The 60,679-nt window shown below is 40.4% G+C and overlaps 4 protein-coding genes across 4 annotated transcripts; all 4 read right to left on the bottom strand.

Moving 5' to 3' along the window:
• Positions 1–18,178: 18,178 nt before the first annotated feature.
• On the bottom strand, positions 18,179–19,448 carry LOC126799960 (uncharacterized). The gene is made up of 4 exons (XM_050527221.1): positions 19,322–19,448; positions 19,165–19,209; positions 18,657–19,063; positions 18,179–18,566 (listed from the first exon to the last, which is right to left on the bottom strand). Exons 1-4 carry the CDS (start codon positions 19,424–19,426, stop codon positions 18,563–18,565), a joined length of 561 nt encoding a protein of 186 aa, XP_050383178.1. The 5' UTR covers positions 19,427–19,448; the 3' UTR covers positions 18,179–18,562.
• Positions 19,449–20,702: 1,254 nt separating this feature from the next.
• Positions 20,703–24,493, bottom strand: LOC126797859 (inactive TPR repeat-containing thioredoxin TTL3-like). The gene is made up of 7 exons (XM_050524599.1): positions 23,334–24,493; positions 22,571–22,766; positions 22,298–22,482; positions 21,882–22,215; positions 21,564–21,768; positions 21,370–21,476; positions 20,703–21,135 (listed from the first exon to the last, which is right to left on the bottom strand). Exons 1-7 carry the CDS (start codon positions 24,293–24,295, stop codon positions 20,986–20,988), a joined length of 2,139 nt encoding a protein of 712 aa, XP_050380556.1. The 5' UTR covers positions 24,296–24,493; the 3' UTR covers positions 20,703–20,985.
• Positions 24,494–33,872: 9,379 nt separating this feature from the next.
• On the bottom strand, positions 33,873–34,490 carry LOC126797021 (agamous-like MADS-box protein AGL62). The gene has a single exon (XM_050523712.1). It carries the CDS (start codon positions 34,488–34,490, stop codon positions 33,873–33,875), a length of 618 nt encoding a protein of 205 aa, XP_050379669.1.
• A 24,575-nt stretch (positions 34,491–59,065) lies between these two features.
• On the bottom strand, positions 59,066–60,343 carry LOC126798655 (senescence-specific cysteine protease SAG39-like). Its single transcript, XM_050525664.1, has 2 exons — positions 59,905–60,343; positions 59,066–59,804 (listed from the first exon to the last, which is right to left on the bottom strand). The coding sequence occupies exons 1-2, from the start codon at positions 60,341–60,343 to the stop codon at positions 59,215–59,217; spliced, it is 1,029 nt and encodes a 342-aa protein (XP_050381621.1). The 3' UTR covers positions 59,066–59,214.
• Positions 60,344–60,679: the final 336 nt, after the last annotated feature.

Here is a 60,679-nt window from a genome sequence, read left to right as displayed (position 1 = left end):
GACGGTTAAGGAATGCTTTTGAAAAATCAACGGGCGAGATGTGAAAGGATGTTTAATATAAAAGGGTGAAAGGGATAGGATGGCTGTCATTATCGAAAGTTCCAAGTTTTCGAAATCCAAAAACTCTCTCGTTCCCCCCCTTTTGCTCTCGTCTGTTCTCCTTCAAGCTTTGGACGGAAACTCATCGGGATCTTTGTGCGAATCGGTTTTTTCAGGTATGTTTCTGATCGGAATCTCCTTTATACGTCTTGTGGCTTTGGTTGTTTGTTGGTGGATTTGTGGTTATAGGGTAAACCAGTGGTTGTGGGTTTGGGTTCTTCCGGCAAATTGGTAGGTTTTGGGTCTATTTAATCTTTGGATTGGTGTTTTCCTGCAAAGTGGGGTGTTTTTACGGGTGGTGTTGATGAGTTTTCGCCGTTAACTGGGTTTGATGTTCTTCGTGTTCTTCGTGTTCTTCATGTTCTTCGTGTTCTTCATGTTCTTCAAACCTTTTCTTGCGAGGTTCGTAGGATAGATCTAATTAACTTTCTGACTTCTAGTTCTAGGTTGTTCGCCTTTGACTTCGGTGTTGCTTGCTGCGGCGTAATGCCTAGGATAAATATCCTAACTGACAGCGATTCCGCGCCTGCAGAGGGAAGTTGGTCCGCGTCGTCATCCTCTTGGTCGTGGACTAGTGAATTGGAGGCCAACTATTTGGACTTGGTGCGGTGAAGTGGTGGGAACGACTTGCGCCGTGAAAATCGTGCCTCTGTCTTTGTAAGAGTGCTAGCGAATTGGGAAACAAGTGAATCGTCGGGCACCATGGAGTCACGACATGAGGAGGTTGGAGAGAGTGAGGCGAATCTTGCTCCGGGCCAAGATCAAGGAGTTTTGGACCGTATCGCGAGTGCCACGGGGACTAGCACTTCGGGCCCACCACTGAGTCCAGCGCCTGTAAGGCGTTGGCTGGACGGCGGAGTGCAGAGGTCAGAGGTGGAAGAACCACATGGAGCTGACTCCGCCGTGGTGGATGGCTACGTAGAGGAGTTTAAGTTGCCTGCCGCGATCGTTGCCCGTGCAATTCGGCGTGATGAGTTTGGCTCAATGTTGCCTGACGGATACGTGCTGGTTAGTCCTTCCGTACTACGGCTTGGGGTAGAGTTGTCGTTGGATCCGCGCCTGCAGTGTCTTGTGGCGGAGTTTGGCTTGGCTTTTGGTCAAGTCAGCTACAATATGTGGCGAGTCCTTCTCGGTCTCTGCTCGCTCTTCCACCTCTCAGGTTGTTCGTTTCCTACTGCGGCAGAAGTACTTCATTTTTTCAAGGAAGATTATAACCAGCGAAATGGTAACGGAGGGACCGCATGGTTTGTGAGGCGAGATGAGCGTAGTAAGTTCCAAGTGTTGGAGAACTGGCCCACCTCGGAAGCCAACTGGAGGAAAAATAGCTTTGCGAAGGAGGTTGGTGCTGTCGGAGCGGGAAGTCGATCGTGTGAATCGTGTGACATACCTTTGGAGGTGTCAGGGTGAGGACCTAGTCCACGATTTGAACGTACTAACGAACCCGTATCTCCTGTTCGAGCAAGGATTACTCCGTCGCCATCGTAAGTGAAAGTGCTACACTCTCAGTTTTCTATTCGTTGTTTATGGCGTACTAATCTGTTCCTATGTGTACAGCTACGACAATTTCTGTGAATAGGAATTTCGAGAAGTCGGAGCGTATCTGCTACGCGAGATTTTTGCAGCAAGAAGACCCAAACGTGACGCCAGATACCAAAGGGTTAGCTGTGACAACGTTGCGATGCGTGATGTCGAAGAAAGTGGCGGCGTCCACGAAGAAGGTGAATGTACCCGCGAAGCGGGTTGACGATTCCTCGCAGGTCGTGGATCTGCATGTGCCTTCTCATGCAAGCCTGCCCAACGAGCAATGGTTGCCGCGCCGGAGCGATGCAGAAGGAGTAGGTCGCATCGACGTTGATCCTTAGTTGGCTAATCCGGCGGAGTCCCAGGAGGCCGGAAGAAGGTGCAGAGGGCGGGCGCCTCTTCGAGGAAAGCGAAGTCTTCTGCTACTCCCGAAGATGTGGAGGATGTTATGGTATAGGCTCTTCCACCTAAAAGACAGAGGACTACGCAAATGGCGCCTATTACTTTTACGGAATCGCGGGTCTTCGAGGATCTGTCCGCGTTGGACCGAAGTCCTTTGAGCCAACTGGGAGCTCCGGAATTGGAGAAGCTGGTCTTACTCAGCCAGCGTGCCGGGCTCAGAGGGTTACGGCGGCCTGAAGGGTCCGGTCTTGACCTGCGAAGTCCACTCGGTCTGGCTGCAACGAGGGCAGTAAAGATGGTGTTCAACCTGCTCGACGTGGAGCGGGATGCCCTTGAGGCGCAGCGCCATCTCGCCGAAGTGATTGAGCAGGACAACAATCACGCGACAAGGGTCTTACTGCTGGAGAATGACTTGGCCAACGCTAAGGCCAAGTTGGAAAATGCGGTGAACCTCCAGGAGGACCTTCGGCAAGAAGTTGCCCGTCGGGAGGTGGCTGAGTTGCTAGCGCATCAGATGGTCTCGGAGAGAGACGCGGTGCAATCTGCCCTTGCGGAGGCCGAGGAGCTTGTCAGGCGGGTGAGAGAGGAGGCGGAGACTGAAAAGGCCCGCGTAGCGGAGGAAGCTGCATCAAGCGCAGTGACTGCCTTCAAATCATCCGCGGAAATGACCGGGTACCTGGAAGGGTACTACGTCACGGCCGTGGGTGATATGATAGCACAGTTCCAGGAGTAAGAGATGCTGGATCATGCAGACTATGAGGTTCGGCTGGTGGAGAAGGGCTTGGAAGCGCCGCCAATGCCGCATGAGGTGACTTCGCCCTTTTCACAGCCTGCTGCTGCTGCGGAGGCCGAAGTGCAGAGGGAAGATGGTAAGAAAATTTCTGACTCTTCTTCTTCTGGTTTATGTTGTGATAATGACAGGTCTGATTCTAATCCGGAGACCCCTTCTCCTACTCCTCCTTCTCAGAGCATCAGGATGCACAACCGCCGCAAGGCGAATCGGGGCAAGCGGCGGAGCTAGAGGCTGCGAGTACCAGCGATGCAGCCTGAGCAATGTTAGCGTATCAAGCTGTGAGGGAGTAGTAGGATGGGGTGATAAAAGACTTTTAGCGTAGCTGGAGAGCATCCCTCGTCCCCATAGTGTTTCATTTTCATTTTTCTTTATTTTTTACATTTTCCCTTCTGTAATGGCCTTTGTGCCGAACTCGCTATCTTTAATGAATAGAAGTTGTCTTTTGGTCCAAGTGATTTCGTTTATATTATTGTCGTAGCAATGTTATATGATTGTTATCGTATACTTCTGGCTACATGCTTAATGCTATCTTTGTTGTGCGCATAATGAAATAGTTTGTTGAAGGAATTTAATTGCCGTAGTACGCTAGCGTAGTAAGGATCAATGGATTGAAAAATTTCTCATTTCATTGATAGCCTGGCCGTAGCCGTTTTGTACAAAGATAGCTTTGGCAGTGTGCCATAAGTACTTTAACAGTCCGAGTCCCTATGTGTTGCGCTACGCGCGGACCTCTACTTGTAGTAGTACTTAAGCTGTTCCATGTTGCAAGGGTGGGCTAATCTCTTCTATGTACTTGTCCTCTAGGCAGTACGTGTTTGGTGCCACGATTTCGACGACTTTGTATAGTCCGTCCCATCTCGGGCGTAGTCCAGTGACCTTTGCTTGGACCTTATTTAGGACTCAATCGCCTAATTGAAGTGTCCTGCTCTTGACTCTGGAGTTATAGAAGCGTGCCACGCGTTGTTTGTTCAGAATGTTGTGACGGTGCGCTGCGATGTGCTTCTCTTCCAAGAGATCTTTATCAATTTGCATATTTTCCGAATTGGTGTCAGGGTCGAACAACATTGCGTTGGCTGGATTACTTCGATGGGAATGACTACTTCAGTGCCGTATATTAGGCAGAAAGGAGTTTCGCCCGTGGCTTCTGTTGGTGTGGTACGGATTGCCCACAGTACTTCGTCGAGTTTTTCGGGCCAGAGTCCTTTGATCAACTTGTTGGCGGCTTCTACTTGCCCGTTAGTTTTAGGGTGTGCCACGGACGCGAATTTGAGTTTAGTTCCTCTTGTCCGGCACCATGTGATGAGGTGGTCGTTATTGAATTGTGTGCCGTTATCTGTGAGGATAGACTCCGGCGTACCGTGGCGGTAGAAGATGCTGCGTTGCATGAAGTTTTGGACCTTCTCGGTTGTGATGGCGGTCAGGGGCGCGGCCTCGATCCATTTAGAATGATAATCGATGCACACAATGACCCACTTGAATTGGCATTTCCTGGCGGGAAGCGGGCCTATAAGATCCATTCCCCAGAGGCAGTTGATCCACGGGCTGACTATGTAGGATAGCGGTTCTGAGGGTTGGCTTGGTATAAGTCGGTGAATTTGACATTTGTGGCAAGATCTGGCGAGCTCTTATGCATCGGTGGCTAGTGTGGGCCAACAGTATCATGTTCGCAGAGTTTTACCAGCTAATGCGCGGCTTCCGTAGTGGTTGCCGCAATCGCCACTGTGGATTTCGTGCAAGATTTGCCTTCCTTCTTCGACTGTAACGCATCTTAGATCGGCGTTCAGCAGACCTTGGCGGTAGAGCGTGTCATTCCACAAATAGTATCGCACTGCGCGTCTCTTTAGCTGCCTTGCCGTATCCTTGTCTTCTGGTAGCTTGCCGTTACGCTTGAATGCGATGATCTCATCCATCCATGAGGCTTGGTTGCGCTCTATCTGGCATATCTGCTGTAAGGTTTGGGAGATGGAAGGATGGTAGAGAGTTTCAACCCTGGTATCCTTATGGCATTGGTGTGGTTGCGCTGTGGTGACTCTTGCTAAGGAGTCCGCCCTTATGTTACTGGTCCTTGGTATTTGATTGATGTGGTAGAATTCAAATCGTTTTAACAGCGTTGTGGCGTACGCTAGGTAGGCTGCTAATTGCTCATTCTTGGCAGTGAAGGACCCGTTGATTTGATTGACTACGAGCTGAGAGTCGCTAAATACGTTGATACTGGTGGCACCCGTGCTGAGGGCCAACTGTAGTCCTGCAATCAGTGCTTCGTACTCCGCTACATTGTTGGAGGCAGAAAAGTTAAATTTTAGAACATACTCGAGTTAGAGTCCCCCCGGTCCGCATAAGATGATCCTTGCTGCGCTAGATTTGGCGCAGCTGGAGCCATCTACATACAAGTTCCATGGCGAAACTGTGATGGGGTTGATGACATCATCTGGTACCATTTCCGTCGTATCTCGGGGGATCATTACTGTAATAAAATCAGCTACAGCTTGTCCTTTTATGACGGGTCGTGGCTTGTATTCGATGTCGAATTCTGTCAGCTCGATAGCCCACTTCCTGAGTCGCCCGGAGTGTTCTGGATTCTGTAGTACTTGTTTGAGAGGCTGGTTTGTAAGTATGTAGATGCTATGAGCTTGGAAGTAGTGGCGCAATTGTCTAGCTGCTACGATGAGCGCAAGGGCTAACTGTTCCAATGTTGGGTATCTTGTCTCTGGGCCGTTCATGGCCCTGCCTGCGTAGAAGACTGGCAATTCTTTAGTTCCATCACGGCGAACTAAGGCACTGCTGACCGCGGTTATGGATACTACGAGGTAAAGATATAGAGGTTCTCCTGGCTGTGGGGTCGACAGTAATAGTACTGCGGCGAGGTAGTCTTTTAATCCCTGAAAGGCTTCTTGGCAGTCCGGTGTCTATTCGATCAGTTTGCTCTTGGAGCGCCTTAACAGTTTGAAGAATGGCTCACACTTGTCGGTCAGTCTTGATATGAATCGAGATAATGCCACGAGTCTGCCTTGGAAGGCTTCTACGTCCTTCTTGAGTACTGGCTGCGCCATATCAGGATGGCTTGTATCTTTTCAGGATTTGCCTCTATGCCACGTTGACTGACAATGTAGCCCAGGAACTTGTTGTTACGCCGAAAAAACATTTTGCCGGGTTCAATCGCATCTTGTATTTTTTGAGCACATTGAAAATGGTTCGGAGATTGGCTACGTGGTCTTCGGCCTTTATACTCTTGGCCAACATGTCATCGACGTATACCTCAATTTCCCGACCGATGTGCTGGTCAAACATTTGTGTGACGCAACGCACATACGTAGCGCCTGTATTCTTTAACCCGAAGGGCATGACGTTATAACAGTACAAGCCTCTGTCAGTAACGAAGGTCGTAGCTTCCTGATCCGCAGGGTTCATGCGTATCTGATTGTACCCAGAGTAGGCGTCCATCATGCTTAGCAACTCATGACCTGCCGTTTCATCGATTAGGTGGTCGATTCTAGGTAGGGGGAAACTGTCTTTGGGGCATGCCTTGTTTACGTTCTTGTAATCCACACACATTCTCCATTTGCTATTGGCTTTACGGACCATGACACAGTTTGAAATCCACTCAGGTTATTGCACTTCCCGAACGAACTTCATGCCTTTCAATTTGTCTACATCCTGGCGTATTGCCCTTCTTTTTTCGTCGTCGAAGCTTCGACCCTTTTGTTTAATTGGGTGTGCGGAAGGTTTGATGTGCAATTCATGCATGATGATGTCGGGCGAGATGCCGGGCATGTTCTCATAGGACCATGCAAAGACTTCCATGTTGTCACCCAATACACTTGTTAAGTCCTTCTCAATAGTGGGACTAAGAGTTGTGCCGACTTTGATCTTGCGCTCCGGATGGTGCGGAAATGGCGTGATGCTTTTCAAGGAAGATTCGGGATTTGCCGGTGTTTTGGCCTCGTCTAGCGTAGCCTTCTGCTTGCTCTTGCTTTTCGATGTTTCGCCATCTCGTGCATCGACAACCTTGTCGGTCAAGTTCTCTGCGACATGTACTGCTAGGATTTCGTGTCGGTTGCGCGTCCGTCGAAACGCGCGTGTTTGGCAATCTTTTTCTACGGATTGTGAACCCCAGACCTGTCATGTTCCATGCGGAGTTAGGAATTTTATGAGCATCATGTGTCCAGCGATAAAAGTTCGCATCTTGTTAAGTGTAGGTCGACCAATGATCCCGTTGTAGGAACTGTAGGCGTCGACTATGATGAACTTAGCTTCGACGCAAACCGTGCATGGTGCGGTCCCAATGTGTACCGTCATGTAATATGAGCCTAGAGTTTAGGTTACGTCGCCAGAGAAGCTGATTAGCGGTTCGTGGTCCTGCACTAACTTCTTGCCACTACGCTCCATCTTTTCGTAGCATCCCTTGAATAAGACATTGACTGCGGATCCCGTATCGATCATCATCTTCCCTACGTCCCACTGTCCACCCAAGACTGCGTCGATGAGGAAGGCGTCATCATTGGGTAAGGAAATGCCAATTTCCTCTTCCTCAGTGAAGGTGATCTGCTTCCATCATTCCTTCTGTCGCTTGGCGTTTCCTCCTGTGATGGTGTAAACCTGCCTTGGGTGGTTGCTACGGCCGAAGCGCTTTTTTGCTCGGTTAGACATGTTTATCATCGGGGCTCCTCCCTCTATTATGTTGATGCGGCGCAGATTCTCAACTACGGCAACCACGTTCTGCTGTGCCCTTTGCTGCGCCGGGCGAACCCCCGTGTCGCCATTGGCTCTTAGTGTGCGGAGGGTGCGGTAATCATTCGTGTTGTGGCTTCCATTTTCATGAAACCTATACCACTTACCAGTTTCTGCTTCGGTTTGAGGGCGTAGTGATCTTGGTGGTTTCCTCAACGTCCCCTGATGCTTGTGAAAAAAGTCCTCCAAGGTTTCTTCCCTAGGCGGTGTGTGGTCACTACAGCGTCCCATCGCGTTAACTTGGCGAGGATCTCTGTTGTCGCGATGTTCACTGCTAAGTCTCATGTTCTTATCCCGGCCTCTGTGTCGATCGTTGTTGCGCGTGTCACGGTGATTGGCCTGATGCCACTCTCTTTTCCTGCCTTTGCCATGGTCTTCTGTGCCAGGGAAGAACTCGCGCTGGAGGGGGATGGTGTTTGTGTGTACAGATGTCTGCGGCGCAGTGCTTTTGTCTGATGGTACTAGGGTCCACTTTTCCCCGTATGTGACGTATTCTGCCTGAGCATATCGTATTGCCTCAGTCATGATGTCATCATATGTGGCACCGCGCATTCGAGGGTCCACGTTGATATGGAATAGGAAGTTCTCTGACCCCAGTCCTTCCTTGAATGAGGCCAAGGCAAGCGTTTTGTTCAGGTTCCGACATTTGGATGTTGTTGTCTGCCATCGCATGACAAAGGCGCCGAACGTTTCCATGCTTTCTTGCTTTACTTGAAATAGGCCATCAGTTGTGTGGGCTACTCCGGCCATGAGGATGAACCGATTGAGAAATGTTGTGGTCAACTGCGCGAAAGAATCCATTAAGTTTGCCGGTTGTTCGAAGAACCAATTCATAGCGTCCCCATCTAGTGTTTCGCTAAACAGGTGGCATAAGGTGGCGTCGTCGAATTCTCTGCTGGCGGTGACTTTTTTGAAGTTATCGATGTGCCGGAATGGATCGCATTCGCCTGTGTACAGCGTAATTTTTGGGCTCTTGGATTGAGAAGGGGGCACGGTGTTCATTATTCGCGTGGTGAAGGGGCTCGGCCTGGCTGTGAACACTGGTTGGCACCGTGGATTGGCATCCCGTTGTTATATTGCGGTTAGTCGCTGCAATATCAGAGCTAGGGTGGGATCTGTGTTGTGAGCAGTTGTGTGGGGTCTAGAGCGGGAGGTGACGCTCCTGCTCCCTTCCTCACGGTTGCTAATACGCCGTGGTGATGGTGGCCGCTTCTTGGCGAGTTCGGAGGGAGTCAAGTTGATGCTCAAGTGAATTTGTTCTCGGCCTCTATTTTGCGCGCTACCTTCGTGTTGTTATTCGCCATGTAGATGGCTGCGCTCAGCCCGCTCGAGCTGTGCTCGCATCCTGTCGAGCTCGGCTTACAGAGCTATTGGCTTCTTGCGTTCAAGTGCTTTGCGCTACTGGCACTCGGCTAGATCTTTAGCCATGTTTTCCATTCTTGCGGCGGTCGCCGGATCCGGAGTCGCGTTAGTGCTGACGACCGTTCCGGGTGTAGGGGTGAGGATGATAGGGTCGTTGGCGAAAGGTAGGGGTGGTTGAGGCTAATGTCTGTGATGTCTTCGATATGATCGTCTGCCGGAGTGGAGGGGGAGGGATTGACAGTGCCCATGTCGAAGTGTAGTTGTTTTGCTAAGTGCTGCATGTGATTTTTGGTGACTTTTTGTTGCGATTTCCCACAGACGGCGCCAATGTTAACGTAGTGATAATACTCGATTTAGTACGCCGTAGTCCTTGTGGATGAGATACGCCGTACTCCTTGTCTTTTCCTTGTCTCAAGTGACACACGTCGTTAAGGTGGAGACCACGAGGGCGTGGTCTTCGACTCTCCGACGCTCAAGTTAGGATAATGGTAGTTTATGCAGAGTAACGGTGGAAGATGTAGTGTGCTTACCTTGTGAGGTCAAGCGTTTGACCTTTTATTGTTGAGTTGAGGTAGCTCGTTTACCTATCTTTCGGTGTGGGACGAGGTCCGATAAAGGTGTTCTCTGGAGTCTTCTTTGAGATGCGCGTGAGGGCGTGTTCGTAGTCAGTTTGGGCCGTGGGGAGGACCATTGCGTAGCTAGTGCGGCTGGCTCGCTGTTAGTATTGTAAGACTGTGCTATATATTAGCCTTAATGCGCTGATAGTTGTGCTGATTATGGCGGGCATAAGCCTATGCCAACAGCCTTAAACCTAGCATGAATGGTCAACGTATGCAACTGCATGTGGTTATTAAATTGGCCATTTTTGGGTTACATGGGATCCCAATAGTACTACATTGTAAATTTGACATTTAACAATTGGAAAATGAACCTCGGAATGTCAAAATTTAACATCGTTATAATCTCTGGGGTTTCCGGAACGTTTTACCGACGTTTCCAGCCGTTTTGGCCGCCTTCCGGTTCATTTCCGGCAGCACTGCCGGGATCCTGCCAGCGATTCTTGTTGGTTATGAAGTCCGGCCGCCGGTGGTTGATTTCTGATCACCGGCGCGACCGGTTTTCCATCAAGTTTGCTGGTAGTTCTTTGATGTTTTCTCGTTGTTTTCCGAAACATTTCCAACATTCTTTGTTGAAGCGTTTTCTCTCCAAAATTTCATTCGGTTTTGAGTTAGTTGGACATGGTTTTCTTTAAGTCGTTTCATAGCTCAAACAATTTTTATTCTTCAAGTAGTTCTATTGCCATGTGATACATTTGATAGGATTGTACTATTTGTTTTCAATCCTCTTTCTGATAATGTCCTACGGTGTATTGCTTGGAACTGTTCCCCGTGTCACTGACTCTCTTAATTTATTTTGATGATGTCCCGCGGCGAAGTCAAGTGTCTTGTTAATTGCGTAACCACCCACACTATTCTACGGGAGAGGTAGTTGTTTTACGGATCTCGTGCGGAGATTGTATTTTATATATTCGTGCCTTGCTAAGTTTTAAAGGCCATACATGTCAATAATTTTCATCTATATACGTATGTTGAGAATTGAGAGGAATATCTTTGTCAAAAATTCAGAAATTGGTTGCACGCAACCCTGCTACCCCGTAGTTGCCTTGCACAGCTATGTTGCCCTGCAGGTGCCTTGCACGGCCCTGCAGCCCAGCAACCGCGCAGGCCTGCACGGCCTCCTGACAAAACATGTTTAATTAATGACTCTTATTGTCAACCTTCTCATGTGAAGAGTCTAATTGAGCATATTTCATTCTTACAACGTATTTAAGAAGTCATTTGTGGACTTATTCAACCAAGAATGCAGACCTTCTAAGTATTTTATGGTATTGTTGATGCAATGACGCATTGGTCACAAGTCGCTTTGCTTTCCACAAAGAACGCTGCATTTGCTAAGTTTTTAGCTATGATCATCATACTAAGGGTTCACGACCCTTCACATCCTCTCAAATCTATTCGATTGGATACCGTTGGGGATTTCACCTCCAAGACTTTTGATGATTTCATTTTGCATGTCTACTTGGATTGTCGTTGAACATATAATTCCTCATGTTCATTCACATAACGATCTAGCAGAGGCTCGGCCTTGGTTTTGGTACTAACCTACCGGTCTTTGCATGGGGATATGTAATGATGTTGCATGCAGCGACTCTTATTCCTTTCAGACCCACAACTCACCAAGCGTTTAGTGCGTACCAAATGGTTACTGGATATGGTCCCAACATTATTTTAATTAACGCCTATTTGGTGACGTTGTTTATGTGCCTTCATTTTAATATCTCAAACCCCTACACAAGACGATTAAGTATTTTGGTTAGTTATGAATCACTAACACTTGTCCGGTATTTTCCAATTTATAACCGTGGATCGCTATCTTGTGATATTAGCATATGGTCAGTTTGATGAGACATACTTCCCGTCGTTAGGGGAAGATATAGAATGCTCCCATTCCAGTTTTAACGTCAGGAATTGACGTGGCATGACACTATGTCTCAATAAGACTACTCTAGATTAGCAAGAAGTGCAACGCATTATCGTCCTCCATAAAGTCAAAGATTCGATGCTCAATGACTTTACCGATATTGCGAAACAGACGAGATCAATATAAATGATGTGATGTGCCGGTAAGGTTGAAACTTCAGATATGGGAAAATTTCATATGACCTGGTCCTAGCACTGTTGGCACCATCCCTAAAAGTGGGAAGGAAGCCGGCGATGACACCATTGTATGTTGTAGTGTTGTCGGCGCCCGTGGTATTACACCACAAAATAAGGGCGACAAACGCAAAGATGGACTAGTCAGGGTCATAGCTTCGGTCTTGGCTCCTACCTAAGTGAGGGGGAGACCATTATTCTCTAGAATCAAAACCAGAAAGAAGTGAGTTGCGTAGGTATTCCGCCCATCATCAAGAGATATTCTCTGAACATGTGTATCAACTAAGTTTATGTAGGACGCTACAAACTCTTTTTGTTGATGATAGAGAACAAAAAAATATCTCAATTGATCGTATAAGCACGCGCGTATATTAATGGACTGATCTCCCATGGTTGATGATGTATTCGCTTATGCTCTTATTCCATTGTAAAGTATCAACAATGAGCAACTTGACCGAAGTGGAAAAATCAATACAGGCTGAACTAGACTTGTTATGTTAGTCTTTGTTCGTAAATGTAATGAGAAGCTGAAATCATGCGATATTACAAGACTTATGATGCAAACATTGTCTCATTATCCTAGTATTGACTATGATGAGTTATATCATCTCGTAATGGACATAATTGATGTTCGCTACTTAATCAGTAGTAGTGTCCATGAAAACTTATTTGCAGCATATGATAGTGATCATAACATATCTGCAAAGGGATCTTGACACAAATATAAAAGTGTCTAAATGACCTTAATTGCTCAATTATATACCTCCAGACCACATAGAGCTTATGCAATCAGATTGCGACGTTCGAGAGAATGTAGTACAATCGGTTGCAAGAAAATTTACTCATACATGTTCATATGAAAGCCAATTCTAGACTCTCTATTTCGTCTAAGTAAAGTTGATGAAGAGATTCAATGAGTTATAGATTCATACATGTAAGTGTTATTGAGACACTATTGCTTTCGTCATGATGTGATTAACTATGCACCTATGGATCATCATTAGACTTGAATTGTTCCATTGACATGGGTCTAGTTCTGCATTTAGTGAATCAATACATTCTTCCCCACACCAACGCCGCCAGCAGCTCATACACACTAGCGTACGCGTTAGTGTTGTTGTTGACACTAGTAGCATAGAGGATGCGTATGATTCCGTCTCGGACTAGAATCAGTCATTAATTGGTCTATTCCCTCATTCCTTTGTGAAAGACACATTGAATGTGACAAATCAGAATCGGTCCAGTGTCGTAGGTCAACTTCATCGACACCTACACAACAGCTCACTCAATGAAATATAGTGAATTTGGTACCTTGGAAAGGTCTATGTGTCTAATTTCCAGAGACACCAACCATTTGTTCATAGTTATTGTATTGATTGAGTTATGGCCGTTTTAGCAAAGTATGACTGTTCTGTCTGAGAATTTGCAGGTCAATCAACTTCGACAAAGTACTGTGAACTGCTCCGATCAAATCAGGTTGTAAACTTTATGTCATTGGAAATCCACATGTGTCTACTTTCCAGAACATTTTATGGTTCACTGATACCTACTGTGATGAAGAAGTTATTGTCGTTTAAGTGAGTGAAGGACATTCTACCAGAAAATCTGATTTTCATTGCAAACTCTTGTTCTAAGTTGTTATGCAATCTTGTTTCCTAATATCTAAGTTTGGTTAAGTATAGCATGTATGATCTAAAGATATATTACTAGATAAATGATTAATCATAAGTTCTGAGTTGTTATGCAATCTTGTTTCCTAATATCTAAGTTTGGCTAAGTATAGCATGTATGATCTAAGGATATATTACTAGATAAATGATTAATCATAAGCCCAAGACTACTTTTGAGAAGAATGTAATGAACGTTGTATATATTATTCTTCGTACTCCATGATTATGACACTAATAAGGGGGAGTTGTTTCATAAACATCAGGGAGAGTCTACCTCACATGATACTATCAAATGTAGACGGTGTGTTGTGCTCTTTTTCTCCTTCGATCAAGCTTTTGTTTTTCACCTAGAGGTTTTTATTTTGCTTGACAATGTTTTTACTCAGACAACGTTATGTGCACCATGCAACCTAGGCATGCGACACAGTGGGGAGTATTCCAGGAGAATTATTATTTTACTTTTGTGTGTATCTTAGCCTATTTAGGTTTCCTTATTGGAGTAGATTATGTTTTATGTAATAGATATGAATCTCTGATTCATCAGGATACTCTGTATGTAATGCCTATATATAAGTCTCATTATCAATCAATAAAGAGTTCGGCTATGTTCTTTTATGTTGTTATTATTCTCATTTCGTTGCTCCTCCAACATTAACCATTTTATTTTATTATCGCTTTTCCTTGTCAAGCACGTATTAAATTGATAAAATTAAAAATGAAATTACTCATAAACCCAAGTATGAAATTTATAATAATAGTTATGGACCATATAATTAATAAATCAAAATTGAAAAACAGAAAATTATGCTAATGAATGCTAACTTTCCGACTTTACTACTAGGACTTCAAAGCTTTAAAATAACATAATGTAGCTACAAAATTCTCAAATGAATTGCATGATAAACTTCATCTTTTCATCCTCATTATCAAATAAGTTGCAAATATTTTATTATGTGCAAGTGGTTTACTCCTCCATCCATCAACATCACTGTGATGCTGAAAAATGATACTGGAACCACAAAACAGAATCTTATTCGTTGTACATGGTCACAAGTTCACAACTTAATATTCACGTATCACAAAAGATAATACCCTAAGTAAGAGGCTAATAGGCACTAGTTAGTTTTGTAGCAGCACTAAAACCAAAATACATAGCATTAATGATCTCGTTATATGGACAAGCATGTTTGGGAGCTCCAAAGTTAAACATTCTACCGATTAGAAACATTCACAATTAAAGAACAAAATTGGTATATGTTTCATCCTTGCTATAAGACCAGGACTGAAAACCATACTAAGGGTACATGCTAATCAATAGATATCAGAACAAAGAAAGGTAGAGATGGTGTGTAATGGGCTAGTATATACGATGTCTTTAACTTATCACAGATTCATAGGCAAAAATGAATAGGGTTTGTGACAATAATAAATATTACACCAGCAAACTTACTTGGAGTGACCAATTTTAATAAGGTTAGGAAGCTTAATCATGCTGCTTAATCATAAAGTTGTTACCCATTTTGCCACCTACAAAGTAAAGAAGACTTATGTGAGCAGGATCTGCCACCCCATCATATTGAATTGATTATGGTATGTTCTCAAGTACCGTTACTAGTCAAATCTCAATAATATGAATCAGGGACGTGGGCATGTCAATAAAATCCACTATGAAGTTAAAAGCGCACATGATCCATTAAAATAAGGATAAGAATCACCAAGGGAAGCTAAAACAACACACATGTGAAATTACATGAAGTATTCAAAGCTAACATCAATTATGTACGTTCAATCATTCCGGCACGTTTATTCCAAATTCAAGTTGACTCAACATTCACAATGAAAAGGATTAATTGTTTGTAGAGTTAATCTACATTATTCATTTCCATATGTTTCAGCATCCTATAAATTACACTACTTCAATACAAGAGTGTAAAATTGACATATTTACCAAGAGGGGCGGAACTAGGATTGAAAAGTGGGTAGGGCTAGTTTTAGTCCAATTTTTTTTATATAAAACTAAATACCTAAAGAATATGTAAATTATATGTTGTAACTAAAGAAAGATAATGAGAAAAAATGGGGAGATAATAGAAATAAATTAATATAGAGTTTAGAGATAGAAAATAGTAGACAAAATTGTAAAGTATAAGGATAGAGAATTTTTTTTGAAATGGAAAAAGAACCGGGAAGGAAGAGGAAGAAGAAGAAAAAATGAAAAAAACAATATAGAGTTTTTTTTTGTCAATATATATATAGTTTAAAGATAGACAATAGTAGACAACGTTGTAAAATATAAGACATTAAGGATAGAGAAAAAATTTTGAAAGAGAAAAGAACTGTGAAGGAAGAGGAAGAAGAAACAAAAGGAATGAAAAAAGCAAAAAAACTCTATAGTAGACAAAGAACAGGAAAAACTGGGAATGAAGAGGAAGAAGAAGAAAAATGAAAGAAAAAAACAGAATGAGAGGGGTGGGAATTGAACCCAGTACCACTTGGTAGGACTAAATTTAAATTGACAATTAGCCAACTCAACTAACTCAAACATGTGCACATATGACATATATACTAGATAATATTTACAGGTGTTTTTCGGTAGGGCTATAGCCCTACTAGCCTTCCATGTGGTTCCGCCCCTGTTTACCAGTCATCTAAATTCAATAGCATAAGTTTTTCAGGCCTCCTAAAAATGACATCCGTTTGAACAATTTAGACGAAAATGATACCTCCAAAGTACAATTGATCTAAAATCCACAAATGGAGCCCCAATACGCTACTAACAATCAAATTACTGAACAGACAAAGGGTGCCACTTAATTAAACTACATTGACAGAAGGACATCAATTTCAACTACATTGAGATAGGGAGGTTATTAGAAGATAAAGGAACACAGGAACTTGCCACAGATATGTAACCACAAGAACTCAAATCTCAATTAATCCAAATTTCATACCACACATAAGAGACGAGGACCCATCAAATTAGAGAGAAATTAGTTGAATGTCCTACCGACAATGGCAGATCGAAAAAGACAAATAAGAGTTATCTATGAAGTAAATTTTACCTGAAAAATCCCCGACGGTTGGAGACAATTGAAAATGGCCGTCGATGGCCGGAAATTCCTTCGGTGGAAGAGAGAAGAGAGAAGTCACAGAGGAGATGAAGCTGCAGTGTTGTCGCCATGTTTGCGAAATCAATCTAGATATATTTTAATGACATCTTTTTAATAGGATTTAAAATCTTAGTTAGATAAAAGGTGTTGCTAAATGTAACCATTAAATTTCTTAACATACCCAACCCTATTATTTTGTGTTCAATATTCCCAATTTACCATCTGAAAAATACACCCCAGCAAAATGGTTGTTGATTTCATAAATAAAATAAACCCCTGTAAACTTCTTGATCATGAACTTTGTTGTTTGATCTTGATCAGGTAACCTAGGTAAAAAAGTTGTTCTTCAAATTCATAAGAATTTTGTGAGATGGATCATTGATCATCCACCCAGCAAACTTCTTCTCAATCTCAGATAAGGGATTGTTCATCCCTCAAACTAATGCCTTCATCGAGGGAAAAAGATATATAATTGTAAACATATATTTCATAGGTACCTATTTCATATGTAGTCGTAACCCCATTAATTAGGTCATTCATACACTAGTGTTAAGAATCATGTAATACAATTTTCAGAGACTCGTATGAAAGACTTGATTGAGAAACAAATGATTGTTTATATCAATTAAACTTGACGGTGTTGGTGCATGAGTGGATAATCTCATCCCTCTTATCCAAATTGTTTCTGGGTTCTTCAAGGATTGCCCCTCTCTGCTCTCTCCGCTTGACCTTAAAGGTTTGTAGGGTATGTGTAATCACAAGTTCTTTTTATCGTTTTCTTGTTCTTTGAGGAAAGACAAAATTGGAAATTAAGGGGTAATGTTATTTTGCTGAGTGTGTGAAGAAATTTGTTGGGTACATTTAGCAACACCTTTTAATTTTTCAGGTCCAACTATATCGGGGCCTCCAGACATACTTGAAGTCAGATTGGCAAACTTAAATTCTATCCGGCCTTATATCCTGGAAAAAAAAACACAGCCCTAAGGACATCTCACCACCAGTATGTCACTATGTCTCACGGTTCTCACCATGATACATTCTTTTGAATCCACCTTCTTACAATCCAATGTACACATGTCCTGTTACTGTTAGGAATCGGCCAGCTTGGAAGTCCTTCAGCTTTCCGTTTTTAATTGCTTCAAACAAATGAGCATAGTCATCGTCACCATCATAGGTCTCCGTTGTGAATGTGGCCGACGATGATCCTCCAATTAATGAATTTTCCCGATGCGTGTTGATTTCCATCAGAATTTTCTGGCTGCACATGAATACCCTTTCCCTGTCGACGCGGGACATCCTCTCATTATCAGACATTTTCCCTACCTTTCTTGCATTTGCTGCCATAGATTTCGTTCAATGTAAAAGGGTGAGTCTTATTGTCTTATATATAACTATGTCCCGACCGGATTTAACTCCTTATACTTAGAAAAAAAAAAAAGGAATCCCAAGTCAAATAGGAAACAAAAACCAAAATCAATCTATCAGGAGAATCCTAAATCTAACCGGAAGCAGAGGAGACGTTAAAGTACTTAATTAAAACTCTAAAACTATAATACATAATAGATGATGGTTAGAACAGTGAGATGTAACACAATGTTTTCTCGCAACAAGCTCTAGTACATTTGCCTCACAAAACAAAGCAAGGCAAACCGCAAAATCTTCATTTTTTCAACAACTATCCAAAAAACCAAATCCTTTTAGTAACAGAGGCACTTGGATAACCTACTTTTTCAATTCATTTCTAATTTCTTAGTCCTGAAGGATGTATATAATGTCCACCAAACCAAACTCATAAAAGGAACACTTCAAATGACCACAAACATTATGAACAATATAAGCGGAAACTAAGATACTAAATAGTCTAGCAGTCATTGATTAACAACTCTTAACAATTCTATCACTAACTGCAATGAGTGATAAAATTCGAATTGCAATCCTGAAAAATTCTGTTGAGCTCCACATTGTCTCATCAGGTACCGAAAAGGTCTACCGAAAGCTGTCTCCTAATTGATGGTTCAAACCTGCTACTGCCTGACCTAAATTACCTAACAACCCTCTGTTCGTTACGAATATCACAGATCAACCACTAGCCAACAACTCAGAGAGGCCGCGTTGCCAAACGCCAAAACTCCCATCCAAAACGCTTTCCGGTGTTGCAGGAAATTAACTGAAAACGAAAAACAGACGCACGCAAATTGTAAGAACCCAAAAACAATCCAGAACGACATGAAACGATGGCGTTTTGAAAGCTCATTACCGATTAGAGTCCGACGAAACACAGACCAAAGCTAGAGCGTCGCCGCCGCCTCCATCACCGTCGCATTGCGAACTCTTCCTCTGCCTCTTACCCGCCGCATCACCGCTCTCCTGACGAGTCCGTTTCTTCCTCCTCTGCAACGCTTTCTTCACCGGCGCCTCAGCCTTTCCCTGAAATTTAGCACCGGAAGCGCCGCAGCAGTCCACTGCCACAGCGACGGCGTCGTTTCGTTGAGACGAGCACACTGTTTCGATGGCGGTGACGGCGCACTCCTTCCAGCTCAGAACGTTGAGGTCCGCGACGACGTCGTCGAGTGAAGCGTTGGCCGCCGGCGAGATGTAGTCGCCGAGCGTGGAGCGGGTGGGCTCCACCAGGTCCATCGTGCTCACGGCGTCGCTCATAACTTTCTGGAGAGCCGAAAATGGTCAAAAAACAAAGTCACAGAGAAAGCTAAGCCAAATTGATTGGAAGATTACAGAGAGAGTGAAAACGGAGAAGGAAATTAGACCTTGTGAACTCTGTGAAGCTTTTTGTAACCGTGCATGCTGATGAGCTGTAGAACAGAAATTGGTAGAAGGATGAGTTGAAATTTGAAGGTAAAGAGTGGAAATTAGGAAGAAGTGTGAGTAAGGAATTGAAGGAGAAGAAGAGGAAGAGGGAACAACCTGGTTGAGGTGAGCGACGGTGAGGTGGAGGTGGGAGCGAGACTGGAGGAGGAGGAGGTAGTCTTCCAGAGACATCTTCTCGCTTTGCCTTTTCATCTTCGCCATTCTTCTTCTTCTTCACTCAACTTTACCAATTTCTTTTTCTTTCTGTGCGTGTCTCTCTATGCTGCTTGCTTTTATATGTGGAATTTGGGATCCGCATCGGGTTTGACAGTTTATTATTTTAATATTTTATTTTTTAATATTTAGGATTGTTGATGCTTTCGGGTTTCCATTTCTCGTTTAAGGCCGTAAAACTTATAAAAATTACTACAGGAAGCCTGTAAATCATTCAATTTTCTAGTAAATATTCTATCTCGATCTAGTCCTGGTCTAATGATGAACAAAGTGAGCTATATAACAAACAGAGCGAAACAATAATACACGAAGCACATACTTCGGTTTCCGACCATCATACTTTGCTCCATGCATTTAGTATTGAACGCATAATCGCCTATATAAACAGAGAGGACCTAATGTCCCTATGAAACAAGAACAAAGCTCGAAGCTCCAACATATGATCTACCATGGCAGCAGAGAAAGTAGGAGGCATTGTGAAGAAGAAAGGCCACGACCAAGGCGTAAGGTTAGCCATGTCAACCCTACAACCGTTCGAACTTCCACAAGGAGTTCTTCCACTGGCCGATGATGTCGTGGAAGTCGGATTCGCGGAGAGCACCAGATAAATGTGGATCGTGCAAGCCAAGAAAGTCGAGCATGAGTTCAAGATGATCAGCCGGCTGGTAATGGGCTACGTCGAGAAGAAAAGGATCAGGAAACTCAAGGGAGTGAAGGCCAAGGAGCTCATGCTCTGGCCTCCGGTGAGTGAGATCACATGATGAGCCACCCACAGGCAACCGACGCAAGATTCACTTTAATTTGCCAAGACATTAAGACATTCCCAGTTGAGGCATTTAATTGGCTTAATTTGTATGTAGGTCTTCATATACGTACGTACATACAAGTCGTGCACACATTGATGTACTTGTTCAATCCCATACTACTACATATGTGGCCATTTGGGTACATTGAATACTAGGGGTTAGGTCAACCTAACTATACAGCTTTGGGTTAGGTTAGGGGTCAAGGTTAAGTCAAGGAACAATGCTTCCCATAATTTGGTAACTCAAAAACCAGCTGAGAGGAAAATGAAGTGTTTATATTTGAATAATAATGATGTAACATGATAAGCATTACACAGATTATTGCCACTAACCAGCAACATCTTCCCCTTTTTCTCTGTCCAAAATTCTCAGACAGAGAGACAATATGATTGAGCTATACACTTTCCCAGCTACTTTTACTCAAAATGGACACTTAATAGTTAATTTGAGGCTGGCAATTGAAACAACCAATGGAATCCAAAGGCTGGAATTAAACTAGAGATGAAATTAAATGAATAATGATCATATATAAAATTCCACAAATGTGGACTAACAAGCTATTTGAATATTTCTTTTGAGTATTTCTCTCTTGCAGGATTTCTCTGCCTTAAAAAGTATGAAACAATTGAGTAGCTGATTATGTCACAGGTGAAAAATGGTAATCCTAGTATGATATGAATGATGGTAAACACCAGGAAAATTACCATATAAATACGAGGAGAGACCAGAAATGGGTGCTTGCTAGAAACTGGTTCTCACTGAATCCTCTAAGAACTGGTGGCTTGGGCGGACCATCTCCTTCACCTTTTCACCATTCTTGTAAATTTTAAATGTTGGAACAGATCTTATGCTCTCAGCTTTTGCTATGGCTATGCTCTCCTCCACATCCACCTTCAAACAAAACAACATTTACTTTACGAATCTGGGGAACACAGATGATGTGAATATGCGAAGCAATATGAGGGATATCTGCCTTTTGAAAATAACGCAAAAGGTTGAATTCATCCTGCAAGAGAAATCAAAGGCAAAGACCCTACTATCTCTTGAAGCGTCCACAACAAATCTCAGATGCGATTGCATGACTGCAGTCAATCTTAAAGTGGGAAAACATAAACAAATACCTACCTTAAAAAATTTCACAGATGGATATCTAACACAAAGCATATTTATGAATGGGGATAGTTCTTCGCACTGCTCATTGGATGCAACTTTGAAGTGAATGACAGCAACACCTGAAATTTCAAACTTCAATTCGACTAGAATCACGAGATAGTTGGAATTGGTTGAATAACAAACTAGTAAAAGCTGTTCAAACTCACCAGATGATGATATTGCAGCTTTAAACTTGGTTAAACTAGAAACTTCTTCCACTTCACCACCAGACTTTACATAATGAAGTTCCTCCCCACGGAACTTCTTCAATGCCACTCGAGCCTGGTGAAGAGATTCAACAACCTCATTGTCTCCAGGAAGTTCCCTCCTCAAGATCTCATAATCTCTCACTGCCTCTGCCCATCGTTCTAACTATAAAATTTCACAAAAGAAATGCTGATGATCACATATATATCAACAGATGAAAATTTTAAAAGGAAATAACTTTCCAAATCAGATGTATGTATGTATGAAGGAAAAGTTACCTTTGCATTTGACACAGCCCTTCTAAGAAGGGCTTTGGTGTAATGAGGCTGAATCTTGAGCGCTTGGTTACAGTCTTCAACAGACTGTTCCCATTGTCCAAGCTTAGACCAGCAAACTGCTCTATTGCAGTATAGAACAGAATTGGAATTATCATACTTGAGTCCCTCCCCATAAGCAGCGCAGGCTTCAGCAAACCTTCCAGAACTAAAAAGATCGTTACCTTGAGACCGAGCTTTTGCAACCATCTTTACATTATTTGATACCCTTGTAACTTCAACATTACTGTAATCAATTACACCCGCCTTCTCTACAGCTGCTACTGCATTCTCAAACCTGCGAGAAATCTACTATCCTTTATCACTAACTCTAAAAGTCAAAGTTGATATGCATTATAAGTTTCTGATATGGAGCTTACCTTCCAAATGCCATTTCAACCTGAGCCCTGACATAGAGTACATAAGCTTCAACAAGCATGCCATATAACTTGGTTTGCAAGCAGGAAGAAGGGTAATATTCAAACTTGGGTATGTTTGATAGGATGGATTCTGCATCTTCGAGTTTATGGAGCTTCAACAGAGCTTCTACCTTGGACGCTACAAGCTGTAATTTGATCTTAGTCAGTTCAAGAAACTTGGAAACTTTGCCTACATCAATTTGGAAGATCTAGTGACTTCAGACGAGGTTCAACCTGAGGAGAGGATTCAGCTCCCATTTCTATAGCTGCCTCTGATTCCCTTAGCACACTCTTCCAGTCACCAAGCTTACGGGCATCTGAACATTGTTTCAGATGCTTCTCCATTGACTTCAACTTCTGCAACTCAGACTGTTCTGGCCTTTGTCCAGGAAAAGAGAAGTGCTTGGAGGCATTTTCAGCTAGCCCAAAACTGTAAAATATTTTAAGTTAGACTGACTAAGATGACTCTGAATTAGATCAAATGAGAGTCGAAAGACAAATAAACTGAAGAAAATTCATACTATTCCAGAACGCAAATGGAAGGGCAACAAAGCTATAAACTGTATACTTGAATCCATCAAGGAATAACCTTTGAAATTATCAGACTTGAAACTGAGTAAACTAAAAGTTCAACAATGCAAAACAAGCATTCAAAACATCAACAATCCAGAAATTCGAAGCATGATACAACAGAAACATAAGAAGCTCAAGTCTACAGCACAGAAGAACAAAAAGAAGCCAACAGCTTTCTCCACTCAGATGTTAATGTCCAAGATCAACCCAACAACAATATAAAACTGAAACAAACAAACAAACCCAGAGACAAGTTCTCCAAATCCAATGCACCAACACCAATATCAAAACAAAGGTTATATCAAAACTAAACGCACCAATCACACTCATCCAGAACACGATATAAAAACAAATACATTTTCGGATTTTCCCTCAAAAGCATCATCATTCCAACCAAATGTTCCAATCCCAATTTCCCACTCACCGAAGATATAGCGAACCAAGACGTTGATGCGCCCTCCCATAACCAGGGTCCAACCTGACAGCCTCCTCACACTCCCTCACGGCCTCGGCCAGCCGCCCCAGCGCAGTCAATGCCGCCGCCCTGTTACTCCGGTAAGCAGCGTTCTCCGGAGACAAAGACACTGCCCGATCATACATTGTCAATGCCTCAGCAAAATGGCCCTTCCTGTACAGCTCATTCCCAGCTTTCTTCACCTCCTCCGGATCAGCAGCACTCCCCGATTGCCTCTTAACCGTCACTGCCTCCCCCTGCAAGTTGCCGCCGACATCCGATTTTGAATTCCCCCGAACAATGCTGCCGTGTCCGTAGTTTCCGCACCCCGAACCCAACACATCTGTCTTGTTGCTGGCCCTACAGACAATTCCGGACTTGGCTATTTTCCCGGAGGGGCATATATTGCCGCTGGGAAACACAGTTCCTCCGCTGGTTGAACTCGAAGATGTAGACGAATTAGTTGCTGTATTATTTCCACCAGCACTACTGTTGCCACTGATCCCGGTGAAAGTCTTACCGGAGTAGATCAACGGCGGGCCGGCGGAGACCGATCTCCGATGCGCCGGCCTCCAATTTGGAGGCGTGGTGACGGATCGGACGCTCTCAGAAGCTCCCGAGGAGACAGTAAGCTCGCCGGAGTGGTTGTTGGGTGTGCCGTCCGATCTTCTCCCCAACTGCGTCTTGCTGGAAACCGAACCGGAAGAGCCTGAACTGGAGCTCGAACTCGTGGCGCCACCGCCATTGTTGTTTACGCCATTCACCGAGCTCCTGGTCATTAACGGCGAGACAGGCGAGCCCAGATCGAGGTCTTTGGAATCGGGCTTGTTCTTACTACCCTCATTGCTGTTGCTGCAACTCACTGAGTCACGGAAACGGGCCGTGAGCGAGTCGAAACCCAGTTCCTGGGGGGATTTTCCTGTCTGGGGCATTTTAGTTTGAACTAGTTTGTATGTCTCAGCTTGACAGACAAAACTCGGAGAGTTGAGATTCGGGTGGTCTGGGTTTAGTCCTGGGTTGAATGCTGGCTAGCATTCAAGAATGTGAGTGGCCTAAACTAATGGAAGAGGAAAGAAAACGAAAGCAGAGATGGGGAAAGTACAGAGAGAGCAGTGAAGAAGAAGAAGAAGAAGAAGAAGAAGAAGGGGATGGGGATCCCGTGATGTAAAAGGAGCAAGCAAAGAATGACCGACTGGAAGGAGAGAGATTTTTTTTTTATCTCACCTCCTTTTTGTCTTTTTTTGCGGTAAATAATTACAAGGCTTTGTTTACCGTGGCTGAGTTGTCTTTACCGCCACCCAGCTAGAGGCTTTTTTCTAGGGGTGGGCATAAAAAACGGAAATCATGATCCCGTCCCGAAATTCATAGGGACGGGACGGGACGGAGGTCTAAAAACGTTCGTCCCGTCCCGATTCCGTCCCGTTTCATAATAGTGGGACGGGACGTGGGACGAATAATTTATATCCCGCTTCGTCCCGTCTCGTCCCACCTTTAATGAAAACTTAAAAATTCTTATATATTTGTATTAAAATGAAACTAATTTATGTTCTTAATAACTCCAAAATTATTTCAACTCAAATAATAATGCTAAATTATAATATTTTGAACATAATATGTATTTTTTTGTTAAAATTTCATTATTAAATGTTACTTTGTGAATGAAAAAGTAAAAATATAGGTTTTTATTTAACTTCATAAAAAGTTGGGATTTGTCCCGTCCCGTCCCGATCCCGTCCCGTCCCAACCGGGATTAATCCCGAGTGGGATGCATTCTTAAAAACCCTCGTCCCGTCCCGATCCCGTCCCGATTCAAAAGAGTGGGACGGGACGTGGGATGAGCCCCGTCCCGTCCCATCCCGTCCCGTGCCCACCCCTACTTTTTTCTCTCTGATTTTTTACTATGATTAACAAAAATTATGGTTAACCATCATTACAATTTACGTGTTTAATTCTGATTACATCCACTGCTGAATTACCGTTTTTTATATCCGTTTCCTCTTGCGGTATTTAAAAACTGCATTCCCTCCTTTAGTAAAAGAGGTAAATAATTTGAATCGATACTCGCGGGGTAAATTTTGTAATTGCTTTATTTGCTTACATACTAGGTGAATATTACAGTGCCACTCTTGGACAAAGTTATAATGTGCTACTAGTGCTAGACACTCATAATTTGATGCTCGTCATTCAAAAAGAGAATAAGCAATCATAAAAGTAAGCATAGGAATCAGGTAAAAAAAAATTAGGTTCCTTATTCAATAGTTTGATATTGATAATTAAGTACAAACTTGAAATTAGGCTAAAGCCAAACCCTAGCCAAATTTAGATTATTAGGGCTAGTTCAAGGCCTAACAGACGATGACCACAACCTACCTCGACCCACAACACCTCCAAACTCCGGCAACTGCTGCCAAAGCCCGCCACCGCAATCACCACACAACTTAAAAACCTACCATTAACACTACTACTGCCATTTGAACACGTCCACCAACTCTAGGTGTCTTGAGCCACAACCCCACCATCATTGTGCCTGGATTCGATTTATAGCCTCGCCCCTCTAGAGTCAACTTAGAAGCTTCAAACAAATTTCAAAGCCATCGTATCATGAGAGATATGATCGAGATAGTAATAACAATATAATATAATAAAAGTAATAGGAAATAGTAAGAAAATTAAAACAAAAAATTTGTCTAAATGGCCAAAGGCTGTCTTAAGCCTAGGCCGCCAGACGTACAAGCTTCATTTGATCATAATTAATTTTCGCTTGTCTCCTACTCAAGACACAATTGACTTTTGCTTGTCTTTTATCCCCAAAAACAAATTTTTTCCTGATTTAATTTCATTTACTTTGTGATATTAGCTTTTAAAGTGTGTGTGTTTTTTTTTTTGAGGACCGGAATCTGTATTTCTTGTTTTACAATTCACACTTATCCTTTTTTAGTTTATCTTTTTGTAAAAAGTCTACTTACAATTTACCACTAACAAAAAAATATGTGTTATTAAACAAATGAAACCCTTTTTTTCCCAATTAAAATCTACTGTTCTATTCAAGGATTTTTTAGGAGTCTATTAGGTCGTATATGCATAAGTTAGCAAAAGCAAATAAATAAATTACTCTAGTTTTGTGATATATAGGCGGGTTCACAAGCGGACGTCCGAATAGCTCTAAAGGTGCGGACGTGGCCGCTTTTACAAAGGGAATGCCACTGACGGTAACGCTTATGTTGGTAAATAGAGTTCATGACATCCTGACGATGTCACCAAGAAGATAAGGGTCAAAGAGATCGAGATCGAAGGTTTGAGGAGCTAACTCATCAGAAATTTTTATCCCCGATCAATGTTGACTGTAAAACGGCAAGTGGTGACTCCACAGACAAGCAGAAGCTCCAAATTATAGGCTTTGTTTGGCAAGACAAGAGTCATTGTGGGCGCTAGATTCTGGTGAAAACATGAAAGTCCGCACTTTTAAGGGTGCAGACGCCTGTATGTATATATATATATAAGTGCATTGTACACGAAAGCATGGACCGCATCAGGTCACCGAGATAACACTAATGATCAAGGCTTATGTGCGCTTCTTCTATTTTCTAGATTTTTTTGGATTAAAAGAAAGTTGACAAACAAGAAGAACTAATTACAAAAGTAAATTGAGAGGAACCTCCATTATTTTGAGATTGCCAATGTCATTAATCTTTTCCAAGTTCTCCAAAAATGATAAGCTTTCCACAATCTCAAAACATCATATGAAGATTTTTTTTAAATAAATCGAAATAGTGTGCCAAAATCATCTTGCTCAATTAGTCAAAGAAAGATTTTCATTACTAAGAACCCTATTGATATGACAGATTTGCATGTTGTACTCATCCTAGGGTTAAGAAAATTAAAAGGGAAAAGGCCTATTAAAATTATGACCTAGAGCTTTGTTGTTTCCCATGACCTTGTTCTTCATTCATCAAACGTATTTTCCCATTGGTCCAATAAAAAATTCGATTTTATTTTCCCAAACAGGAAAAAAAAAAAAAAGCTTTCTAAATTTAGCAGAAATCCATTATCATGGGGCTGACGTGGATTTACCCCAAAACTGTCCCTTTTTTTCAACGGTATGTCGTACTCCCTGGATTTATCGGCAGGAGATTACCCAGATGCCCTTGGGCTTAAGCATAACAACCTATGATGCATTGGCAACAATACACCAATTGTTTCTTTAATTTGTATGAATTATTGTACAGTATGCGACTATGCATCATGCAGTGCAAAATGACTCATTAAATCAACTAAAAAAACAAAATCCCAAAAAAAAGAGTGTGATGCTCGTTTAGGAAGCATGATAATATATTTTGGGAAGAGAAAAGAAAATAAACTCAAAAATATACACATAGCTAAACGAACAGACCCCGAGTGACTTAACCAACTCAACCCATCGAAGACCCAGGCACATCGACTTAAATATAAGGATTTGTATTGATTGTTTGATGATTGATACAATGCTTAAGCTATCTATTTATAGGAAAGATTGGAGAATATTAGCACTAATCATAATGATTAAACCTAGTTGTTAACACCACCATGAGTAACATGCTTCATGCTTTACCAGCTCTTACAGATGTTTCAGCTCATGCCAACACTCCCCCTCAAGTTGGCGCATACATATCAACCATGTCCAACTTGCTAAGTGAGTCATAAAAGACCTTTTTTGACACTCCTTTTGTGAGTATATCCGCAAGTTGCTCTTCTGTAGGAACAAACGGAAAACAAATGATTTTAGCGTCTAGCTTCTCCTTTATAAAGTGACGATCAACCTCTACATGTTTTGTACGATCATGCTGCACAGGATTCTGTGAAATATCAATAGCTGCCTTGTTGTCACAGTACAACTGTATAGCACACTTAGGCTTAACACCCAAATCTTGTAACAAATTCCTAAGCCACAATAACTCGCACACTCCTTGAGCCATACCTCTATATTCTGCTTCAGCACTAGATCGAGCTACCACATTTTGTTTCTTACTCCTCCACGTAACAAGACTACCTCCAACAAAGGTAAAGTACCCTGATGTCGACCTTCGATCCGTAATATTTCTAGCCCAGTCTGCATCTGTGAAGCCACAAATCTCAAGGATATTGTTGTGATTAGAAAACATTACTCCTCTCCCTGGAGCTGATTTTAAGTACCTCAAAATCCTCACAACAGCATCCATGTGATCCACGCTCGGATTATGCATGAACTGGCTCACTACACTTACTGCATATGCGACATCTGGCCTGGTATGTGACAAATAAATCAGGCGTCCAACTAGCCTCTGATAACGAGTTTTGTCAGTGGGCACTTGATCTGGGTACTCTGCTAACCGGTGGTTCTGCTCAATAGGAGTATTAATTGGAGTACAATCTAACATACCTGTCTCCGTTAGCAGATCAAGAATGTACTTCCTCTGACACATATAGATTCCATCACTTCCCCGGGCTACCTCAATGCCCAAGAAATACTTGAGCGTACCTAGGTCCTTCATATCAAACTCTGTGGCTAGCTGCTTCTGTAATCTATCCATCTCAATAGTATCATTACCAGTAACTACCATATCGTCAACATATATAATTAAGGCTGTTACCTTCCCTTGTTGGTGTTTGAGAAATAATGTATGGTCTGAATTACTCTGTCTGTAGCCAATTTTCCTCATGAATTGTGAAAATCTTCCAAACCAAGCACGAGGTGACTGTTTAAGACCATACAAAGACTTTCTTAATCTGCATACAAAGTTATCTGGAGAAGCTACCACATATCCATGAGGAATATCCATATACACTTCCTCTGTAAGTTCTTTATGAAGGAATGCATTTTTAACATCAAACTGTCTAAGTGGCCAGTTTAAGGTAGCAGCAAAAGAAAGCAATACCCGAATAGTGTTCATCTTTGCAACAGGTGCAAATGTCTCATCATAGTCTATGCCATATGTCTGGGTGAACCCTTTTGCTACTAGGCGTGCTTTATACCGGCTCACCGACCCATCTGGATTATGCTTCACTGTAAACACCCAACGACATCCCACTGCCTTCTTGCCATATGGTGAAGATACAAGCTCCCAAGTATTGTTCTTCTGTAATGCTTCCATCTCTTCTTCCATTGCTTTCCTCCATTTTGGATCTCCCAATGCATCCTGCACTTTGTTAGGTATTGATACAGCAGAAATTTGATTCACAAATGATTCATATGACTTAGACAATCTTTTGGTAAACATAAAGTTTGCCACATGATACTTAGCTTTAGCCTGAAGGGTAGTTTCATATTTTTTGTTGGCTGACCCCGAGTAGACCTATTTGGCAAGACATATTGTCTACTATTAGCTTCACTACTATTTGCCCCAATAGAATGACTAACCTTAAATGAGTGATCTTCTGTACCAGGGAAACGTTGGTCAGGGGTATAAACAACAGTAGGCGAGGCAGGAGGGACAGTTGTGCTGTCAGCTTCTGGTACCTGAATCTCTGCAGTGACTATACCAGAATCATCTGTTGGTGCATGTGTAGCTGATATATCATTAATCTCAATCGAACCTGGCACCATATCTCCTGACTGACTTGTCTCCCCCTCTTCATGATACAGCTCTTCAAAATATGAATTCTCCCCCTGAAGAGCAGTATCAGAAGACGTGAAATAGCTCATGTCCTCAAAGAAAGTAACATCCATAGTGACATAATACTGTCTGGTAGCTGGATGATAGCACCTGTACCCTTTTTCTGATGTCCACTGTATCCAACAAACACACATTTAACTGCTCGGGCATCCAACTTAGACCTCTGATGTTTTGGAAGATGGACAAAAACAACACAACCAAAAACACGGGCAGGAAGATTAGAAAAAGAGGGTAAGGAAACATGGGAGGCAAGCACCTCATATGGAACTTTGCCTCCAAGGACACGGGATGGAAGACGATTAATGAGGTGAGCAGACGTTAGGACAGCATCACCCCAAATGTATTTAGGCATATGGGCACTAAAGAGAATACACCGAGTCATATCAAGTAAATGACGATTTTTTCTTTCGGAAACGCCATTATGCTCAAGTGTGTAAGGACACGTTGTTTGATGAATAATTCCATGTGCGTTAAAGAATTCCTGAAAGACATGATTCACATATTCCCCCCCATTATCAGAACGAAGAATTTTAATTGTGGCATTATATTGTGTTTGGACAGTGGTATAGAAGGCTTGAAAAGCTGGAAAAACCTCATTTTTGGTTTTCAGAAGAATAATCCACGAAAGACGTGTGCAATCATCAATAAATGACACATAATACCGCATTCCGGATACAGTAGATTCTTTGGAGGGTCCCCAAACATCAGAATGAATTAATTCAAAAGGATGAGTGGGTTTATGAGAAGTACTAGGGGAATAAGTAGATCGATGACTCTTGCCCAAAACATATGTTTCACAACGAAAAACTGACTCATCCACACCAAGAAACAAAGTAGGCATGGATGTTTTCATAACACTAAAAGATGGATGCCCGAAGCGACGATGCCATAACCAAACTTCACTTAGCTTATCAAAAGTGGAGAGCAAAGCGATCCGGGACAGTGCCCCTGGTTTCTTCCCCGCATACGTCTGATCCAGATGAAACAACCTGCCCCTTAGATACCCCCGACCAATTAACTCCTCGGTGAGAAGATCCTGAAATATCACATACATGGGAAAAAATGTCACAGAGCACTTAGCTTCAGTATTTAATTGTGGGACAGATATCAAATGATGAGATAAAACAGATACATATAGCACATTGTGAAGTTCTATTGTGGGAGTAATACGAACTGACCCCTTCCCCAATACGGGGAATGCATCACCATTAGCATTAGTAACATATGGTACTGGTGGAGGAGATAAGATAGTAAAATAAGATTTGTCATAAGTATGATCGGACGCACCAGAATCAATAATCCATGTATCAAAACCAACAAAGTGAGAAATTTGTAAAGGCATACCAATCTTACCACGACCAGCTATTGATACTGTGGGTGTTGCTCCTCCTGTTGTATGATGATCATGTCCAACCACACCATAGATATCTGGTTCCAGGACTAATTGAATAGCTGCTTTCGCCTTAGGACGATAATTAGGCCGTTGGGGTCTAAGGTGTGGATACAACTTCCAACATGTTGCACGAGCATGGTTTGTATCATGGCAATAAGAGCAAGGAGGGCGGGGCTGAGTCCCGAAGCCTGGTGGTGGTCCGCGCTTATGGAGTGGAGCTGAGGTAGCTGGCTGAAGGGATGGTGTTGGAGATGTAGCCTGAACAGTGAGGCTAGAAACTTCAACTTGTGTCTTATGAAGACTCTCCTGCTTAGACTCATCCTTACGGATAAATGTGAAAGCTGTGATTAGGCTAGGAGGTTCGGTCTTTCTGAGTAGCTCGCCTTTCGCACTGTTATGCTTTGCATCAAGACCTTTCAAGAAATGGTGAACTCGCTCAAGCTCATTCTCTTTTTGGTACCAAACAATATCCTCCTGATTCTTGATCATGCAAGGACGTTTCACATCATTCTCAGCCCAAATATTCTTCAGTTTGGTGAAATATTGCGCCACCAGTTGCCCATCCTGGTGCATTGCAAAGGCTGTGCACATTAACTCATGAACCTGTATAAAATCAGAGTCATTATTAAATAGGACTTCCAATGTCGTCCATATTGCATGCGCAGTATCACATTCTGCTACCAGGTCAAGTATCTCTTCATTCATGGCTTTGAACAAGACAAACATTACAAGGCCATCATCATCGTCCCATTTAGTGTAGGCAACAACCGCATCTGCATTGGGAGCCTTAGTGACTCCGGTGACATGTCTTATCTTGTGCATTCCTCGGAGATGGGCTGTCATAATTTTCTTCCATTTACGGAAATTGGCCCCATTGAGTTTGGCTCCTCCAAAAGAACCAGTGTCAGAATTCTTGACAAAGACTTCAAATTTCTGAATATCATTGACCTGAGAACTCTCGTCTTCGTCTCCATAACCCATTGTAAATCAAATAAAATCACAAATCAGTAATAATGCAGCGGAAACAAAAAAACTGATAGGAACCTGCCTCGGTGAACAAGCACTGTCGGTGAAAAAGCACTGAAAAAAAAGGCAGCAAAAAAGGGGCGGGCTGGTTCTCGGGTCGGATCCGCGGGTCGGATCTCTGGTCGGATCGTGGGTCGGATCTCGGGTCGGATCTCGGGTCGAATTGCGGGTCAAATTGCGGGTCGGATCTCGGGTTAATAAAAACCCCTCTTTGCTTCCGAAATCAGCACAATCGGAACCGACGATTTCCGGGTCGCGCTGTTGCTGCTGTCGACGAGGAGGCGACGACGGTGTGGAGGTCGGCGCTGCTGCTGCGTCGGAGCACCGGGGCTCGGGTCGGCGCTGCTGCGTCGAGGCTGTTGTGGATCACCCGAGGATCACCCGGTCTCGGGTTGTCCTGCTGCTGCGTCGGTGATGGGGGGGACGACGGAGCTGAGGTCGGACCGAGGGGAGGCACGGGCACGCCGATCCGGATGTTTTGAAACGGCGTCGGGGCTGGCTTCCGAAAGAGGCAGTGGCACCGGAGGAGGCGACAGCAGAGAGCAGAGGCAGTGTTACTGCTTATCTTGACGTCTGGCAAAAACACCTACGCCAGACGGGAGGAAAAAATGGAGGAAATTTGCAACCAACCAAGTAAGTTGCTCTGATACCAACTTAAATATAAGAATTTGTATTGATTGTTTGATGATTGATACAATGCTTAAGCTAGGAAAGATTGGAGAATATTAGCACTAATCCTAATGATTAAACCTAGTTGTTAACACCACCATGAGTAACATGCTTCATGCTTTACCAGCTCTTACAGCTGTTCCAGCTCATGCCAACACATCGATCACTATAGGCCTATAGGGTGATAAGTGTTAAAGAAGTTCCTCGCTACCTCTATTTGTGGTGGAGCTGTGATCGTGGATGCTAGGATACTCGACCAAGCACTTGTTGATGGATCAAATATATCTGACCTTGGTGAGGAAATATATGAAAGGGAGGTATATATCTAGTTTCTAACTCTCAACAACAAAAAACAACATCTGTTAGCTAGGTTAAAACCACAGATCGATCATCGTCTCTCTCATCCGCCGGCCGCAAAGGACGAGGCAGGTACGATCGATGGTTCTGTTTGAATCAAAGGAGATTTATGTGCGAAAGAGATGGAGATTGTTATTTGCTAAAAAACCGAAATAGAATATTGCTTGAGATCGTATAATCTAGATTTAATAGATCAACAGGGTACAACTGATGGTTACATGATGAGATTAGATGACTAGTATTGGAATGAAGTCTATCTGTTTACACCGAACATAGTACAACGGAAAGAAGGTGATCACTGAAGCTAGGGTTGTGAAAGCTAAAGGTTCATGTTCTAAAGCATATGATAAATGTACACCAAGATGCATGTACGTACTCTGGAATGAGGAAGATCAAAGCACGTTCGTCAGACTGTTGAAAACATGAAGTCTCCAGCTACAGCTCTTTAAATTGTGAATTTTGTGTTAGTTGCGCCCGTCGATCATGTTGCTCCCATAAAACATGTGCCTGGTGTTCTTCTACAATATCACAGTTGCGTTCTTTACTTATTGGATCAGAAGTAGAAGTACTAGTACCAGTACTAATACAAGAGCCGATCAAACTCAAAAAATCTCTGGTGTGTGATTCTCTCCTCTTCGTCTCATATAACTCATAAGCCAGCTCGTTTCTTAAAACCTCTAGTGAACTTTTATATTGCTCAAGTTGTTGTAGTCCCATATCTTCAATAGGCAGATCATCCCACCAAAACCTGGCCTTTCCATGCTCATCCCTACCATCAGCTGCCTCTTTTGCAAGCTCGATACCCATATCATCATGATCAGGATCGCCCTCTTCGTCGTCGAGTGAGTTCCCATATACTCGCGTGCCTTTATTGTTGTCATCTTCAGTTCGTAGATCATACCGATCAATGATCGAGTCTGCTGAAGGATGACCAAACTGGTACACACGGTTACCTGGCGAAAACACAATGATGGCAATTTCGGCACCGGATAACCTGCAGAACTCACTGGCTTTTCCAAAGAGACCGTTTCGCCTCTTAGAGAATGTTGTCATTAGGTAATTCTTGTTACTGATTTTCTTGATTTCTATCGTCCTCCGACCCATGATTTTTTCTTAGGCTATAGAGAACGATGTAATTTTTCTAGTTGTGCAGTGCATATAAATAGAGGATGAAATACTCTGTTTTCTAATATAGATATTAGTCAACGACATCATAATTGCATGGATGTACCCTAATTTGCATGCAGGAAGATACTTTCCTAATTCGTGACATTGCTTACGGCCACATTCTCTAATTTTCGCTGTGTTCTATATCCATATAGAATTAGGAAAAATTGGTACTTGCCATATTTCTTTCCGTCTAAAGTTTTCGACCAGATTGGGGAAGATCGATCTTTCAAATTCATATAGAATTAGGATATTCCAATCACCATTACATCCGAGCTTCCCATTCGTTGAAGTAGAACACTTTCGATGAAATCACAAAATTGAAACCATTCCAAGTAACTCTTTTGCAGAGGAAGAAAAATCGGGTTCTTCCTGTCTACCAACTGATAAATTGTTTATATATGGGATACTTAATAATGGCTAACACTCGAAGTCTTGCCATTGAACATTCGATCACAATATTTCTATCAACTGTTTTCATTCATTTCATCAGGAGCTCGAAATGCCGGTTGGTACGTACGTTGGCCTAATCCAATCTAATCTCATTGTTCTAGACAAACCACGCGAAAGCTCAAGGTTGAAGACCAAGATATAGCCAGAGAGAAAAAGCTCGGACCAAGACCACTTACCAATGCACGTCACTAATTGCACAGTATCAGTGACCAGTTCAAGTTTAGTCACCAAAAGTTGGCCATTAATACCCAAATTTGTTGTAGTGACCTGATGATTCCTAATGTAACATCTTTGAAGCATGCATGAGATGGAACTCTGTTTGGCTTAATTTGAATACAAACAAAAATTGTAAATGCCGGCCATGCAACTCATGTATGGGACTGTCTTTCGGGACATTTTCTCAGGCACAAAAGTACGCACGTCGACCTGGCATGGGAAGCATGGACCATGACGGCCTGTGACTATCGAACAAGCCCTCTATCAAGGCCGTCGATGGATAGTCCATATCTATATATTTTTGCAATCATTGTTGCCAATAGTACGCAAATTTGATTCTCAATTCTACGTAAGTGAGAGAGATTTTCGAATAAAGACTATTTTGTTAAGGATTAGTTGAAAACTTTTTAAAATAATTATTGATTAGATCTATTTTTCGGTCATATTTTTTCATCTTAACCATTTACATTTTAGGTAAATATATTAGTAAATTAGATATATAATTTTCAGTCAATTTAGTGATTGTTAATGTATCAAAGTATATCAAATGAATGAACAAACCAAAACTGTAAAACATGAACCGTTCGAGTTTATAATGAGATCATATTTAATAATGTCTTAGCGATTGCCAAATTTGATGAAATTTTATATGGATGATTTACTTATATATATCTAAAACGTAAACAGAAGAAATATGAATATAAAATCTAAAAATATGTGAATTAAAGAGGTTATCAACAAAATGGTTCTCATTCTATTACAATTATAGTCAACTGCAACATCTACAAGTGTGAGAAAAAATGGCCCAAAAGCCCCCCCCCCCACACACACACATATATATATAGTCATTAGCTGCAGAGGTCCGTACCACTGTTTTGGTGCGGATTTACATTTTTACATAACTTTTCGATCGAATTTTCTGATCTCCACGTCTAGTATCATCTCTGTAAAATTTCAGCCAATTTGGTGATCGTTAAGGCCCTAAAAATTGTGTTTTTCTGTTAAAAACATGAACGGTTCATGTTTTACAAAATTTAGTCCGTCCATTTGTTTTTTGATTTTGAAGACCTTAACGATCACCAAATTGGCTGAAATTTTGCAGAGATGATCTACACAATATTATCTTGATTTTAGACAATGGAGATGAATTCGACCAAAAAGTGGTTAAAAATAGAAATATGCATCAAAACCATTAGTACAGACCTCTTTATTTGAGAAAATTTATATATATAAATGGGAATGTAGCCTATAGAGCTGTTGCAAGCACTTGAAATGCCACATTTGTTTCATAATGTGGCAAATATGAGATTCTGACATGTGGGCCATTTCTCATATATCAACCAAGAGAAATTCTTCTGTGCGTCGTGCGTGCCAGTTGGCAATATGCGCATCCAATAAACATTAGACACTTGCCCCATCTTTCACGTCAGCAACATGAAGAAAACCCAAGTGAACTTGGGTAAGAAACCCAGAAATGCATCTCGATCTTGCCCAGCTCCAAGGTTGGTTCTTATGTTCTTATTCAGAGAGAATAACTTGACCCAAGAAACTCTCTCTCAAGCCATGGCAAGAGAGACCCGCAGTCAACTCCTCCTCCTCCTCCACGCCAAACACCTCTATGGCCTTCACCGGAGCCTCGACGACCTCCTCGACGAGATCCTTCTCCACATCCTATTCTTCCTCCCCACCATCAAGGCCGTCGCCACCTTCATAATCTCTCGCAAATGGCGACCCCTCTGGTCCCTCATTCCCTCTCCTCCCCGACACCCCCATCCATACCTTCCATCTCTTCTTCATCTCCAACGACACCCCATGATAGTTCATGATGCTGACGTGGGAGAGGGGGCAGGTGTCGAATTTTGATTGGATGCGCATATTGCCAGCTGGCACGCACGACGCACAGAAGAATTTCTCATCAACCAAATGTAATTATCCAATAATTTAATTTAAACGCTTCTTATAGTACATAAATATATGTTCTTATTTATTTATGTTTCCTTTGAAAAAAAAAAGAATTGCAACCAGATAGCTGCTTCCATCGCATTTCAATACGTAAAACATTACTTAAATACTATATTGAATTTATCATCCAAATCATTTACAACACATTACATCAACCCCATGAGTAGTTCAACAATAGCATACACAACAATTCTGATACTAGACATATAGATCAGTGCATAATATAGTTAGCTTCCCACTTCGACTTCTACTCCGGGTCCAATAGAAGCTCTGGTTTGTATACATCTGGATTTCTGAATAAACAGGATGACAATGACAAAACCAACCAAGAGTTGTTACGTACACAAATACTTATTGCCAATCACAAATGATAGAAGTGACAATTGACATAGAAAGTGATATGATACCTAATGTTCCAGAATCATAGACCTTGCATAACAAATCTTCCCAAAGTTAAAGTAAAATATATTAGCAATAGTCACTCAACCTGAAATATGGTTGATTCTTTGCATGAGTCTAGGTTCACATTTCCCTCCTCAAAATAGTACGCACCGCCTAAATAAGATGTTAGGATGAAATAGTAACAGTTTATTCTTTGTTAGGCCTTTATGCTAGGAATCAAGCATATCGTAATATAAAGTTCAAAGAGATACATGAACAAGGTTACACATCCATCATGCACCAAGTACAAAACAAACAGTACCTGTAGTTTGCATTTTAATTCCAACACTTAATAAGTCTTTGAACTCAATGCTCCAGAATCAACGTCGAATACCCTTGCAATTAAAAAAAAGAATCTACATTATATTCTTTATATTTTTCAACTAACAGCATACCTGGTATAACAACAGGACACAATATAAATTTAACTAGTGTTGGTTGATATGAGCACAAAGTGTAATGTTTTTAATGTGATTATTCTCTATTCTTACTCTTTGTTACCTATTATTTAATATGTTTTAGTTTCTTTTGTATGAATAAGTGTCTAGGTAGAGCTTATATCAATTATGAGTGAATTGATGATGAAATCGTGCTAAGTATTAAGAATCATTATTGAGACATGATTCCTTGTTCGAGTAGGATTCATCATTTCCTATTTCTTTGTTTCTAACGTATTTATTCTTATTAGGAAATACAAATCCATTTTGGAGAAGGAAAGCAATCATAGTTCCACAAGGAAAGAGAAGAAGATATGCACTTAAAAGCCCAATCCATGCAAGAATCAAAATGCTGTCAAGATTCGTAGTCCAACTTCGACGGACTCCTCTTGACAACTCCGATCGAATTACAAGACATACCATATATGGATAGAAAGATGTGTGAGTCTAGCTTATGTAGAATTTGGAATCAAATAAATATCTTATTCCTACAGAGAGATATGACTGAATCATTACTCGGAGGTCTATTGGGCTCGGCAGAATTATCTCAACCATTGATTTGCTTTTAATCCTAGGGCTATGAGGGAAACTTGCGACCTTGTTTCTCCTACATATAGAGCACAAATATATATCAGAATCTCCATAAATTTCTGCACCAAAGAATGTTAATGAAGGCATGTAGCAAATTAATAAGAGGTAAGAAAGTCAAAGAAGACATGCAGCAAATTAATGAGAAGAGGTAAGAAAAATCAAACATGGCTGCAACAATTAAGATTCTTGCAAACTCACTAATTCAAAGGAAGAAATTTGTGCAAAAGAAATCAGCATTAAAGGAGGAAGAAGATATGCAATTAATGTCCAATGTTTATAGAAATCATAATTCTGGCAGTGCAGGTCATCCAACTTTGACGGGTTCCCTTGGACAGCTCACAATGATTTAGAAAATTCATAATATATGGATAGAAAGCTACGGAAGTCTAGTTGAAAATGTCAGTTGGAATCACTTCAATATCTATTTTCTAGAGAAAGTTATAGCCAGAACAAGGCACAATGGTCAGATCTGCCGAATTGAGAAAATCTAGGAAACCTCAACCAACTTGGTTTCAACTTTGTGGACTTTGTGGCCAGCCTCCCTTGAGTTTTTTCCTCTATATATAGCACCTCATTTCCACACAAAAAACATCATCAACCTTGCACACAAGTATAGCCAAAGCTCTGCCCAAACACTTTCATTCAACAAGAACCATAGAATCCAAATTCACCACCCTTCACCATATTTTATGTCCAAAGCTTAGGAGCCTAGGATACCATACTCTTGAAAATCTCGTGCTACCTCTGTAAGGAACCTTGGGAGGAGAATTATAAAGTGTAACTATATGATCTTCATGTTTAGTTTTCGGGTTTTTATGTTCTTGTTCTTGAATGATTTCTGTTTAGGTTTTGTTAAAGTTATTTTTATTCTTGTCATGAATTAAGGTTTTCGTTTTTTATTCAATGATTTTAAGTTTTATGCCATGAGTTTCTGTTTATTTATTTAAATGATTTTCGGTGTGTTCTTACTTATGTGTGTGATTGATACCTGAAAGTTGACGTTTCATGTGTAATAATCTAAAGTTATAAACGGTTTTGATACTTGGGAGTTGATTAATTGTTTGTTCTTTGTCACCGTCACCGATTATTGCATAGGTTCGGTTAGACTTGTGCCTTTGAATATGTTAATTTCTTTATGTGACTGGGGTTGCATGATGGGTTAGTATGTTGGATTTTGAGTGAGGCTGAGGCTGAGTTCGAATGTGTTAAAATGTCATTAAGTTAGGACATTTGGGAGGAACTTAACTACATAACCGATTTTAGGATGTATAATAAACCTTACGACATGAACATAAATGAGATTAGATTTCGTTATTTTTTTCCTTATGTTATTTGTTTGGTAATTGCTTATCTGTTGGTTGGTTGATCACATGTATATATTAGTTTATGTTTATTTTATGTTTGATCTAAAATATATCTCAAATCTTTTTTTCTCTTATGAATTCGTTGTTAAATGTTTGTGATTCTTTACCCTGGTTGGATCCCGGTTTGTGAACGATACCTTCTTGCTTTATATTACTAACGATGCTTAATGGTTAATATTGATCTCGAGTAATCGAACCGATCAAATGGCGCCGTTGCCGGGGATCCATCATTATAGATCCCAATCTTTTAATTTGGAATTCACTGTCCATATTGTAAATTTGTATGTGTTTTTTCTAACTTTGTTCTAACATATAGTAATTTTATCTTAGGTTGTTATTTTTGATGATTGAATGAATGATTGTTGTAGGTTGCAAATCGAATGGAATAGGTAAAGTCCCTTTTGTTAATATTAGCCTTAACCCCTCATGTTTTCTTCCAAAGTTTTTGCATGAGGTTGAGGGCGGCTTTTATTAACATTTGGAGATTTATCTTACACCCAAGTTTGTTTCCAGCTGAGTAAGGGGCACGCTCTTTCATTACCCTGGGGTATGAGACCAAAATTGGATCTTAGAGAACTATTAACTGACATACATCTCGATGATGAAGTCGATAGAGGGCTTGCCCTCCGTAGTTCAACAAATGAGTCCTACCATCTTTACTATCTCTGAATTAGCTATCCAGCCTTCTGAAACAACGATTCGGACTTGTGTGTATACATCCATACTTAGGCCGCACGTCCACCTTGGTTTACAACTTAGAATCAATCGATCATTTAATTGTTTGAATGACAACTTAAGAATGTGGAAGCATAAAATCGATAGAAAAAACTAACTTCTAAAAAATATATATATATATATTTCCTTAAATTGAGAAATTAAAACGAACTTAAACATAAGATTTGACAATATGTTGGATTGGTTGTTAAGCTAGTTTTCGTTTCTTTTCTCTCCTTAATTTGTGCTTGTTATCTTTGTTTGACTTTTGACATGACATATCGTTGATTTCCTAACTATCTTCTACGACTTTTGCATTGCATCTTAATCATCTTATTATGATTGCATTCATTCTGCATTGCTATGATTTTACATATCATTCATGTTGCATTTTAAATTCCACAGAATATCATATGGCTACAGGAACATAGTCCCTTAAGGACCTCGTGTCCTATGTTATGTATGGTAGGTACCCACTTTCACTAATGATCTTAATTGAGATTCTACAAATTTATAGTGAAGTGACCATCAATGAGCTCGAGAATATACTACAAGGTTGGCCAACAAAATGGCGGAGGAGAAACCCCATAATGTGTCACCTACAAAATGATTGAAAAGAAAACTTGGTCTAAGCTATTAGACTTTAAACTTAAACGCTTGTTAGAAGGCAACTAAATTTGTTTTCTATTATATTTATTGTTTTTTTGTTATTTTTTATTGTTTTTTTATGTGTTTTGTGTTTATGTCAATTAGTTTTCAAAAAAAAAATTGAAAAGGAGCAAAATATTTTCGTTCAACAGAATCTGCCAGAAACAGTCCGTCGACTTCGGCAGACTGTATCTCCCAGCTCACAGGGAGTTGTAATGTGTGCGTTATATGAAAAACAACGGTCTTCGAGTCTAGTTTCTGTAGGTTTTTACAGAACTGGATTTAGAGATCTACATCATTCCCACTTGTAATTTGAAGGCAGCAAGGTCGTGTCAGAATTTCAGAACTCGAGCAGTTGCAGTCCGGAAATGGCAAAACAGGGAGCACTTCAGGCCTAACTGGGCAGTCGTGCCATATATGGATTGAAAGCTTGTTGTGTTATCTTCAACTTTCATTCAGTCCATTTGTCCATTCCGGCTGTTTAAGTCAACGGAAATCAGGTACAAAGAGGTAAATGTCATTCCAGTTTTTGATTATATGAACTTGTTTTTCGTGACAAATATGCAGGGGCATAACTTTCTCCTCATTTGGAGTTGTGGATGTAATTTATATGCTTGGAAAGCTAGAAACATCAGCTTTCTATTACCACTACTGTCTTACTGATCGGAGATTATTTTCAAATGTTATGAAGCATAGAATGCAAGCTGTTGGACCGCGCCATGGGGGAGCTTTTCTCATCATTTTCTCTACTTTTTCCCTTGTTTTTATTTTTTTATTTGTTTGCTTCCACTATGCTTTTGTCTTTCATTGCATTATTTATTTTTAAAATTCATTGAGAACAATGCATGATTCGAGTGTGGGGGAAGGTTTAGATATTAGAGTCATAAAATAAAAAAATAAAAAAAATTGTATTTCTTTTGTTTTTGTTTAGTTTTGAGTCATAGGTATGCCTTTAACTGTCCAGGATGAGTATGATCTTTGGACAATTGGTTGATAGATAATCATGATATTGAATTGAACTTCATTGTTATTTGATGGTTAATCGATGTGTAGAAATTGTACGAACATGTAGTAGATGACGATTTTGAAACTTAGGTACATAATGAGCATGTTCCCTACTTGTTTGAATTCATGTAACCTTTGTGAGTTTCGAGCCATGTATGTGTCTTTATTTGGAGTGTTTTATTCTATCGTTTCTTGGTTATATAATCTCATTACATTGATTTTGATATATTCTTATGTCATAGAATTGCAATGAACTAGAGAATGCTAGAACTTACTTTGTGAAACGTTCGAGGCTTTATCTATTCTCAAAGCTTGGCAGAGCCGATTCTTGGATGTTAATATGGAGTGATGATTCGATTCAAGTGTGAAGTTATGCTATGTATGTATTTGTGCCGTATGAGAAGGGTGAAAAAAAAAATAGAAAGATGTCGTGAGAAGAAAAAGAGAAAAATACATGAACACGGCTTGAAAGAAAAAATAAATAAAGAAGTTACGGCATAACTATGTTTGATGTGAATTTGGAGTTGTGAAGTATTTGTTGAAGGCTCAATAATGTTGTACTTTAGCCTTTGTTCGTTTTCACAATGTTTAGAGTGAACAATGGGTCTAACATGATAAAATTGGCCCTTGTTTTATGGAGTATGGCGACATAAGGTGGATGATTTTTGCTCTGCTAAGTCTTGAGGATGACCTTTGTGATTCCTTTTACTTGAAAAATGATATCCTTACCGAGCCTAAGCTTACCTTTTATAAAGATCCGCATGATTCTTAAAATGAGTAGCTCTTGATTTATGCATATGATTTTGGTTCATTTGTGCATATGATTGGTATCTTTCATGAGGTTTTCGAATTCATTATGTGTTCATAACTCTTATGTGTGAAAAGCTTTTAAGCATATGTCATGTTCTTGAGAGAAAATATTCGGAGTGCATATCTCTTGTGAGTTGAATTTTGAACTTGTTTTGAACATGTTGAGCTTAATATCACCTATGTTTCTGCCATGTCATACTTGTTATGCAAGATCTCATGTTTATTAACCATTGAATTCATTCTATCTATTTCGATTAAGTGTTATTCTTGATGCTATGAGTTTAAACATCTCTGAGACAAAATGTTGACGGCATTATAGTTGGGTCGTTAGTTTAGTTGTATTGATTTTTGTTTTATGTTTTGGTTTCCCTTTCTAGTGTTTGCTAAGGGACTAACAAAGTTTAAGTGTGAGGTTGTTGATAGGAGCACAAAGAGATACGTGAACAAGGTTAGACATCCTAAATAAGATGTTAGGATGAAATAGTAACAGTTTATTCTTTGTTAGGCCTTTATGCTAGGAATCAAGCATATCGTAATATAAAGTTCAAAGAGATACATGAACAAGGTTACACATCCATCATGCATGTAATAACCCTAAAATTTCAAACAATATTAGTTTGATTTGAATTCTATAAAATTTCGAATTTTAATTAGAATGAATGTGATTGGTTGCGACGTTATGAAACGAGAAATGGAAACGTTCTCTGAACGTTTAATTAGAAAAACATTACGTTTCCGCAACGTATATATCAACTTTTATTCCGTTGCTCGATTTTGAAAACTTTCTTCATAAAAGTTGTAGAGCTCGTCGATACGAGTTCGTGAGTATGTGACGCGTTCTAATCGGACGTCGGACGTGGAAGTTATTAACGTCGGAAGTTCGTTTCCGATTTTAGAAACTAGTATAAATAGGAAAATTTAGGGATTAGGGTTTCCATTTCTGGAAATCCCTTCACCCGTCCCCATTTTCTCTCTCTCTCCTCTCGCAACTCTCTCTCCCCGATCGCTCTCCCTCCCTCCATCGAGCTTCGCCTGCAACCTCACCGATCGGCCGCCGTTGTGCACACCGCCTAGCCCAGAGGCATCACCCACTCCTCCGCAGTCGACCCCGAGCTTGCGGCGCTCCGTCTCGCTGCAGAGAGCTCTCTCTCACCCCGAGCCTCCCTCTGCCTCGCACCCCGATCGTCGCCTCCAAGCTGCTGTGTCCCTCGCCACCGTTCCCTAGGGCATCGCAAGACCCTCCACCGCCCCTCCCTAGCACGCCGTGCCTCCTCTCGCCGCCAAAGAGCCGCATCGACGAGGGAAGTTCCTGCGCGAAGCTTGTTGACGATCCAATCGTTTTCGACGCAATTTGAACTCCGATCTAGGTAAGGATGCATTTAATTCAAGGTTGAGATGATTGTGTGACGATTGTGTGATGTTTTTGGATGAATTGGGAGGTTTTTGGAGGAGGATCGGAGGTGTAGGTGAGGGTTGAGCACCGCTGCCTTAGGCGGCGCGTGTGAGTGCGTGAGGTGGCCAGGAGGTGGCCTTGGGCCGTGCAGGGGTGGAGAAGAAGGAGAGGGGAAGAAATGGAGCGGCGGTGGCGTGATACGCGCCGTGTTTGGTGTCGACGCGTGTGCCCCACGCGCTGCCACAGTCAGTGGCGCGTGAGCGCCACGCGCAGCCTGCCGGAGGTGGCGCGTGCACCATACGCGCCGCCACGTGCGACTGCGTGAACAGTGTTTCCGAAAAGGGTAATTTTGTAATTTATTTTTACATACGGTAAATGTAAAAAGGTGATTTACGTACGGTAAATGTAAAAATTAATTTTGGAAGGGTAATTCAGTAATTATTATTTACTGAAACAGTACGTACATTTGAATAGTATTTATACGTACAAAAATACGTAAACAGTATGTACTCGTACAGAGATACGTATTGGATGTGTATTTGTACAGTAATACACAAATAGTAAATACGGAACAGTGAATACAGGAACAGTGAACAGTAATAGTGAATAGTGAACAGCAAATTCGTAAAACCGAAAATTGCTGAATAGTAACCGATTATTACTGTTTCGGCATTTAAAGGTTTACGAAACGTTTCTAATTTCTTTTCTTATCTTTTCAAGGTGATCGATAAAGTAAGGAAATGAATTATCTTTGGAAATTGTGGATTTACGCTCGAGTCGATAAGGTGAGTAAAATATCACATATTTACGAATCTACCCTTGTGGTGATTCCAAGATTTTTGCAAGAGTTTAAATATTGAAATACGACATGTATACAATATAGTGGATTACATATATATTGTATAAATGGTAATAAGTACATATATATAATTTGCTATATTATATACTGTTATGAATTGATTTGAAATTAGTCATTTCGATGATGAGCATGTGAATTTGTTTGTACATGACTTTAATATGAAGTTTGTTAAACGTTTTGTCTTCGGACGTGTTTATAAATTATGACGTGTATATGATATAGTGGAGTATATATGTATTGTAATAATGGTAAGTAAATATATATATATATATATAGTTTGCTATATAATATACTGTTATGATTTTATCGTGATGATGACATATTGATGACAAGATTTTATCGAGCATGTGATTTTGATTTGTGCAATATGATGTGAGATTATTGTACGGGATTTAACATGGAGATTGTTAAAATGTGATTTGTCTTCGGACCTGATGTTTGGTACAATATAATGTGAGATTATTGTACGTGTTTGGCAAGTCAGAACCTAGCCTTTGGCCGGGCGAAAGTTACGATACAGTTAGAGCTCTAGTTTGTCTGCCGTAGTACTGCATGTGAGGTAACGGGTGGTTATCTGCTCATGGGTACTCAGATTGTTTTGGATGTTGGGTAGCGGGTGGCTATCCAATATCAGCGGTGTATTACGAGAGGGGTAACAGATGTGTACCAGCGTTCTTGGTACCCGTAATATAAATGCATTTGGGTAACCAGAAGGGTTACTTAATTTCTCATGAGCGTTTTATTTCATATTTCTTTGGGACGACCAGATGGACTGTCCATTGACTCATGAGTGCATTTATATTTGTTGATTTGTGATTTTTCGTATATATATGCGAATTATATTTTCATTTTACTCATACGAGCTATAAGCTTACCGGTTTGTGTTTACAATCCCGGTGCACCAATTCGATGGTGTAGGGGATAATTCCGCAGGTGTTGATTAGTGGAGATTGAGTGACGACTCCGGAGGCTCGAAGTCGTTCGTATCCTGCTTGTGGTGAGGTTTCTAGCGTGGATTTGTGTGTGAGAATTGGTGTGGTTTTATTTGTGAGTTTTGTGAGAGATTGTGAGGATATTACATTTCCATCTTATGTAATGTTAAATTATAAATTTGGGTTGTAATAATTGGTTTTTCTGAGTTGTATTGAGAACTCAGTGATGATCCGCTGTGCACGTTAAATGATTTCGATTTCATTGAGATTGTTTTTGGTGTTCTAACGACTTTGAAATTTTGAGTTTTTAGGCTCGAAATTTTAGGGTCGTTACAATGCACCAAGTACAAAACAAACAGTACCTGTAGTTTGCATTTTAATTCCAACACTTATAAGTCTTTGAACTCAATGCTCCAGAATGAACGTCAAATACCCTTGCAATTAAAAAAAGGAATCTACATTATATTCTTTATATTTTTCAACTAACAGCATACCTGGTATAACAACAGGACACAGTATAAATTTAACTGGTGCTGGTGCAGGCTATGTGCAATGAAATTTAATGATAAAGAGCAATAAAGCATTTGCGGGTTAGGTAGTTACACTAATTTCACACAAAAAATTTTCACGGGCAATATCTAGCAACTTAAATAACTACTAGAGGCTTGAAGTCAGATCCTGGGTCCTCTGCATCTTTATCATTCCCACAGTACACAGAGCATACTCCTTTTAGATGAGCTTCGATCACCCACATATTAAGTGTTTCTCCATCCAAAGAACACCTGAAACAAAAAACAAGAAAGAAAATACACAACCCTACCTAAATACTCAAAAACGCAGATGCATGTACACACAATGACTCAAAAAAGGGCTTAGAGCCTAAGAAAATAAATGAAGGGTTAGGGTAAAACAAATGAGTATGTAGTGGGAGGCAAACTGCCAAATCTTTTACCTCTTCTACTCTTTTCTCTCTTAGTCTAAGTAAATAACGTATCTAGTTATGACAAACTACTTAATCTAGAAATATTGGTCAATGAATTTCTACCTCTCCTGCTCTATTCCTTCTTAGGTACAATTAATTTGGACAAAGTAGAGATCAAAATTTAACGTTTTGAAAAAGAGACGAGACAAGATCCCAGTACAGAAATAGATGACAAGTTGAAGGCAACAAATACCATATGTGTCTGCAAAGTGCAAACGGTGGTGTCATTCCTGCATTCCTTATGCGGAGATCATAGGTCTGCAAGTAACACCAGAAATTAGGGCATAGAACTTCATGATACTTGAAACTATAGCTCTATCATGGGATTAAAGTTTAAACCAATATTTAATCAAACCAAAATCCAATTCAATCTCAAGCATCAAAATTTACTCACAAGAGAATCTTGAATCACTCATCCGAAATTATAGCTACCCAGTTCACCAGCGTCTCCCTGCACGAAATCACTCTAACTTCGACAGCCATGGTTGCTGAAGAAGATTAGGAGAGAATATTTAGGGTTTCGAATGAAATAACTAATTGGGATCTTGGATTAGAATAAATTGGTAGAAAAGGAGAAGCGAAGGTGCAAATGAAAAATTGATTCGTCGTAGGAGAAGAAAAAAAAAGTCGGTAAGAACCAAGCGAGAAGGGGACTGTGGGCTGTGGGAGAGAGAGATCGATAATGGGAGGGCCTGGTTTTCGCTTTCTTTTTATTAGGAAGGATATAATGACTTGATCCGAAAAAGAGAAAAGGATAGCGTGATTTATTACTAATATAAAATTGCAATTTAATTGGTTTGCCTTTTCTAAACTAACGTAAAAATATTTAAAAAACCTACTTACCCATATTAACAAAATAATCGTGGCCTGTGGACAACATCTCTCTAACAAAACAGTGAAATCACCCGCATGTAGTACAAGTAGGGCTGTTAATCGGTCCATTGGAACTGAACCATTTAAGTCCGGTTCAATTTGATTCCAGCGAGAAAAAAAATACTCAAATTAGTATAACCGAACCATATTAAACAGTTCAATTCGGTTCTAGTTGATGAAATTCATTGGAACTATTGGATATTTACTAGTGTATTCTTGACAGTTAGATTTCCATTAGTTAGGGTAATGAAGTCTTCACTACAACACAACCGCACATATCTTTCAGACCTCTTCAACCTCTCCTCTCAGACCTCTTCTCTTAGATACTCATACGGTCATACTCATAATCAAACTCAGACCCATCAATTCTCTTGTCTAAGACCTCACAAATCATTTGATGGCTCGATCGATTCATTTAATTCATTAGATTGAGGGTGGAGATTATTCTGGTCTCGCACTCTGAATCATTCGCTCGTTGAGCTTCGAATCGAATCTGTCTTATTTTGGGTTGGTAAGTGCACTATATGTTTCAGACTTCCTCAGTCTAATTTCGGGTTTAATCGAATCTGTCTAATTCGATTGTTTTGTTTCTAATTCGATAGTTCTTCTGGTGTAATACTCCGAATTTTCGGGTTGGCTTTGTATAAATTCTTGTAAGTTATTAAACTTGGAAATTGAATAAAATCGCATTTTTTGTTCCCTCGTTGATGTCAAACGAAACGAAACCGACTTTACAAATTTAAATTGGAAAAACGTTACGTTTCATGTGACTTAAGAGTTGACTTTTATTTCGTCGCTCGTCTCCGACAACAAGTTGTAGAACTCGTCGATACGAGTTCGTGGACACGTCACGCATCTTAATCGGACGTCGTATGTGAAAGTTATGATTGACGTAAGTTGGTTTCCAAATTTGAAAAATGTATAAAAAGAGATTTTTCGGAAACCTAGTTTCCAAAACCGGAAACACTCCCCCTCTCTCTCTCCCCCAAAGTCTCTCTCCCTCCTGACCCCGACCCCCTCTAAAAAAATATATCCTCCGCCGATCTCACGCCTCCGGCCACCGTGGCCCTCACCACCGGTCCCAAAGGCACCGCACGGACTGCAACTCCTACCCCTGGACGCGACACGCCGCATCGAAGCTCGATCGACGATTGGAAGTTTCTGCGATTCGCCGCCGTCCAAGTTCCGTCTCCGGCGACTCGAGCACTCGGGGATAGCTTCTCTCCACCGATCCTCACCCACTGGTTCCACCTGCAAGCGATTTGGGGTTCGAATCGCGCCGCACTTCATCCTACACGAAATCAATCACCGTCGGCGTCTCAAGCTCCTCCGGCGATTTCCCGGCGGTCCGATTTAGGTACGAAAACGTCTCTCTCCGTACGATCTACATTTTTGGTGTTGAATGTGTTGTGTTTTGATGATGTTTCGGACGAAGAGGAGTTGGCGTGCGTGCCGCCGCCCCCGCGTGGAAGAATTTGAGGTGGACGAGAGACGGCATTAGGCCGTGGGAGGGAGGAGGAGAGGAGATGAGTGATATTGGGTGGTCGTGAGCAAGCCACGCGCGCGATTGGAGGTGGCGCGTGAGCACCACGCGCACCCACTATGGGCGGTGCGTGAGTGCCACGTGCGGCTGCTCATGAACAGTAAATTCCGAACAATAATTTTGTAAAAGGAAATTTTGAATAGTAATTTTGTACAAGTAATTTCTGAGCAGTAAATTGTAAAAATAATTTCTGAACGGTAACTTGTAAAAGTAATTTCTGAATAATAAATCGGTGAAATAGTAATTACATGAACAGTAATTATAATGAACAATAATTTTGTGAACAGTAATTACGTAAAAACCTTAATTTGTTGAATAATAATCTGTTGTACTGATTCGACATCTGGGGTTTTACGTATCGTTTCTAACAACTTTATTATTCAATTAGGTGACCGACAAAACTAGTGATGGAATTGCTCTCAGGGTCGTGGAAATTACACTCAGTATATAATACAGCGAGCTATATATATATATGTACTTATTACCATTTATACAATATATATATATTTATAATCTATTATATCATATATGTGTCATAATTCAATATTAAAAACTCTTGCAAAATCTTGAATCTCTGCAAGGGTAGATTCGTAAATATGTGAGATTTTACTCACCTTATCAACTCGAGTGTAATTCCACAATTTCCGAAGATAATTCATTTCTTTGATTTTATCGACTAGGTTGCACGGAATCGGATACGGGTACGTGGAAGCGAAACGTTTGCAAACGCGGAAGCGTGTTTTTTAAAAAATTTAGGAAGCGGGTACGTTTTGAAAACGTCGAAATAAAAAAAAATAAATATATATAAATTATACAAAAAAATAAATATAATAACAAATTTTTAGTTTAAGTAACTCAAAATCTCAAATAACAAAAAACATAAGAAACCTTTATTTTTTGGAAACTCGCGTTTCCAAAACTCATTTTTCTGGAGACACGTTTCCGGACGTTTCCGGCACGTTTCCGGGCGTTTCCGGCGCGTTTCCGAGCGTTTCCGGGGTGGTTCCGGAGTGGTTCCGGACTGGTTCCGCTTCGGAAGCGGGAAACGTGGGTGTATGCACGTTTCCGTGCTTCCTAGTTTATCGATCACCTTGAAAAGATAAGATAAGAATTTAGAAACGTTTCGGAAACCTTTAAATGCCGAAACAGTAATAATCGGTTACTGTTCAGCAATTTTCGGTTTTATGAATTTACTGTTCACTGTGTACTATTCACGTATTTACTATTCATGTATTACTATACAAATACACGCCCAATACGTATTTCTGTACGAGTACATACTGTTTACGTATTTCTGTACGTATAAATACTATTCAAATGTTCGTACTGTCTCAGTAAATAATAATTACTGAATTACCATTCCAAAATTACTTTTTACATTTACTAAAACTAATTTACATTTACATTTACCATACATAAATAAAAGTTACATTTACCGTACGTAAATCACCTTTTTACATTTACCGTATATAAAAGTAAATTACAAAATTACCCTTCAGAAACACTATGCACGCGCCGCCGCACGTAGCGGCGCGTGAGGTGCACGCGCCGACGCCAAACACGGCGCTTATCACGCCACCGCCGTGCCCAATCTCTCCCTCTTCCTTCCCTCTTCCTCCCCACGGCCTCACGCCGTCTCCTACCTCCTCCACGCACCCATACGCGCCACCCAAAACGGCGGCATCTCCCCCAAATCTCTCCTCCTCCGATCCCCTCTAAACCACCGTCAATCCAACCAAAAACAACTCAAATTCACACAGCAAGCATCACAACATCCGATTATATAGAAACCTCACCTATTCCGGCCTTGGGAGCGCCAGAGCTCGTCAGAAAGTTCGGACCGACTGGGTTCGGTTCTTGCAAGTCGCGTCGAACCTTCACGGCGGCGCTGGAGATCGTGGCTTGCTTGGAAGAGGACTGCGTCGAGCTTGCGAGGCTGCTGGTGTCGGCGGTGAGGGACACGTCGCCGAGGAGGCGGCGGATCGACGGAGAGAGTTTCTGAGGAAGGAGAGAGTGATTTTCGGGGAGAGAGAAAGAGGGAGGGAGGCGGAGAGAAGAGAGAGAATGGGTTTCCTGAAATGGAAACCCTAATCACAAAAATATCCTTTTTATACTCGTTTCCAAAATCGGAAACTAACTTCTGACGTTAATAACTTCCACGTCCGACGTCTGATTAGAAAGCGTCACATACTTACAAACTCGTATCGATGAGCTTTACAACTTTCGTGAAGAAAGTTTTCGCAACGGAGCGACGGAATAAAAGTCGATACATAGGTTGCGGTAACATCACGTTTTTTTTAATTAACGTTCCGAGAACGTTTCCGTTTTTCATTTCATCACGTCGCAAACAATCACATCCATTCTAATTAAATTTCACAACTTTATAGAATTCAATTCAAACCAAATATTGTTTGAAAACTAGTTTTATTACAAGCGTACTGCATGAGGGGTAACAGATGAGTACATGGGTCTCATGAGTACCCGTATTTTAAATGTGACTGGGTAAACAGATGGGTTGCCCAATATGTCATGAGTACTTATTTTCAGATGTTATTGAACAACCAGATGGGTCGTCCAATGTTTACGAGTACTTTTATTTTTAAATGTCATTGGTATTCTCTTAGCATGCGTTGTGTGTTATACTATCGGTTTACTTATACGAGCTGCAAAGCTTACCGGGTTTGTGTTTATAATTCTGGTGCACCTATTCGATGGTGTAGGGTATAGTTCTGCAGGTGCAGATTAGTAGAATTGGAGGGCTTTCTCTGAAGAATGTCGAAATTTATTTATTCTATTTGTGGTGAGGATTTAGCGAATTTTACATTTCCATTTGTTATAATACTTGAATTATAAACTGGTTTTATAATAATCAAATCGATTGAGTCTTACTTTGAACTCAGTTTCGATACACAACAGAGGTGTACCAGCGCTCATGAGTACCCGTATTATAAATGTATTTGGGTAAACAGAGGGGTTGCCCGATTTCTCATGAGCACATATATTTTCAAATATCATTGGACAACCAAAGGGGCCGTCCAATGATTCATGAGTGCATTTATGATTAATGCTTTATATATTTTCTTATGTATTTATATGCGAGTTATATTGTTGTTTACTCATACGAGCTGCAAAGCTTACCGGGTTTGTGTTTACTGATAGGAACACAAAGTGTGACGTTCTTAATGTGTTTATGCCCTATACTTACTCTTTGTTACCTCTTATACAATATATTTTAGTTTCTTTTGTATGAATAAGTGTCTAGGTAAAGCTTATATCAATTATGAATGAATTGATGATGAAATCGTGCTAAGTGTTAATAATCCTTGTTGAGATATGATTCCTTGTTCGAGTAGGATTCATCCTTTCATATTTCTTTATTTCTAACGTACTTATTTTTATTAGGAAATACAAATCCATGTTGGAGAAGGAAAGCAATCCTAGTTCCACAAGGAAAGAGAAGAAGATATGCACTTAAAAGCCAAATCCATGCAAGAATGAAAATGCTGTCAAGATTCGTAGTCCAACTTTGACGGGGTCCCCTGGATAGCTCCGATCGGGTTAGAAGACTTACCTTATATGGATAGAAAGCTATGTGAGTCTAGTTTCTGTAGGATTTGGAATCAAATCAATATCTTATTCCTACAGAGAGATATGACCGAATCATTGCTCCGAGGTCCAGTGAGCTCGGCGGAATTATCTCAGCCATTGATTTGCTTTTGATCCAAGGGCTATGAGGGAAACTTTGGACCTTGTTTCTCCTGCATATAGAGCACAAATATGTATCAGAATCTCCAGAAATCCTTGCATCAAAGAATGTCAAAGAAGGAATGCAGCAAATTAATGAGAAGAGGTAAAAAAGTCAAAGAAGGCATGCAACAAATTAAATGAGGAGAGGTAAGAAATTCAAACATGGCTGCAACAATTAAGACTTTTGCTGCCTCCCTCAATTAAAGGAAGAAATTTGTGCAAAAGAAATCAGCATTAAAGGAGGAAGAAGATATGCAATTAATGCAAAAGATATGCAATCCTTATAGAAATCAGAATTCTAGCAGTGCAGATCATCCAACTTTGACGGGCTCCCCTGGACAACTCAAAATGATTGAAAAATTTACCTTATATGGATGAAAAGCCACGGAATTCTAGTTGAAATTACCAGTTGGAATCATCTTAATATCTATTTTCTAGAGAAAGTTATGGCCACAACAAGGGACAAAGGTCAGATCTGCCGAATTTAGGAAACCTCAACCAATTTGGTTTCAACTTTGTGGACTTTGTGGCCATCCTCCCTTGGGTTTCTTCCTCTATATATAGCACCTCATTTCCACATAAAATGATCATCAACCTTGCACACAAGTATAGCCAAAGCTTTGCCCAAACACTTTCATTCACCAAGAACCATAGAATCCGAATTCACCACCCTTCACCATATTTTTTGTCCAAAGCTTGGGAGCCTAGGATACCATACTCTTGAAGATTTCGTGCTACCTCTGTAAGGAACCTTGGGAGGAGAATTATAAAGTGTACCTCCATGATCTTCATGTTTAGTTTTCGGGTTTTTATGTTCTTGTTCTTGGATGATTTATGTTTAAGTTTTGTTAAAGTTATTTTTATTCTTGTCTATGAAATATTTGTAATTTTCGAATGACATGATGAATTAAGGTTTTCTATTTTTATTCAATGATTTTAGGTTTTATGCCATGAGTTTCTGTTTATTTATGTTCTTAATTCATTTTCGGTGTGTTCTTATATTGCATGTGTGATTAAGACAAGTAGTTGATATCGCATATGTTAATCATTCAAAGTTAAAAACGATTTTGATACAAGTAGTTGATTAATTGTTTGTCCCCTTTATTCCTCCACCGATTATGATCTTAAGTTCGACATTGGATACGTGCTTTAAACATGTTGATTTCTCTTTGTGATACGTAATTGCATGATGAATTGGTATGTTAAATTTCGTAGCAAGACAAGTAGTTGAGCTCGATAATATCCATGTATTAGGAACTAAGTAGGAACTTAATGCATGATCGAATTTAAGATGAACTATGATACTTACGGCATGAACATGATTGAGAGTAGATTTCGTTACCTTTGTTCTTATGTTATTTATTTGGTAATTACTTATGTGTTGGTTGGTTGATCACATGTATATATTAGTTTAGGTTTATTTTCTGGTTGATACGAAATATATCTCAAATCTTTTAAACTCTTATGAATTCGTTGTTAAATGTTTGTGATTCTTTACCCTGGTTGGATCCCCGGTTTGTGAACGATACCCTCTTGCTTTATACTACTAACGATGCTTACAGGGTTAATATTGATCTCGAGTAATCGAAGCGATCAAATGGCGCCGTTGCCGGGAATCTATAAAGATGGATTCCAATCTTTTAATTTCAAATTCACTGTTCATATTGTAAATTTGTATATGATTTTCTTACTTTGTTCTAATATATAGTAATTTTATCTTAGGTTGTTATTTTTTATGGTTGAATGAATGATTGTTGTATGTTGTAAATCGAACGGAATAGGTAAAGTCCATTTTGTTAATATTAGCCTTAACCCCTCATGTTTTCTTCCAAAGTTTTTGCATGAGGTTGATGGCGGCTTTTATTAACACTTGGAGAATTGTCTAACACCCAAGTTTGTTTCCAGCTGAGTAAGGGGCACGCTCTTTCATTACCTTGGTGCATGAGACCAAAATTGGATTTCAGAGAACTATTGACTGACATACATCTCGGTGATGGAGTCGATAGGGGGCTTGCCCTCCGTAGTTCAACAAATGAGTCCTACCATGTTCACTATCTCTGAATTAGCTATCCGGCCTTCTGAAACAACGATTCAAACTTGTGTCAAAGCATCCATACTTAGGCCGCACGTCCACCTTGGTTTACAACTTAGAATCAATCGATAATTTATTTGTTTGAATGAAAACTTAAGAATGTTGAAATATGAAATCGATTGAAAAGTAACTTGTGAAAGAAAAAAAACTTGTGAAACGAATCATTGTATGACTCTTGTTTTTTTTTTCCTTATTTTTGTTGTAACATATAGTAATTGTAATTGTGTATACTTTATTAGGTTTTTGAGTTGAGAAATTAAAATGAACTTAAACATAAGATTTGACATTATGTTGGATTGGTTGTTAAGCTTCTTTTCGTTTCTTTTTCCCCTTAACATGTGTTTATTATATTTAAATGACTTTTGACATGTTTGTGACTTGTATATATCAATGACTTCCTAATTTTTATTCTCTAACATTTGCATTGCATCTTAATGATATCATTCTAATTGCATTCATTCTGCATCTCATTCATGTTGCATTTTTAATTCAACAAAATATCATATGGCTAGAGGAACATAGTCTCTTAAGGACCTCGTGTCCTATGTTATGTTCGGGAGGTTCCCACTTTCACTAATGATTTTAATTGAGATTCTACAGATTTATAGTGAAGTGACCAGCAATAAGCTCGAGAATACAAGGTTAGACAACAAAATGGCGGAGGAGAAACCCCATAATGTTTCACCTACAAAATGATTGAAAGGAAAACTCGGTCTAAGCTATTAGACTTTAAACTTAAGCGCTTGTTGGGATGCAACCCAATTTGTTTTCTTTTCTATTTATTGTTTTCCTTGGTTATTATTTTTATTTAGTTTTATTTGTTTTTGATGTGTTTTGTGTTTGTGTCAATTAGTTTTCGAGAAAAAAAAATGAAGAGGAGCCAAAAATGTTCGTTTAAATTCAGAACTCGTGCAGTTGCAGTCCGGAAACGGCAAAACAAGGAGCACTTCCGGCCTAACTAGGCAGTCATGCCATATATGGATTGAAAGCTTGTTGTGTTATCTTCAACTTTCATTCAGGCCACTTTTCCATTCCGGCTGCTTAAGTTAACGGAAATCAAGTACAAAGAGCATGGAATGCAGCCTATTGGACAGCGCCATGGGGGAGCCTTTCTCATCATTTTCTCAACTTTTATCCTGTTTTTATTTTTGTGTCTTTGTTTCCTTGCACTATGCTTTTGTCTTTCATTGCATTATTTATTTTTGACATTTATTGAGGACAATGCATGATTCGAGTGTGGGGGAAGGTTTACATGTTAGAGTCATAAAATAAAAAATAAATAAAAAATTTGTATTTTTTGGTTTTGTTTTGTTTTATTTTTTTTATGTTTTGAGTCTTAGGTATGCCTTTAACCGTCTAGGATGAGTTGATCTTTGAATGATTGGTTGAAAGATGATCACAACATTGGAAATTGAACTTAATTAATATTTGATGGTTAATCGATGTGTAGAAATTGTACGAACATGTAGTCGATGAGATTTTGAAACTTAGGTACATAATGAGCATGTTCCCTACTTGTTTGAATTCATGTAACCTTTATGAGTTTCGAGCTATATATGTGATTTCTTTTTGAGTGATATTCTATCGTTTCTTGGCTATAACCTCATTACGTCTATTTTGATCAATTCATATGCCATAGAATTGCAATGAACTATAGAATGCTAGAACTTACTTTGTGAAACTTTCAAAACTTTATGTCATAATATACTCTGATTTTGAAAAGGATTGTTGGATCTTTTTAGGAATTCCACCACTTAAGCCAAATAGTTGTATCCTTATTTGTGCCCTGCTTGGGACACCTTAGTATGAACTCATTTGAGCCTACGTTAAACCTTTTCTTTCATCACCAACATGTTAATATCCTTTCTTAGTATAGTTATATCTCCACCATTTTCTTTGAGACTTGGCAGAGCCGATTCTTGGATGTTAATATGGATTGATGATTCGATTCAAGTGTGGGGTTATGCTATGTATGTATTTGTGCCATAAAAAGAAAGAAAAAAATAAATGAAGATGTCGTGAGAAAAAGAAGAAGAAAACGATATATATACGGATTGAAAAAAATGAAAAGAATGATGATGATGATGATCTCGGCATGATACTTGTTTTTGTGAATTTGGAGTTGTGTTGTATTTGTTGAAGGCTCAATAATGTTATACTTTAGTCTTTGTTCGTTTTCACAATGTTTAGAATGAAGAATGGGTCCAACATCATTGGCCCTTGTTTTATAGAGTATGGCGACATAAGTTGGATGAGTATTGCTCTGCTAAGTTTTGAGGATGACCTTTGTAATTCCTTTTACCTGAAAAATGATATCATTACCGAGCCTAAGCCTACTTTTTATAAAGACCCGCATGATTCTTAAAATGAGTAGCTCTTGATTTGTGGAGTTTGTTTCATGAGTAAGCATATGGTTTTGGTTCATTTGTGCATATGATTGGTATCTTTCATGAGGTTTTCGAATTCACTATGTGTTCATAACTCTTATGTGTGAAAAACTTTTAAGCATATGCCATGTTCTTGAGAGAAAAGATTCGGAGTGCATATCCCTTATGAGTTGAATTTGAACTTGTTTTGACCATGTTGAGCTTAATATCATTTACAATCCCGGTGCACCTATTGATGGTGTAGAAGATAGTTCCGCAGGTGTGGATTAGCGGAATCGACGGACAATTCTGAAGACTTGAAGTTGTTTTTATTCTATCTTGTGGTGAGGATTGAGAGGAATTTTACATTTCCATTGGTTGTGTATTATTCGAGTTGACTGAGTCATGATGTGGACTCAGTTTCGATACATTGTTATGATAAGATGATTTCAATATATTTGAGATTGTTTTAGAGTTTTCATGGCTTTGAATTCAAGTTTCATACTCGAAATTTTAGAGTCGTGACAGTTAGTCTTCTTCTCAACCACGAGTCAAGAATTTGACTTCCGGTGCAGGCAAGTAACTCTAATAAACATATGGATAAGATCCAGGATTAACAAGATCAAAGAAAGAAAAAATGTCATTTGGTAATTGGTATCAGAAAAGCCACAGAGACTTAAGTTCCTAGCTAGGGCATCCAGAATTAACAAGATCAAAGAGCAAAGCGAGGTCATTTGGGTTGCTCCCAAAGGTTATACAGCAGAAAGTGGGTCTTGTGTAATTGGCAAGACCGAGAAGAAGAGTGAAAAGCATTAAGACGGTGTGAAGAAACAGAACTCCGATGACAATCAGTATCACATCTCCCTTCTTCAATAATAGTAGGGCTTTATTATGTTAAAGGGCGCACTTTCACTTCTTATCAATGTTGGCCTATTAATCTATTAAATGTTCAAATCCATATTTAAGTCATCGTACGTACTCATCAAGTTATTTCATATAAGCTTGTAAATGGATAGCCAAGACAACTAGACCAAAACCAAAGTATATAGCTATATATAGTCTGATAAATTGCTAACAAATTGCAATTTAACTATCATGAAATACTTCTACGTGAAGTAGTGCATGGACTGCGTGCATGCATGCAGGGTAGGCATTTATTCCATTGCGCATTGGTAAAATCATCTACACAATAGCGTATGAGGCTGACATAGCAATGCCACACATTCCTTCCACTGCTTCTACATTTCTTTGAATCCTAGCGTAACCTTCCTCACCCCAATCTGTGCCCCATGAGTTTTTCAGCAACCAGTAGTCGATCCCATCATCACTTGTTCCATAACCAATAGCGGTAACACAATGGTCTAGATCCGTTCCACAAGGTCCAGTAAGCACACCAGATTCATAAAATGAGAATTCTCCAGCAGCTTCAATGCAAACCGATACAGGTTGATTAGCAACGGCCTTCAGAAGATCCAGCTCTCTGTTTACAGGCACATCTTCGTAGCTGGTTATGCTGCCTGAAGGGCTGCCTGACTCTGTAGCATTGCACACATTATCAGTAGCAGTGTAGGGATAATTAGCCTCGTTTGTTAGCCCGTGATTGTTTATGATGTACTCAAAGGCAACGTCGGGGTAGCCACCATTACAGCCTTCATTCTCACCTCCCACGTTACAGTCAACCAACTCTTGCTCGGACATAGATATTAGAGTACCAGTCGAAAGCTGAATGGCTCCTTCTAAGGCTCCTACTGTTGCGAAAGCCCAACAGCTTCCTGCATATTTTATATATTCAAATTATATACATAATAGTCAGAAACTTGGAACATTATCCCTAAATAACTAGTAGAAGAAAATCAAGCAATTGACGGATACCACATTGGCCTTGGTCCTTGACAGGCATCACGGCCCCTTTCGTCCTCCAGTCTAGAGAAGATGGCACTACGCTTACATTTTCATACTTGAAAGTAGTAGTCGGCGATGGGATATCTCCAAGACCCTTGAATCCAGTCCTTTGGCCTTTGAATTCTTCTGTTGTGAGGTCGGCAAATTGGTTGACGCTCAATTTGTATGGTTTGTTTGCATTATTTGAAGATTCAATGAATGCCACATTTTTCTTGAATATATTGAAGCGAGTCTCCTTCTCATTCATGTTGTTGTAGTGGCGTCCATAACGAGCCATCCACTGCTCGTATCTCTCATAAATGGATGCATCTTGAACATTCCGAGAAGTGGCCTCAGAAGACCAAGCCCCGAACACGAGAATCAAGCAAAGGCAAAAACATTTAGAGTACATCTTGTTTATGAACTCCATGCTTGCCAGAAATGATAATATATATAATTTGATCGATGGAGTAAATGAACCAAGTTGAAGCTGGTTTTATACTGAGAATGACCTTGGTATCTCCGAGTAGACGGCCCCGAAATATCGAGGGTTCTGATCGATACTAACCAGCTGTGTAACATTGATATAATGACGCGTAAGGTAAGCTAGAGCAAATGAAGTACTGGAAATTGTTATTAGGAGATATTGTTTCTTCCATGCTTCCACAATTCCTCCGTCACCACTACTCTCTGGTAGTTTCCTGTCGTCCAAACGTTCTGGTCAACTGAATTACATTGGCATCAAATCAAAATCAAAGTAGTCCAT

This window comes from Argentina anserina, chromosome 6, assembly GCF_933775445.1.
Source record: "Argentina anserina chromosome 6, drPotAnse1.1, whole genome shotgun sequence".
In the NCBI taxonomy this organism is placed as follows: domain Eukaryota; kingdom Viridiplantae; phylum Streptophyta; class Magnoliopsida; order Rosales; family Rosaceae; genus Argentina; species Argentina anserina.
The sequence above is the reverse complement of the archived record's forward strand: the minus strand, read 5'-3'. Positions and strand labels throughout refer to the sequence as shown.

Excerpts from the sequence above, each read along its gene's own strand:
- LOC126799960 (XM_050527221.1), bottom strand. The coding sequence starts at position 19,426 with ATGGCGAAGATGAAAAGGCAAAGCGAGAAGATGTCTCTGGAAGACTAC. Across the intron at positions 19,210-19,321 it reads CCGTCGCTCACCTCAACCAG|CTCATCAGCATGCACGGTTA; the intron begins GTTGTTCCCTCT and ends TCTGTTCTACAG. Across the intron at positions 19,064-19,164 it reads AGCTTCACAGAGTTCACAAG|AAAGTTATGAGCGACGCCGT; the intron begins GTCTAATTTCCT and ends TCGGCTCTCCAG.
- LOC126797859 (XM_050524599.1), bottom strand. The coding sequence starts at position 24,295 with ATGCCCCAGACAGGAAAATCCCCCCAGGAACTGGGTTTCGACTCGCTC. Across the intron at positions 22,767-23,333 it reads CTTGGTTCGCTATATCTTCG|TTTTGGGCTAGCTGAAAATG; the intron begins GTGAGTGGGAAA and ends AATATTTTACAG. Across the intron at positions 21,136-21,369 it reads CATCTGTGAAATTTTTTAAG|GTGGATGTGGAGGAGAGCAT; the intron begins GTAGGTATTTGT and ends TTTTGTTTGAAG.
- LOC126797021 (XM_050523712.1), bottom strand. The coding sequence starts at position 34,490 with ATGACAACATTCTCTAAGAGGCGAAACGGTCTCTTTGGAAAAGCCAGT.
- LOC126798655 (XM_050525664.1), bottom strand. The coding sequence starts at position 60,343 with ATGGAGTTCATAAACAAGATGTACTCTAAATGTTTTTGCCTTTGCTTG. Across the intron at positions 59,805-59,904 it reads CAAGGACCAAGGCCAATGTG|GAAGCTGTTGGGCTTTCGCA; the intron begins GTATCCGTCAAT and ends TAAAATATGCAG.